The sequence below is a fragment of the Vombatus ursinus genome, unplaced genomic scaffold, assembly GCF_900497805.2.
Source record: "Vombatus ursinus unplaced genomic scaffold, bare-nosed wombat genome assembly UNPS02014818.1, whole genome shotgun sequence".
NCBI classification, from domain to species: domain Eukaryota; kingdom Metazoa; phylum Chordata; class Mammalia; order Diprotodontia; family Vombatidae; genus Vombatus; species Vombatus ursinus.
The window spans coordinates 73,689,491-73,761,579 of NW_020954596.1; the positions used below are offsets into that span (position 1 = coordinate 73,689,491).

The following is a 72,089-nucleotide window of genomic DNA, read 5'->3' on the forward strand; positions in this document are numbered from 1 at the left end:
TTAAGAGATGCAACGAGTTCAATTTGGCTAGAATGTAGAATTCTTTAAAGGCAATTATATGAAATGACAACAGATGTAGGTTTAAAACTTTTTTTTTGTTTATGTTGTGTCTTAGAAGACACAGTGGGCCACTGAATTTATTGAGCAGGGGAGTGCAATTTTCCTCCTCCAAGCCTCTTGTCCTGAAAGAAGAGGAGCCAAGATGGTGGTGTAAAGGTGGGAACTCACCTGAACTCTCCCCCAAACCCCTCCAAATACCTATAAAAATGGCTCTAAACAAATTCTAGAGCAGCAGAACCCACAAAAAGACAGAGTGAAACAAATTTTCAGCCCAAGACAATCTGGAAGGCTGACAGGAAACATCTATTGTGCCAGGGTGAGAGAGGAACACAGTCCAGTGCAGACTGGACCCCAGCAAACCCGGAGTCGGCCTTGGGGTGGCTTAATCACTGGCAACAGTGGTGGTTTTCAGATTTCTCAACCCGTAGACACTAAAGACAACTTAGAAGGTCAGCAGGGAAGGTCTGCTAGACCTTGGTGAGAGAGGAGCACAGTCCAGCGCAGGCTTTGCCAGCGCAGATCCAGACCCAGAAAAACAGGAGCAGGCCTTGGGAGTGACTGAAACAGTAGTGGCAATGGCAGCAGCTGCTTCTGAAGCTTTCAGCCCACAGATGGTAAAGAGATCAAACAACTGGTCAGAAGGAGATTGCAGGGGTCTCTTTGCTAGCACTAAGGCAGGACTCTGTTGCTTTGCTCATACTTGAATCTGGGTCACAGTTCTGGGTGGCAGTCTCAGGGTGAGGAGGAGCATTAGCATAGCAGAACTTGTAGCAGCAGTGGAGGGGCACATTTCCTCATACTTCCAGGGCAGAAAAGTGCTTGTGGTCTCTCACAGACCAGAACACAGGCCAGGAGAGTAGTAAATACCTCTCTTTAGATCATACCACCTTGGAAGAGCTGAAAACTTATACGTCCCTAGAAATATTTCTGAAAATAGCTGCACAAAACCCTTGAAGCTTGGGACAATTCATCCTCCACACTGGGAGCAGAGCCTTACTTTAACAAAAAGTTAAAAAGCATGTAATAGGCTGGGAAAATGAGCAAACAATGGAAAAAACTCTGACTATAGAAACTTTTTGTTGACAAGGAAGATCAAAATGTACTCAGAAGACAACAAAGTCAAACTCCTACATCCAAAGCCTCCAAGAAAAATATGAATTGGTCTCAGGCCATGGAAGAGCTCAAAAAGGATTTTGAAGATCAAGTAAGAAAAGTAGAGGAAAAGTTGGGAAGAGAAATGAGAGTGATGCAAGAAAATCATGAAAAACAACTCAACATGCAACTAGTTCAGTTTGGTAAAGGAGACCCAAAAATACTGAAGAAAATAATATCTTAAAAAACAGACTAGGCCAAATGGTAAAAGAGGTCCAAAAAGTCAATGAAAAGAAGAATGCCTTAAAAAGCAGAATTGGCCAAATGGAAAAGGAGGTCCAAAAGCTCACTGAAGAAAATAATTTCTTAAAAATTAGAATGAAGCAAATGGAAGCTAATGACTCTATGAGAAATCAAGAAATCATGAAACAAACTCCTTGTCCTGACTTTGATGTATCTCTTAATGGAAGCCATACTCATAGTCACCCAGATTCAGACTTCAGTTATCTTTGATCCCTCTCTTTCCCTTGATCCCAAATTTAGTCTGTCATCACGTTTTGTTGATTCTTATTTTTGATGTCCCTTTTATCAGATCTTCCTTTTCCACACCCAACAGTCCCCATGCCCTGTTTGCTCCTGCTCGGGTATTACAACAAGTTTCCAACTGGTTTCCCTGTCTTCAAACTCCCTCCTTGCAATCCTACTTCACATATCACCAGATAATTAAGCCTAGACTCTCCTTCCAAGGTCATATATAGTCAGGTCCAAAAATGTCCGTCCAGTTTTATTTCTCACTACTATACCGTGCTGGTGCTTTAACCAGTCTGGTGATAGAGTGGATAGAGTGTTGGATTTGGAGCCAGGAAGACCTGTGTTCAAATTTGCCCTCAAATGCTTACTAGTCATGTGACCTTGAGCAAGTCACTTAACCTCTGTTTGCCTCAGTTTCATCAGTTGTAACATGGAGGTTATAATAGCACTGAGTACCTTCTAGGGTTGTTGTGAGGATCAAATAATATTTGTAAAATGTGCTTAGCCAGTGCCTGGCACATAGTAGCTGCTGTGTAAATACTTATTACTTCTCCTCCTTCCTCCTTTCCTTCTCCTGTTATTCTCTTAACCTGCATTGCCTTTTCGGCTCCCCATGCTTCCTTATTACCTCACATTTGCTCATCTTGTTTCCTCCACCAGGAATGATGCCCTTCCAGTCCATCTTCAACTATCAAAATTTTATTTACCCTTCAAGGTCTTGCTCAAATATCAAGCCCTCTCATGAATCCTTGCATAATTGCCCCATCTGGAAGCACTGTTTTCCCCTTGTGTGCCCCTATAGAACTGTGGTTGTGTTACTCTTACAGCTTTTGCTACATAATGTATGCAAAGTGCTTTGCAAACCATAAAGCACAATATAAATTCTATCATTTATTATGACTATACCCTTCACTGGATTGTTGTAAGGTCCAAATAAGATAGTTTACAAAGTGCTTTGTAAACCTTAATGTATTATAGAAGTGTTGGCTAGATTTCGTATCACTGAAAAATATACTGCTTTGAAATAGAATAGTTATTGAGAATGAATGAATTTGTCTAGTATTAATTTTTAGTAGCTCAAGCACAGCTTCAAAATCTTCTAAGGTAACAGACTAAAAGCAGGTTGTATGGGAGTAACCTAGCAAGCTAGCTTCTATGAGAGTATCTTAGCAAATTCTCTGCCAATGAAAGCATTGATATTCTTGTAAAACTGTCTTTTCCTGGAATAAGATATAACAAATGAAATGGAGGATGTTTTTGATAACCTGTAACAGAGATTCATAATGTCTGGGGGAGAGGGGAAATCTATCATACTTCCAACATATTGATGTTTATCATCAGAGAAATACTATTTTCTTTTGAATAAAAGCATTATATTGTCATTTAACAAATGTACAGTTAATTACATTTTAAGCGATTGTCTTCCTGACAAACAACTCTTCCAAATATTACCATGAACACATAATTTCCCCCACATTTTAAAGATAAATGCCAGCAGATATGTTTTAAATTAGTGCATGATTTTCTTTAGCTTTACTTAGTGGTAACATGGAAGTAGTTTGTTGTTTTTTTTTTTGGCTAAATGGGACATGTAAAATTTGAAACCTATGAACTTAATTTTAAAAAATTCCTGATAAAAATCCTAGCAAAAACCACTAGAAAGAGCTAAATTCCATTCATTCAAAAGCCATTAAAGAGTTTTATATGAATTTTTAAAATGACTTTCAAGGATGAATGAACTGAAATATTACACCACAATAGAATAGAATTTAAACCATGAACCTGAATAGATCTTGCAGCTTTCACTAAAAAGAAAAATCTCTCTTGTGAGAGACTTTTAAAAAACAACCTGCTTTGACTTTCTATGTCACTATTTAACCTAAGTAATATTAAAAATATAATTATGGGTTCCTAGGCTTAGATATATTTGGCAGTTTTTTTTTGAAAGGGATTGTCTCTGAACATCAAAGCAAAAACCTACCATTTGTAATTTTAAGAAAATTGGCCTATCAGTTTTTTATTTTTTATGTTATTTGTTCTTCTAACCCTTTTTGTAATTCTTCCATGCATATTGGCCCATTAAAAGTCTACATAGAATGATCTAATGAGAAGAGCAATGAGATATTAGACATAGTTCCAGTTGCAGGTAGCTCAGTGGATAGAGTGCCAGGCCTGGAGTCAGGAAGACTCATCTTTCTGAGTTAAAATTTTGCCTCAGACACTTACTAGCTAAGTGTCCCTAGGCCAGTCACTTACCCTTGTTTGCCTCAGTTTCCTCATCTGTAAAATGAGCTGGAAAAGGAAATGGCAAACCAATCTAGTATCTTGGCCAACAAAACTCCAAATGGGGTCATGAAGAGTTGTATATGACTGAAACAACTGAATGATAGCAATAACCAGTTGCAGGAATGTCTCTAACTAGCTCTGTGTTATAAGGTCAGTCAGTTCATCTCTATTACCTTCAGTTTACTCTTTTATAAAATGGGAATAATGATAATAAATCTACTTAACTCATAGGATTGTTGTGATGCTGAGATCAGACAATCTAACTTTGAAAAATCAAAGTAATATATCCAAGGCAGGGCAGAAGCGAAGGTATAGGGTGTCCCAAAAGTCTTTGTGCAGTTTTTAGCTACTAAGGTGTAAAATTGTTTGATGATATTTGGGGTGCCCTGTATTATTAAAAGAACACTTGCATTCATACTAATCTAATACCAAGGTCAAACTCAATATTTACTGTTAGTTAAATATACTACTAAAATAAAACATGCTTTATTTTCTCAAATCAATATATACTAGATGATTTATAATATCTAGGGTTTTTTTTTCCTCTATCATGTTAAGAAATTGACATTGCATACCATAGAAAACACCAGATACCAGCGGTTTTTTGCAGAGTTACAGTCTCAATCTGTAGATTGAACTGCCTTTATTCTCCCCAAACAATTTTACTAAGGCTCTGGGGGAAGTAAACATTATTTCTTTTGATTGAAACAGATAGTTAGAGCTCTCTAATTTCCCATCAAGTGCTTAGTAAAACTTTCCTGGAATTGAACTTTACAGTTTCTCACTTTTTTTATGATATGTGTGTATTGCTCTGAGCACCCAAGACATATATTGCAGCTTCAGTTAAGAATTCTGGTACTCTGTCTCTGCGATGTCAAATTGTGGAGCCATCCAGAGAATTGAGTTTTTGAAAAACTTTTTCTTGGAAGTTGGCATGGCGAGTTCTTTAAGAGCAAAGGCTGTCTAGCTGTTTCCTGTTTGTATCCATGATACTTATCACAGTACTTGGCACATTGTAAGTGCTTGATAAATGCTTCTTTTACCATTCATTCATTCATTCATTCATTCATCGTTTGTATAAACATAGACTCACAAGTGTTAACTTATTTGATTTTGGCTTTTTTTCTCCAGATCTTATGATGAAATACCTAGCAGGGAACTTTAATCATTCAATTCATTAGAATTAGAGTAAGAAAACAAATGTAGCCTTTGTCTTGGGAAAATGGAATTGCTTAATATGTTAGGGAAATTCCACTTAATATAATACCTTCTCTGAGATAATAGTAAGTTTAAAGAGTAAAGAAATGGCATTGGGATATAGGGAGAAGAGCACTGGATTTGAGGTCAGGAGGCCTCGATTCAAAAACTTAACCAGATGCTTGATTTAACCTCTCTGACCTTCATATTCTCATCTGTAAAATGGGAACCATAATACTGGCATTACCTGTCTCAGAAAATACTTTATAAACCTTAGATTCTCTATAAAAGTGAGCATACATTTTAAATCTTGCTGTGATTGGGGTACAGTATAAGTGAACTAATTGTGGAAATGAGACTAGTAACCAGGGATGACATTTGAGGACCACTGATTTCTGAGGATCCTTCATGGGTCCATGGTATACTTCAAATATATTGTCAATTTTTATTGTAAATGCAGGTGTCTAATATTCCCTTTTACTTATCATTATCGAAGAGAAACACAAATGTCTGTCTATTTTCGAATACCTCAGCATTTAAGTTTAGGAAAAAATTTTAAAAGTAGTTAAGTTAGAATCTGGCCCCAAGAAAACTGAACCAAGAGCAATGGTGTAACACAAAACTAATCCCTCCAGGTAGGCTTTGATGGTACATATACTCAGATTGAAATAACTCTAAAAATTCAGCCTGTTCCTTGTGCAAGGATGACAGCCACTTCAAAAATGTTCCATATTTTTTTTCTTTGATGAAATTTCCCATATTCTTCTGAGAAATGTTCACTGCTTTTGGCTTTGGCTTAGAAAGGGAACTCCCACTGCTATTCTACCCTTAACAAAGCACTGGCACATAGTATACACTTTATTGATTGACTGAGCCCAATTATATATTTACCCTTGCCTTGTTTTATGAATATGCATATGATTGTAAGATCATGGATTTAAAGCTGGAACGGACCTTCAAATACAGTTCAAGTCTAACTCCTCTATTTTATACATGAGGACACTCAGGTTCAAAGAGGTTGTATCTTGCCCAGGTTAACATAACTAGTAATTATCAGAAGCAGGATTTGAACCCATGTCTTTCTGACTATGGTACTCTATAGTTGTTGTTGTCCTTTGTACTCAAAGAGGAAAAAAAATGATATCACCATGTCAGGGTCAATGTACAGTGTGTCTGGCTGTGGCTGATCAAACCAATGTAAGCTTGGAAGACTCTACTATAGGTTGGGCACAAATAGTTTGTATGAACATATAGGATAGAGATGGCCCTAAATTTTTGCATCTCATGTTGCTTTTGAGCTACTGTAATTCTGCTTTGCTTATAGAGCATAGTTCCTTCTTTGATGTGGGCACACTACGCTGTGTGGTCCTTTGCCAGGGTCTCTCATGTCTCATAATGAGTACCAAAGTTCTTCAAGAGACCTTGAGAGTGTACTTGTATTGCTTCTTCTGACTTCCATGTGAGTGTTTGCCTGGTGTGAGTTCTTTATAAAATTGTCTTTTAGGCAAATGTATGTTTAGCATTTGAACAATATGAATTATGCTGTCTTTCCTATAACCTCGACTTGTCAATAACACAACACTTTTTTGTGCATTCTAATATTAACACAGTGTCTTTATATTGTATACACACATATATTTGTATCATTGTTGCTTTCCTAGATTTTATGTTCCTGGATGATAGGCATTGGTTCTATGTAATTACTTTTTTACTGTGTCTGGGACAGCATCATATGAATTAGTTGCTTAATAAATAAAACCTTGATTAACTGCAACTTTAGGGAAGTGGGATATTTTGTTCAATTGAATTTTTTAACCACTGAAGATTATTTGGGAAAAAGATCTTTAAGTTTCAGCCCCTTTAAAGTTATTTCTGGGCTGTATTATTCCATATCTCTGCCTTAGTAATAAGCATACTCCACTAAAATGCTATTCTGGTGCTTTATTTTCCATAGAAGTGTTCATAGGATTTCAAAGGCTTTGCCAACAAAGCACAATCTCTGGCAGGTTCTATCAAATGAGAAAGGCTTTAATTAGGACCTAGAGACTGTCATACAAAGGCTAACCTACCTACATAGGGGGAGGTTCATCACCAGGAAGCCACCAGTATCACCAAGCTGACATAGCAGCCTATAAAGCACCTGCTGAGGTGTGGATGGGTTATTATCTACATTGACACTCTAGATGATGTCATGGATTTTTTTGAATATTCAAATAAGTAGCAAGCAGAGTATAATTTTTTCATTGATATTTTAAGATCTTGCAGAGCCTTCATTCTGAATATGAATTCTTACTGTATAGAACTATGAACACAGATGAGATCCTAGAGGCTTGAAAGGGTTAATACACCTTCCTAAGCAATAGTACCAGTAAGTGTACTACTAAGGTATTACCTACGAACACCCTAGAAATGCTAGAACTCCTTCAGTTTCTAAAGTAATGCATCTTTTATGCAATCGTCCTTTTGGTTTTCCATTTGGTTTTCCCTTATCAAAGGACAAGGTGCTTATAAATTAAGTGCTAACACTACTGCCCAAGATAAACCATTTCCTGTTGTAAATGAATAACCGAATGTTTATATTTGTATGTAGAATCAACACAAATACACACACACACACACACACACACGCACACACACACATACACTCACACAAGAATGCTGTGGCTTACTTTAAATTACTGGTTTAATGTTGGCCTCACAAGTGTATAACCAGGGAGTGCCAAGTTGGAAGCCTGCCTCAGTTATAGAAATGGGATGATTACAAGGCTGCAGAATGTGTTGAGTCCTCAGAGTCAAATGACATTTCTTTAATTTGAGAACCAATTAAAAAAGTTGGTTTGGACTGTCTTCCAGAAATCTTAAATTCCATACATGATTAAGCAGGGCAAATACTCTTTAAAAAACTGATTTCAAGTCACATGTTTTGCCAAAGAGTAGAGCTGGAAATACATAGTCAGTGTTTATATGTTTCTTTAAGAGTTTGCTGTGAATATTTGCCATAAAAATACAACTACCTCTTTAAAAAACTGGGGCCCTAACTTGGTCCCTTCTTAAGTCTAAGGATTGAACAGGGCAGAAGTCCTGTTTATTTCAATGCTTCTACGATGTATTCTAGTTTCACAGTCTAGACTGGCACTAAAGCCCAGTGGTAAATTTGTTTGTGATACAAATTGTTTAAACTAGTATGTAAGTAAACTTTTAATGGACTTCACCAAATTTATAGCCTTAGTGTATATCTGTGATATTTCAGTTCAACAGACGATAAGTGCCTACTTTTGACAAGGTACTGTGCTAGGTGCTGAGGATACAAGGAAGGAACACACACACACACACACACACACACACACACACAAAACTTGTGAAAAGATCTTTGATTTCATGAGTGCAGGGAACTCCTTTCTCCAATGAAGATCCCAAATGGTCTATGACTTAGTAGGTTAAGTCCTAACACATATAATTATGGAGATTAAATTACTTGTTCAGAGTCACAAAACTTATAAAATCAGAAGCAGGAGTTGAATCCAGGTTTTTTTGACCCCAAGTTCATCTTTCTGTCCTCTATTCCATGCTAGTGGTCAGGTAGGGATGGGAAGGAAGAATATATGAGAGAAAGGAAAGTGTTTTCCCCCCTCAAAAATGATCATAGAAAAGTTGACATTTAACATAGCTATTGATTGGTTTAAGCTTTAACCATCTTAGTGGTTTTAATTTCTACTCTCCCCTATCTTTTTCACTAGTTCTCATAGTTCTGCTTTGGCCTCTGAGGTTCATGGGGTTCCCTTAATTAGTTCCTTCCTAGGAGGTTTGTTTTTTCCCCCCCAAATTATGTTTCATATAGATTCTCATTATAAGTCTGAAATCCATTAAAGCTCTGAAATATTGGAGCAGGCTTTGTAGCCATAGCTCACACAGTCTCTCTATGAAGGAATTAAATGTTTTATATGGAAGGGAAATTAGACTTGTACTTGAATCCAGAAGGCAGATATGGGACCAATGGGGTTAAATTCTAGAAAGATAAATTTTAGCTCAATATAAAGACAACTTTCCAGTAATTATAGCTGTTCCAACATGGAATTGGTTATCATGGGAAACAATGAGTTCTCCTTCATTGATAATTTTCAAAGACAGATGAGGTGATCACCAGAAATGTTGTAGAAAGGATTCAGGCTACAGCTGGGGGTTAGACTAGGTGACTTCTGTGCTTCTTTTCAACCTCAAGGTTCTATGATTCTAAATATTAAAATCCTCAGAGAAAATGACATATTAGAGCAGTAAGGAGCCTTAGAAATCACCTAAGATGATTTACAGATGAGAAAATAAAGCTTCTTAAAGTAGTGAAAATTATCATGAAAATCAGTGGTTTTGCTTAGTAACAGTGCTTTCTGATCTCACTTGAGGAGTTACCTACTGTGATTCTGAAACTTGAAAATTCAGTTATGTAAATATCTTATTTTATCTCCCACTGCCACATGCAAGTGGGTGAGCATGTGCATGTGTGCATGTGTGCATACCACACACCCACACCCACACACTCACACACCCACACACCCACCCCACCCCCATACACACACCCACCTCTTTTCTCTTTAATCTTCTTGAAGGCAGGAATTAAGACATAGCTAGCCTTGCTCAGAGTAGACAACAAAAATTGAACCAAAATGTCATCCTTTACTCCCATAAAGGCTTATATAAGATTTATATAAGAATAAAACATCTGCACAGTGAGGTCAGGGACGGTTTCATTTTTGTCTTTTAATCCCCATTGCCCAGTATGGTGCCTTTGTGCACTGTAGGCACTTACTAAATGTTTATTGTTGTATTGAACAGAATTGAATAGTTTTATGTTAGATCATAATACATTAAAGCTTAAAACTGGCTTAAGACTTGGTACATCCTGCACTTTGATGCTTCAATGCATTCCTGTATTTCAACATTTATTCAATAAATATTTAATAAATATCTACTATAAAATTCTGTGATTCTAAATGTTAGAATATTAACAAATTAGAATAGTACTGTACTACAGTGGTGGAGAATGATTTGATCAATCAATCAACAAATATTTTTCATGCTCCTACTATATGCCAGGCATTATGCTAGGTTCTGGAAATACAAGGACAAAAATAAAACTGGCCCTGCCTTCAAAGAAATTGTATTCTTTGAGGGGACACAACAACTCCTTAAGGGCAAGGACTGTCTTTTGCCTCTTTGTATATCCCCAATGCTTATAACAGTTCCTGGAATGTAGTAGGAACTTAATAAATGTGTACTGATTGATTAATATAAGTATATACCAAATAAATATGATGTAAATTTGTAGATTGCCATGAATAGCTGAGGGTAGGGAGGGATCAGGAAAGTGTTCATTCAGGGGGTGGCATATGAACTGAGATTTGAAGGAAGCAAGGGGTTCTAGGTTGTGGAGATGAGAAAGGAGAGCATTGTAGGATTGAAGAACAACCTGTGTAAGCAGAGGGATATGGGAGATAGAATGTCATGTATGATATGGGAGATATAATAGCAAGAAGTCCAGTTTGGTGGGACTACAGAGTGAATGAAGGGCAGGAATGTTTAATAGGGCTGAAAAAGTAAGTTGGAGTCAGATTGAAAAGAGCTTTAAAAGTCAGACAATGTAGTTTATATTTGGTCCTTGGGAGACCTTAGGAAGCTGTTTTTGTTTATTGAGTAGGGAAGTGGCATAGCCAGATCTATGCTTTAAGGAATATATCACTTTGGCAGATATATGGAAGACAGATTTGAAGGAGAGATTTGAAACAAGGACACCAATTAAGAGAGAATTGCAACAGTCCACACAAGAGATGATCAGGACCTCAGGTGGTGGCCATGTAAGTGAAGAGAATGAAATGGATGGAAAAAAGATTGGAGGTCAGATTGACAAGACTTTGACAACTGATTGGATATGTACAGTCAGTAAGAGTGAGTAGAGGATGACTGCAGTTATGAAACTTTGTGACACGAAGGATTGTGTGTGTCTTTGACAGAAATCTGGAAATTTGGAAGACGTTGGATTTTGAGGGGAAAGCTAATGATTTCTGTTTTGGACGTGTTGAGTTTGAGATGCTTATTGAACATTTAATTCACAATGTCCAATAGGTAGTTGGTGATCAGACGGGAGCTGAAGAGAGAGACACATTTCATTTTAGGAATTCAAAGCACTTTATATATACAATAAAGCCTTGATTAACCAGGACTCTCAAATATTCATAATTTAAACATTTTATATCCACAGAACTATACAAAGACAATAATTGCCTTAATTATTCCTCAGAGGCACTATAAAATCCCCAAAGAAAGTTTAAACAATGCTCATAAAGGCTGAAAAGTAAACTAATTAACCAGAGCACCCATTTTTTAAGCACTTGGATTAATTAGGGCTTTACTGCCTTTCATTCAATTCTTGTAAGGCAGATAAATGCCCTATATTTTTTATTTACACTTGACAGATGGGAAAAATGAAAGATACAATGATAGCAGTGGAAGAGTACCTGATTATGCCAAAATAGACATCAAATTACTTTTCTAGTCACTAAAACTCCTTTCCTTGCTTTGGTTGTTACAGTATAAAACATTGTAAAAATGAGTGTATTCAATTACCCGGATTACTACTTTGTAAGTACCATTTGGTAAATTCCAGAAACAAATTTCTATTTACTATTATGTTCTGTAAACAGGAAAGAAAGGAATAGTGTAAAGGTCAGACATTTGAATAACGAATATTGAATAAAGAAAGGCTTTAGATTTGGGCAACGGAAAACTGTAAAGTTGTAGTTACAGAGCCTGAGATTTAGAACTGAAAGGACCTTTAGTACAATCTCCTCATGTTACAAATGCCAAAGCTCCAAGTGGTTGTGACTTGCTCAAGGCCACACAGGTAGCAGGTGGCAGAGCTTGGATTTAAATTAAGTTCCTCTAGTATACTTTTCGCAGCATTGCAGGGCTTATCCTTTAGAGAAAGAAAGAACTGCCAAATCTCCTTGGCTAAGTGGAAAATGGAAAGGGGGCCTTCAATGACAATGCAGTCCAATCAGTTTAAAAAGCAGGCAAAAGAATTTCAAGTTCTGCAAAACAGCATTAGAAAGATCTTCTAGGTTAAAAATAATCTGTCCTCTAAGAAGAAAGGAATTATTATAAGGAGTGTCTTAATGAAGAGCTATTTTGTAAAAATTGTTGAGGAATTCATGAAAGCACCATGTTAAGTAGTGACCAAAACTGAATGGGAAAAAGGCTTGGCGTTTCAGACAGGTACACCTTGCATGCAACATTTACAGTAGAGACCAGCTTATTGTACTAGATTCCAGTTTGTTGAGTTATCCAGTCACGATAGAAGGGCACATAAGTATAGACTCCAGGTTTATCTGGCAGGCCACATTCATATCCCCAGCTCACTATTCCCCAAACTGACCAGATCTGCCTTGAGTCAGCCATCGCTAATGGTCCACCAGAATCTCCCTGAAAGAAAACCAACATTTGTGATTAAGTATTATGATTTTACTCTAAATCGCAAGGAACTCTGCATGTGTTTATGTTATTTGTTTCAGTACTAGCAGAGGATGGGCTATCATTAGAAAAATGAATCATAGAGCAGGTATAGGATTTTATGTTGTAGTATGATTTAGATAGTCTTATGTTGTCATTGTTGACACTTACCATGTAATGAAGAGTCTAGAAATGTTGATTTCTCTACTACAAGTCTCATAGTTAGATAGGACTTTAGAGGTTATATAATATAATTCTCTTGTTTTATTTTATTATTTCATTTATTTTTATCATCATAGGATCACTGGCTTCTTTCAAGACCCAGCTCATACACTATCTTCTGCCAGAAGCCTGGGGTTACCAAGAAGTAACCTTCCCCACCCCATCCCACCCAGGTTGCCTTGTATTTATTCTATATGTACCTTCTGTCAATCCTCTTTGGGTTCATGTTTCCTTCATTAGGATCAAAGCTCTTCAAGATTAGGAAGTGTTTTTGCTTTCTCTTTGTTTCTCCAATTTTGACCATAATACCTCACATATACTAAGTAACTTAGTAAATGCTTATTGCTTCATCATCATCATCATCATCATCATCATCATCATCATCTTATTCCTATCTTTTTAAAATGTAATTCAGAGAAAAATAGTATGAAGATATTACTATTCTATTACTCCTTTTAATTTAATATTGTGAAGACTATTGTGCAGGTGAATAAATGTCAGCTTTTTGTTACTGAATATGAGTACTGGCATTTAAGTCCATCAGCTGTAGATTCACAGAAAACATCTTTGGGATCACTCCAATGGCAGACAGGACAACAGGAATGACACACCTCTTGACCTATCCCAACGTGGTATAATCTCTTCTACTAAGTCTCTCTGTTTTAAAAGCTTTACTATAGCAGACAGGACAACAGGGATGACACATACCCTGACTGGTTCCAACATGGTATAATCTCTTTTGCTAAGTCTCTCTATTTTAAAAGCTTTTTTTATAGTTTGATGACTGAGTAGTTGGTATAGCAATATACATTAAAAATATTCTTAAATTTTTTTCAATGTGTCCAAGTAGTTGTGGGCAATACTTCAATCTTTAATGATGTGTAAGTTGTAGTACAATTTGTTTGTTGAATTCTCAAGACTATTTTGATATTTGTATTTGTGGTGTGCAAATTTGCTGCCTGTGATTTATGAAGTATAGTGAAGTTCTTTCATATAATTCCAGCTACCTGATAATCTCAGCTGAATGATGAGATCAGAAACCAGATGCAAATTATTTAAAAGAGTGAGAAGAAGTAGAGGCACCAAGTATAAATGCCTTTTTCAAGGGGTTTAACTGAGATAGGGAGTAGAGATATAGAATAATAGCTAACTAAAGCAATAGCTAGCGAGGCTTTTTTTTTTTAAAAGGATGGAGGATACTTGGGCTTGTTTACAGATAGTAGGGAAGCAGCCAGTAGGTATGAAGAGACAGAAGATTAGAGTGGACAGGTGGGATAGGGCAATCAATTGGAAAAAAACAAAAGGGCATGGGAGCAAGGATACATACAGAGTTGTTGGTTTACCACAGAGTACATAATGTTATCAAAAGAGAAAATATATATTAAATGCATTGCAAATTTTAAAGTATTTTATGTATTACTTAGTATTATGACTTGCAATTTCTCTGGATACATTAATTTTGTTTGTATAATAGCCTTTTCATTTTATATAATATAAATTATGCTTTATCTTGTATCACTTTTATTTCTTGCTTGATTAATAATTTTCCCTAATCATAATTATAAAAAGTTCTTTCTTTCTTTCTTTCTTTTTTTCTTTCTTGTCATGGACAGACTCCCTTGGTAGACTGGTGAAGCCTCTGGACCCCTTCTCAGAATGCATAAAATATGCATAAAATAAATGAATAAATGCATAAAATAAAATAGAGGATTATGAAGAATACCCATTATACCAAAATAAAGTATATATATATATGTGTGTATATATGTGTATATATATATATTATATATATATATATATATCCCCCCAATCTAAGTTCAAAGATCCCCTGAAATCTGTCCATGGATCTCAGGTTAATGACTCCTGTTCTGATAATAATAATAACTAGCATTTATATAACTTTAAGGGCCTTACAATTCTTATCTATGGGAATCCCCAGTACCCAAAAGCAGATATCTCATATAAGAAGACAAAGAAAGGAATAGTCGGGGTGAGAGGGTCATGTCCTGAACAGAGGTACAAACACAATATTTGGATAACACCAGCTTACTGTATGGGCCACTGGCAGTGCAGAAGATGTGCTAGGGCAGCAACATTGAAAAGATCACAAAAGACTCCACATTTGAGTCTCTAAAGCCTCCCATGCAAGGTGGAGCTACAGCTGGTCCCATAGGGATCAATACAAATGTCTCATCTGCATGGACACCCTTACAGTGCTTCTGCAATATACTGTGAGGAGAGTTGGCCCCAACCAGGTGGTAACCCTCCCTGTGCCACTTATCCATCACCCACCCACCTAGACAGACAGAATAAATTTATACACAGACGCCTGAACATATTCCCCTGTATACAAAGGCTTCTGAAGCCAGAGCCATCTAATCTCTTCTCTTTCATTCCCCTGTCCCACCTGGCCAAGCTCAGACTCGAACTGTGACTAGAGAGAGATATCCTGGCTCTGGCCTGGCCATTTCTGTTACTCCTCCCCTCCTACTGGGAAGGACCCAGTGGATTATTGGTTATGAGCAGACACACAAAGATGGATCTGTAGACGTACAGCCGGGTCACGCACATGTAACACAGATCCTGTATATATATAATTTTGTTGTAGTTGGGACAGATCTTCTTTTCCCCACCCTCTAGCTATTATACAATTTCTTCTTTCTTACAGGAGACAGGAAGTGGAAAATCCTACCACTGCTTTACACCCTTCTTTCAGTCACTTGTGTTTGCCAGTGGTGGTTTTATGTTCAATGGTTTATTGTTCTTCATTTGGTCCTGGGACTTGAGGGTAGTCTCTGTCTCTGTTTTAGGGCTCTTTAGTATCAAGGATGGAGGCTCACGTGGTCACTGAGACCAGTCACAGAGACCAGGGCTGCTTATAAGGAAGGAAGGAATAGGAGTTCCTTATAGGGGAGTGGGGATGGGGAAGGGCTCAAACTGTTCTCGTCCCTATTCCTGGATATCACCTAGTTAAAATAGCAGTCCCTGTCCCTGGCCTGCTTGATTCTGTATCTATATATTTTCTACAGAGGTACTTGTCCTATTTTTTAGACTACATTTGATATGAATTAAACCAGGTTATACTCTTAACCTGCTCCCCCCCCCAACAAACAAACAACAAAACCCAGAACAAATTGACACAATCCATTAATGACTACTTGGGTTTGATCTGTTTGGGTCTATTTGATCTAATGACTATTTGGGTTTGATCATTTCACTAATTCTAATTCTAATTATTATTAACTAGTACATATCTCTTTCTTATCCAAAAGCATAGCCTAAGAAACTTTGTTCAGTGCTTTGCTGAAATCTAAGTGTATTATGTCTACGGTGTTCCTCTGACCTCCCAGCCTAAGTGCCCTGCCAGAAATGGAAGGGAGGTTAGTCTGGCATGACTTGTTCATGATGAAGCCTTGCTGGTTTTTAGTCATCAATGCTTCATTTTCTAAGTATTCTCCTTACTAATAAGTTCTAGAATTTTACCAGCAATTTAAGTGAAACTATAATTGAGAAAACAAACCCACCATCTTCTTTTTTTGGGGGGGGGTAGGGCAGAGGTCCTTACTGACTCAAAAACTTAAGAAGCTATGAGTCTAATAATAATCAAAAATGTTCAAATAATTCTAAATTTAGTTTGGTCATTTTTTAGTATTAAAGGTAGTATGTCTAATAAAAGTATGTCGTTACTGCCTTTTCAGGGTATGGGGATGATCCACGGTTCTTGAATGCTGTAGCAGTGAAGTACAAGTTCTGGTAGACCTTCCAGTACCCTAGAACTCTGTGATTTCATTGATGCAGGTTTATCTTCTGATGGTGCAAATTGCACTCTATTCCTATCTACCCAACTCCTATTACTCTGTTTATGTTCTCCTGTAAATACTCCACAGGAGGTCCATTCAATGTGCTTGGGCCCTTCCTCACGTTTTCTTGCCATTACAGAGGTACCAGTGCAGGCTATCCTTTGCTCTTACCACATGCCTAGGCCATCTCCTTTTTCAGTCATACATGTCTGGTGACATTTTTTATATCACCTCCCATGCATAATTCTTGGTTGTTAATGTGTTTTTAGCCTGCTTATACCCACCAAGGGTCTCTATACTGTCCTTTGGGTCATTCTCAGTTTTAATTCTTTGGTGACAGTAATATTCCAGGACTTGTAGCCATATAATCATTACTAGAAGAATTGTTTTTTTGGTCTAGACTTGTCATTTCACCAGTGTGGAGAACTCTTAGTGAGAAAACTCTACCATTGTAGATCTGCAACTGTCCTGCAATTTAGTCTTATAGTTTCCTAAAGTACAGAGAAGTTGGCCAGGTTTATACAGTCAGCCTATGTCAGCGGTGAGAGATGAACCCTGGTTTTTTTACTTCAAAACTGGTTCTCTGTCCATGATTCTATGTTGCCTCTACCCTGAAGGAATGCTATTTTGAAAAAAGTAAAGGTAAACCTTTGTTTTATGGAAAACATTGTGGTTATTAAAAGAACTTTGTTGTGCTTAAGGTAATTCAGCCTGCTTTTCTCCCCCTATTCTGTCTAGAGGCAGCTAGTGGCTCAGTGGATAACATATGAGACTTGGAGTCAGAGATCTGAGTTCAAATCTCCCCTCAGACACTTACTAGCTGTGTGACATGGGCAAGTCACTTAACCTCTGTCTGTCTCAACTTCTTCAACTATAAAATGAGGATAACAACAACGTTGTTTTAAGGATCAAATGAGATATTTATGAAGTCTTTAGCACAGTGCCTGGAACATAGTAGCCTTTGCTAAATGCTTGTTTCCTTCCTTCTTGTTCAGTTCTAGGCCCAGCTCATTGTGCCTGTGCAGTGTCTATTGAGGATTTCTAACAGAGGCCAAAAAAGGTTGGTTTAACTGTCCTTGCTGCTCCTTTTATTGTATTCCTTTTTGAATAATGTCAATTTTTCTAGTGCCAGTTTCCACTCATGAATCCTATCCCATGATGTCTCAGGGACACATTTCACATCAAACATGCTACTCTGCCTTAGGACCTTTAGCTAACCTGGTTTATTACAGATTCTTTACAAATAACTGCTAGATGCAGCTAGGTGGCTCAGAGGGTAAAGTGCTGGAGTTGGAGATAGGAAGACCTGAGTTGGAATGCTGTCTCAGACATTTCCCAGCTATGTAACCCTGGGCAAATTGCTTAACTTCTCTCAGCTTCAGTTTCCTATCTGTAAAATAGAGATAATAGTACTTATTGTCAGGATTAACATATTTAAAGTCCTTTGCAAACCTTAAATATCTTTATGGATATTTTCTTTTTCTTCTTCTCCTCCTTCTCCTTCTCCTTTTCCATCTCTTCTTCCCTCTTCTCTGCCTCCTCCTGCTTCTTCCTCTTCCTCCTTGTCCTTGTCCTCCTCCTCCTTCTCCTCTTCTACTCCTCTTTCTTTTCTTCCTCCTAATCTTCCTCTTCCTCCTTCTTTTCCTCTTCCTCCTCCTCCTCTTCCTTCTCATTATCATTATAATTTTAGTAATAGTATTAAGACATTTGAAGCCTTGGGTTTTATAACTTTTCCTTTCCCTAGATAAAATTTATTGTAATTTATTGGTCTTTCCTTTTACTATTCTTTTTACAATATTGTCCCTGCTTCCCTCTGTGGTACCAAGCTTGTCAGATATATGTGGTCAATTTTCTCCCTTATCTTCCATTTTCAGTTTAAAATCCTCTTGATTAGATTTATTATACTCCAAGAAAATGTATCTACCAATCTTTGTTAGATGCACAACATCCTTTGCCAAGAGCCCATCATTCTTATAATTTAAGTAATGGTCCAGAAATTTGAATCTCATTCTCAGGCATGAGAATGCCTTCCTCCCTGTGCTGAATCTTCTACCTTCAACTGACAATAATGATCAAATCACCACTTAAACCCTCAAAGTCTTCCATTCCCCAACCCTAGATTTCATAAACCTTAGAAATGCGTTCTGTGACTCCCAAGAAAACGTTAGCGTTCATCAGTTTTGATAGTTCTCAGAAAAGCTTGAAAACATTCCAGTTACATATCCTAGGATGACAACTAATCAGTCTGTTGTTTATGACAGGTTGACAAATAGCTGTCTTAGTCAGTCAACTAGCATTTATCAAGTGCCTACTACATACCAGGCTCTGTGCTAAGTGCTGGGAAACAAAGAAAGGATAAAAACCAAACAGTCCCTGCTCTCAAGGAGCTCACAGTTTAATGGAGTTTATAATATGTCTCAAAAGAGTCACCAACCACAACTACTTTTCTCTGACTCTAATGTCCATTATTGGATGAACTTTTCCTTGGTGTCTCATGTGTAATCACATCATCATTCCTTGCAGCACAAGAAGCTGCTTTCTCCAGAAACATTCTGGGTTCCCCCAATGTCTGTTACATAGTCCCATATGTTTAATTCCCTCTGCAACTTTCTATCTTTTTTCTTCTTTAGAGTTTATTGAGTAGGAGGGTGATGTGGTCAATCTTGCACTTGAGAAAAATGTGTAGGATGGACTGCAGAGGGAAGAGACTTGAGGCTGGGAGACCAATTAGGAGGCTATTGAAATAGTCCAAATGAGAGGTGATGTGGACATGACCTGGAGTGATGAGTGTGTGAGCAGAGAAAGGGGGACAGAAACGTTGTGGAAGTAGAAACCACAAGACTTGACAACTGATTGGGCACATGGGCCAAAAGTGAGCGAGGAATCAAAGATAACAGCAAGGTGACCAATATGGGCATCTGAAATAGGAAAGTTGAGAGGAGACATGGGTTTTGGGGAAAAGATAATAAGCTCTCTTTGGACATATGGCATCTGGAATACCTATGTATTGGATGTCTAGTTTGAAATATCTAATAGATAGTTGGACATATACATCTGGAGATTGGGAGAGAGTTTGCATATCTTATCACTCTGACTTTTGTGGAAGTCTGTGTCATTCAAATAATTATACTTAGTAAGATACACATCCATTTTAAAATTAAACTATTATTAATTACTCTAAAATTCATCCATTTTTAAAAGATCAAGGACAAGATAATTAATACCAGCCTTACCTATTTCACAATTACTCTGATACTATCTCAACTTCTTATTTTTTCTATGACCTAACTACTGAGTAGTAGAAGAAACTTGTAAAAACAGCTCTCTCTCTCTCTCTTATAAATTCTGAGAGGGCAGGAATAACTTCAGGGCAATTTATTTGTACCATTAATACTGTGCCACACATGCACAATTTTGCAACTCAGGACCTACCTGACAAGCATCAGTGCCACCTCCAGGTCTTCCAGCACATATCATGCCAGGGGTGACAAGTCCATTATATTCCTCTGGTGCATTACAGTCATCATTGCTTATGATTTGGACTGCACCTTGCCGAAGAACATTTACACCTCTACCTGTAGATTACAATGGAGAGGAAGAGAAAAATAGTGAGAACTTGGAATTTACAAATTGGATTCCCTACAATCACAAATATGATTTAAAGAATAATGCCATTTTCCCAGTCTCTATTGAGAATCCTTTTCTGCGTAGTATCACAGGGAAGGCATTGAAAAAGATGCTCCCACAGTCTCTCAACTGCAACAGCATAGGATAGAAGATATTGGTTTCAGGAGATCTACTACTACTACTACTATTACTACTACCACCACCACCACCACCACCACAACAACAAACATTCAGTGGAACTTGAATATGTGATATTATTTCTAAAAATATATATAATACATACACAGTATTTATAAAATATTTGTTAGGGAGGACATTTCAGATGTGTCAAGATTCTTGTATTCAATTCATTTATACAGAATGCATATAAAACAATGACTTTTAATACTTCTAAAAAGACTAAGGATGTATGTGGGTCTGATTGAAGATGCTTTTTTTTTCCCACCAAAGAACTCTCTGAGACATTTTATAGTAGTATTCCCTTTGCAGCTAAGTGGCACAGTGGATAGACTCATCTTCCTGAGTTCAAATCCAGCCTCAGACACTTATTAACTGTGTGACCCTGGGCAAGTCACTTAACTCTGTTTACCTCAGTTCATCATCTGTAAAATGAACTAGAGCAGGAAATGGCAAACCGTGCCAGTATCTTTGCCAAGAAAACTCCAAATGGGGTCACAAAGAGTCGAACATGACTAAAAGACTGAAAAACAACAACAACCCCTTTATCGAGATTCAATTTGATTCATTTTGACAAACATTTATATCACTTAAAATGTTCAAGGCACTGTTCGAGGCAATAAGGATAGAAAAACAAAGACAAAAGAACTCTGTCCCCATTGAGAATTTTGTGGTTTTGCCAGAGCTTTACAATCCAATGTCTTTTGGAAAAGGCAGTGAATTTGCTTTTTTAAAATAGATTATCAATGTCTACTTAGGTGGATGCTATACTACACAATGCACATAGACACAATGCATACATAATACATATGTGCACACATACATACATGTGTGCATGTGTGTGCAGAGGACAGAGCTTGGAAAAACGGAAGTGGCAGTGGGGCAGATTTCCACTCATGTAATGAAACATTTCCTGACAACTACAGCTGTTTTGAGGTATCAAGTATCAGAGACTGCCTTCAGAAGTAGTAGGTTCTCCAACATGGGAGATTTTCAAGGGAAGTTTCCTATTTACGTTTAAACTAGGTGATTCTTAGCTCCTAATATCTACCTTTATTTTAGCTTTCTCTCTTCTTTGACTCTTTGCCTTAGCCTCACTTATTTCATTAATTAATTAGTTCAATAGGCATGTTAGGGGTGCTATTTGCTTAGTTCTATAATCAGTTTTAGGAAACACAAAAATTAGCAAAAGAATTGCTTTCTGCCTCTAAGGCAGAATGTACGTATATGGAACACTTAGAGAATAACTGATATGTAATATTATTCTGTAGAGGATTTTAAAATAATAATAATATGCTAAGTGCTTTACAATTATTATCTCATTTGATCCTCACAATAACCCTATGAGGTAGGTGCTGTTATCTCAATTTTACAGATGAAGAAACTGAGGCAAATAGAGCTCATATGGCTAGGAAGTACCTGAGACTGAATTTAAACTTAGGTCTTCTTGACTCCAGGCCCACGGCTCCCATACCTCCTAGCTGCCATAATATGAGGAGGTTGATGTGGTGGAAAGAATCCTATGTGGTATTAAATTAGTTATATAACTTCTCTGGGCCTCAGTTTCTTTATCTATAAAATGAGAATGTTGGACTGGATGATCTCTAAGGTCCCTTTTAGCTTTAGATCCACAAAACTGTGAGATATCTTAACCTTTACTCTTGTCTCCCTTTCTTTTTTTTTTCTTTAGTCTTTCTCTTTTGCTTATACCTCAGAACTGTTGATAGCTTCTAGGGCCATTACTTTGTCCTCCAAGTAGAACCCAGGGCTAAAGAAACAAGGGCTGGTTGCATAGTATAATGGAATGAGTGTTGGAGTTGGAGTCAGGAGACACTTGAGTTTGAATTCTACCTCTGAAATTTATTGGCCGTGTGACCATGACTAAGTTACTTAACCCCTCACAGCCATAGTTTCCTAGTTCTCTTTGAAATGAGGTTATTAATGCTTTTAGTACCTACCTCATATGGTTGTTGTAAGGATCAAATGAGATGGGACTATGTGAGTCTTATTTATTACTATAGACTGTCATATTTATGACAGACATAGGTTTCTGAGAATTCCGGGCTTGAGAATTTGGTCTTCAAATCATTATAGGGACAGAGGACTCAGGGATAGAAAAGACTTTAGAGGTCACTTACTCCAAAGCCCTGCTTTTCCATATGAGAAAAGGGACGCCCAATGAGGTAAGGTGGTTTGCCCAAAACTAAGCTAGAATCTGGAAAAAAAAAAGTTTTTTTTTGGCTCTAAATCTAGTGCTCTTTCCAATGTGCCATACCGCTTCCTTTAATACCTTCTTCCATATCCCTATGGGCCTTAAATGTAAATGAAATTGAGGCAAGTTTGTCCTGAGACACTCACCACCAGGTTGAAGTGATCCCCATCCTGTTACATAAACACTGGCTCCTACAGGGATGTTCTGATTGGCCTGTGGGAGACAGATTCTATGGATGTTTTTGTTAAAGGTGACTCCACTATTTAGCTCTACAAGTGCAATGTCATTTTCATGAGTTTCTGATATATAATTAGGATGTATTATAATCCTCATCACATTTGCTCTTCTTTCTGGAGAACTTAGGAGATATCCAAAGGTAACACTCCATTGGCGTGGGTCACGGACTCTAGAAAAAAGATGGACATGTATGCAGTTAAAATATTCTTGGATCAAAAACATAAAATATGGAGTTTGTAGGCATGTCTCTCACTAGTGCTTCAGATTTCTGAGCTTGTTTTTTTTCTCTTGTAACTAAAACCTATTTCCCAATACCTTTAAACTGCATGTTATGTATTTCACAATCATTTAGTAGAACTAGATAGGTTATAAGGAATTCCTTCCTAAAGAGAATTGCTTACCAAGGAAAGCTCAAGTCAATGACTTTAGAAGAAATGTTTGGAGCTAGTGATGATCCTGAGAATTTTTGGAGTTATGTTATAATTTCTAACTAAAATCATAGTGAACTCTAATGTGAGGTAGCCAAGTAACTCACATTTATGTAGTGAGTTTAAGATTTGCAAATGGTTTTACATATGTTATCTTATTTTAGCTTCACAACAGTCTTTTAAAGTTGGTGATGTTATCATCTCTATTTTACAGATGAGTAAATTTAGGCTTAGAGAGGTTGTGACCTACCCAGGGTCACACAGTTAAGGCACGTCTAAGGTCTTCCTGACTCCAAATCCATTGTTCTGACTTCTAAGCCAAGAGTTAAATTTACCTCATGGACATTTCAGAAGGGGGTGAAACCTATGGATCCCTTGTCAAAATTATGTTTTTTAAATCATAAACTAAAATCTATAGAATTATGAAAGAGATCAATTGCATTGAAATAAAGATGTATTTTCCCCCTACACAAATTCACATATACTTTGAAATCTATCTATATCTATGGATATCAGGTAAAGAATCCTTGCACTATGGCATGCTGTCTCTTAAGTATTGTTTGGTAAGGGATAGAAACTGGATCTGTGATTTTTCTGGGGATAGGAAACTCCCAGGTGAAGGGACTCCCCCTTCTAATGGGCATGATAAAAGACAAAAATGGTAGGGAGCAGCAGAAGAGATTAAGAAGAGGAGGCAAGAGTACACAAAAGAACTATACAAGAAAGATCTTAACATTGCCAAAAACCACAACTCTGTGATTACAGATCTAGAGCTAGGTATCTTAGAGAATGAAATCCAATGGGCCTTAGAAAGTGTTGCTAACAGTAAGGCTAGTGGAGATGATGGAATTCCTTCCAGCTGGACTATTTAAAATCTTAAAAGATGATGCTATTAAAGTGCTTCACTCATTATGCCAGCAAAACTCGACAGTGGCCACTGGATTGGAAAAGATCAGTTTATGTCCCAATCCTAAAGAAGGGCAATACCAAGAAATGTTCAGATTACCGAAAAATTGTGCTCATTTCACATACCAGTAAGCTTATGTTAAAATTCTGCAAGCTGGGCTTCAACATTATATGAACCAAGAATTACCAGAAGAGCAGGCTGGTTTTCAAAGAGTCAGAGGAACTAGAGACCAAATTGCCATCATCCACTGGATTATGGGGAAAGCAAGGGAATTCCAGAAAAAAAATCTACTTCTGTTTCATTGGCTGCACTAAAGCTTTTCACTGTGTGGATAATAACAAAATATGGCAAGTCCTTAAAGAGATGGGAGTACTAGATTATTTTGCTTGTCTTCTGAGGAATCTGTGTATAGGCCAAGAAGCAACATGGAACAACTGATTGGTTTAAAATTGGAAAAGAAATACAACAAAGCTGTATATTGTCACCTTATTTATTTAACTTGTATGCAGAGTACATCTTCTGAGATGCCAGGCTAGATGAATCAAAAGCCAGAATTAAAGTTGCCAGGAGAAATGCCAATAATCTTAGATATGCAGATGATACCACTCTGATGGCAGAAAGTGAAGAGGAATTAAGAAGTGTTTTAATGAGAGTGAAAGAAGAGAGTGTAAAAGCTGGCTTCAAGCTTAACATAAAACAAAACAAAACAAAACTAAACTAAACTAAGGTCTTGGCAACTAGTCTCATCACTTCCTGGCAAACAGAGGGAGCAGAAATGCAATCAGTGTCAGATTTTATATTCTTGGGCTCAAAGATCACTGTAGATGGTGACTGCAGCCATGAAATTAAAAGACATTTCCTACTTGGAAAGGAAGATATGGCAATTCTGGACAGCATACTAAAAAGCAGAGACATCACTTTGCCAACAAAGATCTATATAGTCAAAGCTATGGTTTTTCCAGTAGCAATGTATGGTTGTGAGAGTTGGACTATAAGAAAAGCTGAGCACTGAAGAATTGATGCTTTTAAATTGTGGTGCTAGAGAAGACTTTTGAGAGTCCCTTGGACATCAAGGAGATCAAATCAGTAAATACTTGAAGAAATTAATTCAGGCTGTTCATAGGAAGGTCAAATTCTGAAGCTGAAGCTTAAAAAATGAGATGGGACTCATTGGAAAAGACCCTGATGTTGGAAAAATTAAAGGCATTCCCCGCAAGGGGAATAGGTGAGAATGAGATGGATAGATAGCGTCATAGAAACAACAAGCATGAATTTGGACAGACTTTGAGAGATAGCAGAGGATAGAAGGGCCTAGTGTGTTATGGTTCATGGGGTCACGAAGAGTCAGCCATGACTGAATGATTGACCAACAACAAAGTTTATAAGGAGATGTTCTACTAGCTCCAGGGGTGGGGAGGTGAATAGAAGGCAGGATTCAGAGAAGATTCCAAAATTTCAAAAATAGAATCCTATGTGATTTGGTACTTGATGACACAGCATGCTTATTTAATGTGGTTGTTTCTATGGAGATTACAATTAAAAATTGAGTTTAAAAATCTGAGTTTAAAAAACTCAGGCATCTTAATCAAATAGGAGCATCTTAAATTGAAGTTCCCTTACCATTGATGGAAAACGTGAAAGTGCTAAAAGCCTGCACTAATAGGGCATTTTCAGCTTTGAATTCTAGATTCACAGGGATAAATGAAATTAGCAGGAGTAATTTCTGCTTTTGCTCCTTTCTAGTGGAATACTAGGTTGACGGGATCTTGCCTATTTATTTCTTGTATTTTGGACTTAGCACTGGAGGGCACTGACACAAATCAGAAGCATACATTTAGGTATATCTGGTTAGTATAAATTCAATATCAAATCAATGAATTGGGAACACTGTTGCACTGTATAATCTAGACCAGGCCTGCACAACCCGCCGGCAAGCTGCCCAAGGATTTTAGGCAGCCCACAAAAAATGTGAAGGAAAACATCCTCTACATTTTTCACAGGCCACCTGAAATCCTTTGGCATGCTGCAAGTCATCTGCGGGCTGCAGGTTGTGCAGGCCTGATCTAGACATATAGTGGAATCCAGAATATCTTTAGATCTACCTATATTTTTGTAATTGCATAAAATTTGTACTATTCCTAGCCCCACCACCATATGTCTGTCTGCCTGTCTCTTTCAATCTGTCTGTCTTTATGTCTTTCTCTCATTGTTATCTCTGTGGAAAACTTGCCTTTTAAAATCTAGGTCACCTAGCTAGGTCTAGATTACCCAAGTCTATTATGTGTGAGTCTTAGAATTGAACAGCAATAAAAGAGAGCTTTGTTATCTTTAATTGTATGTTAGGTTAATTTTACTTTTGTGGTCAGTAACATAGTCTCTTCCTTGTATTCATAGTCATGAGATAGCACAACTCATTTCCCACAAGAAACAGCCCTGAACCAACTCAATCTAGAATCTCCCAGAAGCAATGGCAGGCATTAGGTTGGTAGAGATCAGCAGCTTCTGGCAGCAAGTGTATTCCTGGCTTTCAAATCCTATGAAAAACTAGCATGAGGAATAAGAGGCTGTTCTCATTCAGTATTTTGAGTTCCTATATGTTCAGTCTGATAGGGGACCCTCAATCACATGTTCATTGTCATGGCTGCCTTATTTCCACCTTATTGGCTATAAACTTACCTTCTGAAGCAGTGAGCAGCAGTCAGGAGCCATGTGTTGCTAATTAGGATAGCTCCACAGTGGTGAACATTGTTTAGCTGAAGGCTTGCTTGCCAAGGCCAATCTCCCGCTCTGGCTTGTGTTCCTGCTATGATTCTTTCAAAGGACAATGTCATCAGTTCAGGACTGGACCCACATTCTGATAGGAAAAGGAGTCATTAGCTTCAGGGAATGTTCTGGGAAGAGTAATATTCATTTCTGTTTCACAGATACTTTATGGGACTTTATATCTCTCTATCTGTTCCTTCTCCTTGTGACTCCAGAAGTAAAGAAATATCTAAGAGCTTGTCAAACATTTAGCTATCCTAGCCTCCCAGTGGGAACCTCTGAATTATAGGTGACAATAAGTAAGATTGGGGATTAACATAAATTTAATTTAGATTTCATTCTAACTATCCACAATGGGACAGCTAAGTGGGGCAGTAGAAAGAGTGCCGGGCCTGAAGTCATGAAGACTCATTTTCCTGAATTCAAATCTGGCTTCAGATACCTGCATGACCCTGGGTAAGCCACTTAACCCTGTTTGCCTCAGTTCCTCACCTGTAAAATGAGCTAGAGAAGAAAATGGCAAACCACTCCAGTATATTTGCAAAGAAAACCCCAAATGGGGTCATGAGGAGTCAGACATGACTGAAATGACTAAACAGCAACAAATCCAACAAGGGAAAAACCAAATGGATGGAGAATGCTTATTGTCTAGACTATGCTATGCTTCGCCATCTGTGTATACATTATTGACAGAAACTGTAGTTGGAGAATGAACTAACACCAGCATTATATAAAAAGAGCAGAGCAGGCTTTGTTACTTTTGGGGAAATTGCATAGTGCTTTCACTGGCCCCAAATTCCTCGCTGAAATGAAGGCTCATTTTAAACAAAACAAAACACTACTGTTCTTCTAGTGATACTACATGGTTGCAAAGTATGGAATTCCAGGCTCCAAAGACTTAAAGTTGGAGTTCATCCATAACACAATGGAAAATTGTAAGGCAGGTATAAGTAGCCTGGAGCCCATTATGAATTAAGACTTGTGTAATAAAAGTAGTGTTGAAGATGTCCTTTAAGATATATGAGTGAGCAGAAAGAAGGAAACAAGCATTATTATTAATAACCTACTATGTGCCAGGCACTATGCAAAGTGCTGTACAGATGTTATCTCATTTTATCCTTATAACAACTGTGGGAGATAGGTGCTATTATCCTTATTTTACAATTGAAGAAACTGAGGGAGACAGAGATTAAATGACTTGCCCAGGATCACACAGCTATCAGTGATGAGTGTGAGTTATAACGCACTAGAAATAAAAGCATAGGTGTCTAAGCCTGAATTTGAACCGAGATCTTCTTGATTCTAGGCCCAGTGCCATATCTACTGCATCACCTAGCTTTCTCTGGAGGTAGGCCAGTCCTATGGCAAGAGTGAAAGATAAACTATAGATAGCTCATGTATTCCATTGGTACCCTCATAATGTCAAAGGATCTGGAGGGAGGTCCAAGCACATTGGTTGTCCTCTCCCCATAGAGGTGTTAGGGGAGGACATAGAAAAGCATCTCATAGGATGAGAACATACTAATTGGTTGCAATCAGCATCATCAGAGGGAGTGACCACACTAAGATAATAAAGATCATCATCATCATCATCATCATCATTAACATTATCATTGTCATCACTAGCATTTGTAGAGAGGTTTAAGGTTCACAAATCACTTTATAAACATTTCATTTTGTCCTCAACAACCCTGGAAAGTAAGAGCTATTATTATTCTCATTTGATAGATGAGGAAACTGAAGTAGACAGAGGTGAAGTTACTTGCTCAGGATCAGAGGGCTACAAAATGTTTTAGGCAGGATTTGAACTCAAGTCATCCTGACTTCAAGTCCAATGCTCCATCTATTGCACCACCTAGTTGCCCCAAAATCTTTATTGAAGTATCAAAATATTGATGTATTAAATCCCCATTTATGTTGTAAAAGTGACTCTGGGTCTTGAAGATTATGCCAGAAGAATGTAATCTTCTGTCTAACTTTACCAGCCTAAAGCTGGAAAGATTTCTTTTTAGTATGGGCTTGGTGGTATGCTGTCTGTTGACTGAGTACCAGCATAGCTAAGTAGGCTTATCACTAAAGGCTTGGTCTTCATATAATGATGTTGGGGCCATAGAATCTCTTGAAGACTAATTACTAAAATGTGGAAATTGGTTAGGAGTTACATGGAGAGAGGGTATACCCATGGTGATGAAGCCTCAGGTCATTAAAGTATTGAAGCATCATATATGTTGTGATTAGCTACAAGTTACCAAAAAAAGGTATTATGGGTAGTAAGAGAAACCATAGAAAAAAGTGTCAGCAAATATCAAAATATCATTTATGCCCACCCATATAGAAAGTCAGAGAGTTAGTTCAAAATGCAGGTGGGAAGACCTTTGCAAAGTACATTGGACAAACCCTTTCTATTTATTGTTAATTATACAAATTCCATTCTTTATATTTGGTTAAATCTCTTCAAGCAAATAGCTTTTTGTTTTAGACTTACCTCTGATTAAAATATCTTGTACAGTCTCAGGAGGAATAGCTGATATAAAAAGAAAAAAGAAGTTAAACAAATAAACAAGGCTTTGACACTTCTTTCAGAGTCCTGCTTACTTTTTTTTTTTTCAACCAGAATCTGCAGGGTCATGCCAATGATTATCGTTAGGGTGTGACAAATAGACTGACTCACAAGTTTGGAAATAATATGTAGAACGTAGTTGATTAAATAAATCAAGTTGGCAGGCATTTTTCTTCCTAAAACATATCTAGTTCCTAATAGGTGGATTGATTTTCAATTCCCTTTGAATTTTAGATTCACTTGGGGCTTAGGAGAAAGAGATTTCTTCGGCCAGTTCAGGGCCTCTTAGAGACCCCTAGTGAGAGATCTGTTACCTGTCTGACTAAACAATTTAGAAGTACCCAAAGCTTCATCTCAGTAAAGATGACACCCTTGGGCTTACCTTGGGAAGCTCAGGAAAGTAACTGATTTGTACGTGCTGAATTCCACACCAAAATGAAATGCATTTACAAGTCTAAGGATTTTCTCTCTATTTACAAGGCACTGGCTGGTAAGGATAGGTGTCATAGATAGTAATTATATTATTGGCCTGTGAATCAGCTTGAAAGGCCCAAATCTTACAATAACTATAAAATAAAATACAATAAAATAGTAACATATGCTCTATGATATTTTGCTTTTCTGCTTCAGTTCCTGTTTTCCAGGAATTAGCTTTTCTCCACTCCTGGGTAGATATGTGTGCTTCCCTCAACTCTTGCCTTCCTCCTTTTTTGAATATGATTTGGGCAAGCTTAACATACAAGGCTATTGGTCCAGATGATCAGTGTTGGATATGAGCTGTGAGGAGCTGAAAGTAATATGAGAAAAGCTTACAGTTGTAAGTCTAGAGGTGTTTATTGAAAGATACACAGGATCAGGTGTAACTCATCAGTCCCACAGTCCAATCTCACTAACTCTGAAATGGTAACTCCTGTCAGCTTAGTCAGCATAGGCTTTAGCATTCTGAACTCTGAGGTAAGCTGAGAGATCCACTGATGTTCATAGTCACACACAGGACACTGCCCGATGTCAACCTGACCTGCCTTCCTTTGTTACTTGCCCCTGTAGCAGGTTTACTAGGGCAAGAAGTGCCCACAAGGTAGCATCTGTTAATTCAAATCACTTGTGGCAGTAATGATTCATGAATCTCTGAGAAGTCCCTAGCCTGAGCTTAGTGCCCCTATGCTTACTCAATACGAGGTCTATGTCCACCATATGCAATGATCCCTAGGAGGATGAGTTGTACTAGGCTGCTTTCCTGATTCATACTGGGTAGCTGGATTTGGATAAACTAAAAAATTTGTTGTTGTGAGTTAACAGAATATAAGCTCTAGCTAAGAAAGAGAAGCATTGTATATCATGCCATTCTTCATCCCAAACAGGGGTTGACCATGGATCACTGGAGTTAGAAAGGACCTCAAAAGCTATCTAGCCCCACCTCTTCCTTTTACAGATGAGGGAACAGATGAAACCCAGAGGTGGGGTAAAACAATGATATTTCTTATACACTTATCTTAGAAGTGGATAGAATAGGAAGTACCTGAGACTAGTTCCTGGAAAATATAAAGCTAAACATAAAAGCAAAACTTAAGACTTGTAGGATGTGTCTATCCCCCTGTAAATAAAGTCAGTATAGGATTGAATCTGCCTGAGTAAATTCATGAGCTTAATAACTCCCTACTGTCCTCTATTAAGAATTAGGAAAATTTCCCTTAAAACAATGACGAATTCCCAACTCAGGGTCATGGATCCCAAGATATTGTTGCACTCTCATGGGAAGCGGAAAAAAATCTGTCAAAACTTTTCTACCTAATCCCTGAGGGAGGGGAAAAAACTCTTCCCTGAAGGGAAGCTATGTTCTATGTTGTTATTTCTCTTGCTGCCTGGGCTTTCCTAGTTGTTATAGATGTTGTCTCTATGTCCCCAAGAATCAAGAATTTGGGGGCCAATGGCAAGTTGAGGTCCTGTTCCAGGGCTTGCACTGAATAGTGCTCACTGCTGATGGAGCTGCTAGTTGGGATTTTTTTTTTGTGTGTGTATTCCCGCAAAAATCTTGCTACATTTTATAACTTCCATTCTATATTTTCCATGATTTGAACTCAAGCACCAATTGTCTTGTCCATTAGACTAAAATAATTAACAGAATGTTATTAATAAAATAATATTGATATCATTTGGGGGTGTTTATTTGTTCCCTGATGCATGATCTGTATAAAGGGCAGATTCCCATCTAAATTCTTTGGCATTTAATGAACTATATCAGAAACAGATTAATATTTGTTCCATTACTATCACTTATATTGCTTTAGCCTTTTAAAGTTATTTTTCAAAGCTCCCCTTCAAAAAAACAAACAAAAGTAACATTTTCTGTCAGAATCATCCATTAAATTATAATTAAATTTACTTATAATTTGCTTTTATAGTATGTTTTCTGAATAAATTTTGCTATTTGTGGTATTGTATTTCAGAATTACATTTATGTAAACAGATTATTAAGTCAGGAACATAAATTCTACCAATGATTTTTTTTTTGGAGGGCAGGATTTGGAGCTATAATGCTATTATGGTAAGTGACATAAACACCTCTACCAAGGGTAGATAATTGTTCTAAAACTTATGGTCTTTGCAAGTTGGCTGGGTCACCGAGAGACAGTATGTCAGAGGCAGAACTTGAACCCAAGACTTCCTGAATCCTTAAATCTGCTTCTCACCCCTAAATTTAATAGGATTTAATTTAAATTAATCAGCATTTGTTGAAAGTCAGTCAACTTAGCATTTATTAGTAAATAAAACATCCATTTTAGGAATCTCAGTTTCACCAACTAGAATCCAAAAGACAGACATACTGTGTAATTAAAAACTTACAATATAGAACGTAAAAAGAACTGTATAAAAACATGATACTTGCGTTGAACTTGTTCAGGCAAAACATTGATTGTTATAGTCCCAGCATTATTCTGCAACCGATTTAAAATCTGCTCGATCCTGTTCTTCATTGATGCCCCACTGGTACCACGTGTGAACTGAAACTTCAGGAGAACAGTTGCTATCACACCTTGATCACCCTGCCTATAAACCATGCAAGTGGATCAGGAAATAAATCATTATGGTCATTTCTGACTGTTGTTTCTACACGTTTTTATTTTCATAGAGCTCTCGACCAGGATCATAGATCACAGATCATAAAAACCTGAATTCAAATCCACTCTCCAATTGCATGGATGACCTAGGGGCAAATTCTTTAGCCAGTTTGCTTCTGTTTCCTCATCTACAAAGTGGGAAAAATAATAGAGCCTCCCAGGATAGTTGTGAAAATATAAGGAGATAAAATTTGTAAAGTGCTTCACAAACCTTAAAGTGTAAATGCTAGATATAATTGCTACCACCACCACCACCACCACCGTCATCATACATTTATCCATTCACAACCAGGTAGAGCTGAAAGCACCTTTAGAGTTTATATCACAATAACAGCTAACATTTATATGTCAGGCCCCGTGCTAAGCACTTTATAATTATCATATCATTTGATCCTTACAGCAGCCCTGGGAGGTAGGTGCTTTTATTATTATTCCTACTTTACAGATGAGAGAACCGAAGTGAGGAAACTGAAGTTAAGTGACTTCTCCACATAGCTAATAAGTTTCTGAGGCTGGATTTGAACTCAGGTCTTCAGAACCCCCAACATGGTGCTCTATCTACTGCACTACCTAGCCTCCTCATTTTATAGAAGGAGAAATCGTTTGACTGAGAATTGAAGTAATTTACCCAAAGTCATGTAACCCAGGTGCTTAGATTCCTCATCCAGTACCCTTTGTGTTACCCCATGTTGCCTCCAAACACAAATTGGACAAATTCACTTAAGGAGCTTCCTTTTAGTTCAGATTCATGCAATGTTGTTTGCTCAGGTAATAGAATATCAGAATTAATCACTTGCTGTGTGACCAAACAGCATACTTTGAAAATCTTTGAAAATAGTCTACTCATGAGGCTATAGCTCCAATATGGGTTGTTCAAAAGCCCAAGTCACTCTTGGATAGGTAGGCCTATAGTTTTAAGACATATTTCAAGTGCTATCAGGCTAGTGTCCTAACTCCCAGACTGCCTTGCTTTTTAACTATTTTATGTATATTTGTCTTTATTTACTTTATACTTAAGCTATAATGTATATATTTCTATAGCTGCTTGTTATCTCCTCCATTAGAATATATGTTCTTTGAGAACAGGGATTGTTTCATGCTTTGGATTTGTATGCGTAGCACCTTAACACAGTACCTGGCATAGACTAAGTATTTTATAAATAGTTGGCGATTGATTGTTAAATCTAGCTACAAATGGAAATTCTTGAGGTTTTCTTTTATTTTAAAAAATCTATTGTGGAATAGAATAAATATTTTAAAAACTCTGTGCTGTACAAATGTGGATGTCCTGCAGTGGATCTGTGATTTCCATAATGTGGCTCTTCCCTCCAATCATGCAGATTAGAACACATTTATGTTTGCCCTTCCTATAGCTGTGTGACTTGCCTACATCCTCCCACCAAAGTCCATGTCTTCTTAGTCAAAGTGCTAGGGACTTTCCTCAGAATACCTTCTTACTTTTTTTTGTGGCTCCCAATTAATAATGGAATATCCTGTTTTAGCTCAATTCATCTTTTCAAATAAAATGATGCAAATTCTTTACCATAAATAAATATTTAACCGTTAAAGGTTGCAATAATCTGAAGTGAACTAAGTTATAATAATAATTCTCACCTCTTTCTTTCCAGACCTGCCATAATACTACTCCTTTCTGCTTAGGCCCATCAGGCAAACTTGTGATACATAGCCAGGCAGAGGTTTCTTTCCTTTGGGTATTCTTTCTTTCTTTCTCCTCCTGCTCCTTCCTAAATCTGGTGGTATTCTTTAATCGCTACCTAACTACTCAGGCCTGCTCTTTTAGCTAGCATACATAATCTATCTAGACCTTTTCTGATGCCATTTCTCTATACCCTCCATGCCCAATCACAGTTGAACTGTATCTAATCCAGTTCCCTCAGGGATCTGCCATTGGATGGCTAATGTGAAGAACTAATTGTTTTAATAATTGTAAACAATGACTTAATTCAGAGATCCTTAACTTTTTTTGAGTCATTGACTCCTTTGGTAGTCTGGTCCATAATTCTATGCACCCCTTCTTAGAATAATTGCTTGCTGCCAACATTCATAACTGAAGGAATGCTAAATTTCAATTAGAAAAATTTTATATATATATATACATATATATGTATATACAAATATATATGTAATTTTTTCTCCAGGCAAGTTCACAGACTTCTTGAAATCATATCAACAGATCCCTTGGACATCTGTGGACCCTAGGTTAAGAGCCCTTGACTTAATGTGCTACCTCAAACACTTGTATTTTAGCACAAAGAAGTGTGAGCATTTCAACACCCAGTGACTGAAATAGTGGGGAAGATAAAGGGTAAATATAGAGAAGAGGGGGAGCTTTATTAGTGCTCTTTAAACCATACTTCATAGGCATGTAACTTTCTATTTCTTTTTTTTAATTGTATTGATAGCTTTTGTTTTTACATCAGCTTCATTTCCTAATACATTTCTTTCCCCAACTCACCCATTGAGCCAAACCTTGTAACAAAGAAGAAAAAAAGAAAAAAAAATGGTTTAACAAAACTAATCGACATAGCAACAGTCTGACAGTATATGTAAAACATTCATAGTTCACTGCCTCAGTAAGGAAAGAAGGGAGGCTCATGCTTCTCTGAATTCTTCAAATTTATTTTTTCTTATAGAGTGAGTAACTGCCTATTTCACTCATATATAACACTAACTATGACAATGACTTGTACAGACTGGATTCTTATATTAATGTAGTGGAAAAAGCACAGGATTTAGAATCAAAGAACCTGTGCTAAAGTTCCAACTTGCCACTTACTGAATGTATGATACTAAGCCTCTCAGTTCCTTTATCTGTGAAGTAGGCATAATAAAACTTTAAACTATCTACCTTATTATATTGTTATGTCAGATTAAATGAGATTCAAGATCTAATCTTTAAAGAACTACATAAATATCAGCTAATTTTTCTTGCAGCGTAGATTGCAGCCCATACTTTTTCGATGGCTTAGACAGTTATGGTGGCTAAAGAAAAATTCATCACCTTTTGGCTAACCTGGGGATTTAAACCTCTAGAAATTTAGCTCCATTAGTTCTCAGCTTGTAGACACATGGCTCATTGTTGGACCTTACTCAAGACTCATCTAGCTTGGTAGAATCTGCCAGAGTTTGCATTCTAATGACACTATAATAATGGATATTTTTTGACTGAATGCATCCTCTCTCCTTGAAAGCAATGCTACTCACCGAATTCTTACAACATAGGCTCTGATGAATTGTCTTCCTAAATTTGATGCTTTGAAGGTATCATTCATCTGTATGAACAAAAAAAATTGTCAGTAGAAAGAAAACATGTCCTATGATGACTCTGGGCCTTCCCTTTTCTCAATTTCTTCCTCTTCCCTGTTTGAAATGTATGACTGGGTTTTCTGTTATCCTCCACTAGTATAACTCAAAAGATGACTTTAGTTGGGGCCTATAACTTCTTAGTATCTGTTTCTTCATTTGTGATGTATAGCTGATAGTGTTTTATAAATAATAATTAGCAAGATACTAGTCTAATCCCCTCATTTTATACATGAGAGAACTAAGACATTCACTGGGATATTTGTGCTATAGCAAATTATTCTGTTTATTTAAACTTTTCCCTCCTCACCCCACATTATATATGTTGTTGTTTAGTCGTTTCAGTTGTGTCCAACTCTTCATGACCCCCTTTGGGGTTTTCTTGGCAAAGATATTAGAGTGGTTTGCCATTTCTTTCTCCAGTTCATCTTGTAGATGAGGAAACTGACACAAACAGGGTTAATGACTTGCCCACAGTCACACAACTAATAAGTGATTTGCTTCTTGAGTCCAGGCCCATCACTCTGTCCACTGTGCCACCTAACTGCTCTTGTATATAGATGAATTCAATTTAAGATGACTATCGAGGGAAGATTGAATTGAGAAAAAAGTCACAGAAGTTCAGCCTGAGAGATACTTGGGGGAGAGAAATTTGTGGGTTCTCTGTATGAGACCTGAAGCATTTTTTGCTTTGCTATTTGGGGGTCCAAAGCAGCTTTCTCTCTCAGGGAATGTCAGCTTTTTGAGGGCAGGAACTACTTTCATTGTTGTTTTTGTGTCCCAGAGCCTAACACAGTCCTTGGCATATGGTAATCTCTTAATAACTACTTGTTGAATTGAATTGTGTTCTTTGATTCATTGCCTAGCTCCAGCAATATGAATTACCTGGCATCTTAGGGATAGTGGTTTAAGCTGTTCTGTCAAAGGTGAGAAGTCAAATGCACTGTGGTTTCATTATAGATGAAGTCCTAATTTGGGTTGATGAAAATAGCAATTCCATATTGGCCCAGACAGAGGAAACTTTGCCAAAACTAGAGAGGAAACTGAGACAATTACTAATTTTTACTTTTTTCATAGGGCATGTCATAGAATGTGAATGCTCAAAAGAATGATCATGGCACCTTATTTTAGCCAGTGGCAAGGGGATCACACTATATATACAACTACAGGAGGCTACAATGTTCTGCCAATTGAATAGAAAAAAAGGTTGTCAACTTTTGTCATGTAGACAAAACAGTGGTTGATTGACGGAACTATTTGACTTTTTAATAGGCTATTTTGGCATTACTTTGATACAGTCTAGGTCAGATCAACCCAGTCTTGTCATCCTATTAATTCTGTTATGCCTCTATCTTCTCAACCAAGTTAAGAAATTATGTTTGCAAAGACAGAAGAGTAGCAAATTTAAAGGAGGTGAATTTTTAAAAATTAGCAGATGTCAGATGTTATATAAACAATAGCAATTCAGCTAGAGAATAGATTCTGCTCATGCATCTGTTTAGAATTCTGCAGAACTTATAAAAACCTCAGCAATTCTTAGATTATGGTCAAAATGATTATTTTTAACCTTGTCATCACATGGTAAAAAATCATTCCTAAATTGGTATTTTCAGGCTGGTTGATGTTTTCTAGATGGAAGTAAATGTAATTTTTAATTAAAGGAACACTTTTTAGTAGGATTAGGACTCATGAACTTGATTTTCGTATTTTTGAAAGGGTGGGTAATTGCTTAGTTTAATTTAGCTTTGGGTTAATTTATAATAAGCACAAAACACTACTATACTCTATGCTCTATGCCACTTATTCATTTGTTTACCTTACCATCTCTTCCATTTGTCCTCTCTCTCTCTCTCTCTCTCTCTCTCTCTCTCTCTCTCTCTCTTCCCTTTTACAGCCAGACTTATAAGGAAAAAAATCCTATACTCAATGCCTCCACTTCCTCAACTCATATTCACTCCTGAATCCCCTTGAACCTGGGGTCCTATGTTACCACCAAAGAACCATGCTATTACATTGTGGGCAAATTGCTTATGTATTCTGCATGCCTACAATCATCAGTCTGCTGAAACCACTCTCTCTAGGGTTCTCAATACTCTCTTAACTGCAACATCCAACAGAGTTTGCTCAGATCTCATTCTTCTCAGATCTCATTCTTCTTGATCCTTCTGTAGCTTTTTGGACATTAGTGACCACTTACTGGTTTACAATACTTTCTCTTTCCTGGATCATCACGATAATGTGCTATGATTCTCTGGCTATTATCTATTTGACCACTACTTCTCAGGCTCTTTTGTTGGATCATCATTTGAGTCTTGCTCTCTGTGCTCAAGTTCTTGGCCTTCTTCTTTTTTCTCCCTACATATCTTTTTTGTTGTTGAGTTTATCAGTTACTGTGGGTAGTTGACCATATTCAACCATATCTCTCTCCTGAGCTCTATGCCATTTCTCTAACTGTTATCTGGACATCTCTGCCTGGATATCTGATATGCATTGCCAACTCATCATGTCTAAAGCAGAACTCTATTTTTCACATTAAATCTACCCTTTCTCCTAACTTCTCTCTTTTTATGGAGGACACTAGCATCCCTTCAGTCACTTAGGTTCATAATTTTGGAATGATCCTTGACTCTTCACTCTTCCCTACCCCCATGTAGCCAATCAATTGGGAAGTCTTGCTGATTCTACCTTCACAATCTCTCTCTTTCTCCTCTGTCCCTTTTTGTTCATTCCCTAGTTAAGGTCCTAATTATTGCTTTTCTGGACTACTAAAATTGCTATTTGACTGGTCTCTCTGCATCTATCCTCTTCTCATTTCAATCCATATTCTACACAGCTATTAAATTTATAATTCTAAAACACAGGTTTGACCATGTCACTACAAGCTCAAGAATCTTTGATTCTCGTCATTGTCTATGGAATAAAACACAATTCCCTTTAAAGTCCTTCATGACATATCCAGCTTTGATCTTTTCATATTTATTTCACATTCCTACCCTTCAAGCATTCTTTATTCCATCCAACTAGCCTTCTTGCTGTTCCCATTTGTGACAGTGAATCTTTCACTTCCATACTTCCATATTGAAATGTTCTTCCTTCTCTTGCTTTTGTAATTCTGGGCTCCCTTCAGGGCTTAGCTTGGAAGTTACCTCCTACACTATCACCTTTCTTGATCCCTGCTACTTGTTAGGGCATTCTCCTTTGATTTACTTTATATTTACTTTCTACATATGAACACTTTGTATTACTTCTGTGTACCTTTCCACATATATCTTGTATCACCTCAGTAGAATGGAAGAGGAAGGAATCAAAGATGACTCTGACATTTCAGGCACAAGTGACTTGGAGTACGGTGGTATCACTAACAAACAGGGAAGTTAGGAAGGGAGAAGACAATAGGAAGATGGTAGGACGTAATAAATTTGAGCCACTTCAGTAACATCCTTATGGAGATGTCCAGCAGGCATTGAAAAATGGAGGATTGCTAGAATGTGCTAAGTACTATAAATGATATATTCATAGCATTATAAAGAGAGACGACACGTTTGTTGCTTGGGGAAATCAGAAAAGGCCTTATGGAGGAAATCATATTTGATCTGGACCTTGTAAAATGTGTAGGGTTTCAAAAATTGGAGAATGAAGAAGGGCATTTCAGGTGGAAGAAATAATGAGTAAAGGTATATAGATAGGAAAGTATAGCTTGTTAAGGGAAGGGTAAATAGTTCCATTTCGCTGAAGCATATAACCCAATTTTTAATGTGCATTACTGTTAGCAATATTTTTTTCTGCTTCTCTATTCCATAAATGCACGTGGATACAACAGCTATGAAATTAGACAAAACTATGTGCTACATTGTTATGTTTAGTATTTCATGATTTTCTTTTTACCAGGCATTTATTTTCTACCAAAATTCCTAAATAGAAAAGTATTGTAATTGCACAGTATTCATGGGTGAAATCAAATGAATAATGCAAAGCAAGGGAAAATAAAATAAAATTTAGGAATATAGAAAATGAAAAAATGTCTGCAAACATAAAAGTGGAATACACAAATTTAAGACAATCTAAGAAAAATATAAATCTTAGACATAAACCTAAGAAAATATAATAAAAACCTCTTTAAAATGATTGAAGGTACATTGTGAGGTGAAAATGCTATATAAATGCCAAGTAATCTAATAAAAGAACAGGCAGGTATTGCTTTTGTTCTTAACTGAAATTGCCTAAGTGATATTTGTACAAATGAGAAAGAAAATTCCAGTTTTATTAAATTAAACTACACCATTACATTAGCTTTTATACTGAATTCACCTTTACCTTCAATAACAATATTAGGTAGCATTTACATAGCAATTTAAGGTTTGCAATGTATTTTACATATATTAACTCATTTGATCATTTGCCCTAGACCCTTACTTTCAAAAGGGCAAGTAAATTTAATTACTCACCTCTTCATTTTTTTAAATCTCTTCATTCCTAACAAAAGAGTCAGAGGGTTAGGGTTAGCCTGGTATTCAAACCCTTCTATAATCTAATTCTAATTTGCCTTTATGGACATCACACTACTATCATCTATATATTATGTGCCAAACTTCTCACTATGCCCTGAAAATTTCTTGCTTCTTTCTTTATATTTAGAAGGTCCTTCAAGTTCTACTCAATCTTCAAGAAATAGTTCCAAAGCTTATTTTCTATAAAAGTTTTCCTGATCCCTTTCATAAGAAGTAATCTCTTCCTCTTACAAGTTTTTATTCCATTTTATTAGTACTTTTATTATGAATTTATATTCCATTTTATATTATATATGCATCATATATATTATATAATAATAGCTATTTTGTACCGCTTTGATTACCCCCTCTATTAGATTGTCTTGTGTCTTTGAAGATAAGGACTATGTCTTATTCTTTGATCTTGCTTAGAAAAACTAACCCATTAATTCAATATTTAGTAAGTTGCCTTTTTTGGTATGAAGCATCTTTGTGCATTTTTTTTTTATTTTAGCATATCCAATATGTTGGGGATACACCATGAATATTAAATGATAAATTGAAGAGCAAGGCAAGGATTATTTTTTAATTGCTACAAAATGAGCCATTTCCAGTTTGTTGGAAAGTGGGATAGACATGTTGGACAAGTTGAGTTTCAGATGTCTCTGGAACATTCAGTTTGGACTATCTGATAAGTTATCTCACTAATGGAATAAGAGGTGCAAATGTAGAGAATGATGATGGTTTCTATTTTGTATATCTATATGGACTAGATCTTTTTTTAATCAATCCATCAACAAACATTTATTAAACACCTACTATGTGTCAGGCAGTATGCTAGGTGCTGGAGATACAAGGACAAAAAAGAGAAACATTAGGGACTATTTGGACTCTCTGCCTCAAGTTACTCTTCACTTCAGTACATCCTTCATACTATTGTCAAAGTGATTTTCCTTAGGTGGAATTCTAACCATGTCACTCCACTGCTCAATCATTACCTCTAGAATAAACTCTTCTGTTTTGAACTTTTAAAAGCACTCCATAACATGGCCCCAAACCATATTTCTAGTCTTATTATACATTATTCCCTTATTTTGGGTAGCTTCTTGAAAAGGTTGTATTGTTTTAGAGCTTTGAGGTATTTATTTCTAGGGACATTGGAATGAGCCAATACAAGGGAAAGATTGAAGATGCATAATAAAAAGTATTAGAGGAGAGGGGGAAAGAATGAGAGCAAATATAAGAGTAGAGGGATCAGCCTTAACAAGGATTTGGGATCAAGAAAGAGAAGGGGTATAGGAGAGAAAAGGTAATAATGCAGAGAAGCTTTGAGGACTGAGAAAGGGAGTTATGGTAATTTCCACTGAGTAATCTCAAAGAAATAGGAAGCTAGGTAATTGACATAACCGTGTGAAGGTGTATGTTTTGAGGAGAAGGAGTATGAGAATATGACGGGTTCTGAGGAGAGAAGAAATGGTTTGGAATTATATGGGCTGCAAATAAGTATAGGGTAGAAAAATTGTCAAGCAAAAAGATAGACCTATTTATGCAACATAAATTTTATGGGTTATAAATACTTAATTTCATTATTTTTTTCTCCTAGGGCTCAGTAACCCTAGATCTGGAGTAGAGGAAACAGATGGTGGTAGCTACCTGGAATTGAAATTCAGCAGATTTAGAACAGAGGAAATCATGAAGTTAAGGAATGAATATTGCCATATTTCTCATTCTACTTAGGAAGAGCTTGTCAATCAGAATATACTCATGGTTTGACATAGCTACTTGGAAACATGGATACTAGAATTATCCATTTATTTCTGAAAAGCCATAGATGAGATGAGTCTCACCTTCAGCAAGAAGCCTTTTTCAGTCCTCTTCAGTCTTAGTGCCTTTCCTCTGACATTACTCCCAATTTATCATATGTGTGTGTGTGTGTGTGTGTGTATACACATATATATATATATGTCTTGTTTGTATTTAGTTGTTTGTATGTTATCTTCCCCATTAGACTGTGATGAGAGGAACTGTGTTTTATCTTGTTTTGTATCCCCAGCACTTATGGCAGTGTCTGGCACATAGTAGGTATTTAATGAATACTTATTTTTTTTTCTTTTTGGTGAGGCAATTGGGATTAAGTGACTAGCCCAGAGTCACACAACTGTCAAGTATCAAGTGCTTGAGGTCGGATTTGATCCCAGGTCCCCCTGACTCCAAGGCCTGAGCTCTATCCACTGCGCCACCTAGCTGCCCTGTCTGGCTGAGGAACAGGGAAATACTTTACACTAGTCTACCCTTTATACTTTAAAAGTATTTTATATATGTCATTAGACATACATGAGCCACTGGTATGGTTCAGTTTCAATAATGTTCAGCACAGTACATAACTGTAATTTGTGATAGTGTCTAAGAGACTGGCTAAATTCCTTCCAAATGCTGGAAGTGTTTTCTTTTCAACAGGAATTTGTTGTCCTTTTGGTTTATGGGCTGTTTGCTATTTTCTCTTTCATCTCCCTTTCCAATTTAGACTTAAATTTTGTAATCTGGTACCTTAGGGCTGAGTTTGTTAGATGACTCACTAGCCCATGTATTGTACATTCTGAAAGGAACTGTGTTACCTCTTTGGGATGGAGGCTATCTCTGGAATCTTGTTGCAATAACAAACAGCTACATTCTGACTCACCATAATGTAGTTGGGCTTTCTTTTCAGTGCATACCCTTTTGATTTGCCTTCTATCAGTAACCTGCATACACACTTAGCCATTGCAACACCTAAGCTTTACAATACTTCTTTGTTTGGTTGAATGTAAGAGCTTCTCGGGACCTGGATCACTCTGTCCTCAGACTGACATTCATAGGCATCTAGGTCATACAATGACTTGAGTGTTGAACTTGGAGTGAGAAAGACCTGAATATGAATCCTCTCTCAGATATTTACTATCTGCGTGGTGACACTAAGCAAGTCACTTAACTTTTCCCAATCTCAATTTCCTCATTGGTAAATGGGCGTAATAGTTGAATCTACTTCATAGGGAACCATGTCTGGCACATAATAAATCCTTATAGACCTGTTGAAAAGATCAAAGAAGATAATGTATGTTAAGTGCTTTGTAAATCTTCCCATGTTAATTAAATGCTAGCTGCTATTATTATTCACTTTTAAGTATACATTACCACCAGCTCTTTCAGGAAGGCCAGCCTTGGGACATCTGTTGATTGTGATAAGAATTATAACTCAAATTCAATGATATTTCATGAAATCAGAGCAATAACTAGCTCTTCCTGTAACTAGTTAATTGAAGACCAAATAACTGGAGACAAGGACAAAAAATTCTACCCTTCAAGCAAGTTCAAAGTGGAGATTGTGTCATGTGGGAAGACAACATGCTCTTATTAAAGATAAAGTTGGATGGTAAGTGGTGGAGTTGAGCACAGAATAGGCACCACTTGATTTTCTGGCAAAGGAGTATACTTTCAGGTTGGGAGTTGTCTACTTGCATATATGCACAAATAGCAAAAATACAAAAGAAAAAATATATATTTAGGCATATAAACAAAGTACCATGAGATTTCCGAGGAGCGAAGGAAAATTTCTATTTGAGAGAACCAAGGCAAACTTGTAGAGCAGGAGACATTTTCCCTAGGTCTTGGCAAAGTGGGTAAGATTTCAATAGGTGAAGACAGTGGGTGAGAAAGGCATTATAGATGTAGGGAATGGTGTGAGTGAAAGCCTGTAGGCAGTAAGCTATACGGTATGTTCAGGGAATGATGAATGACTCAATTTGACTGAGTAGTAGGGAGAATGTAGAGGAGAGAAAGAGGAGAAGCCTGAGAAGAGATCCATGGAGGAGAAAACATGAATGAAATAGGTAATTTTTCAAATGTTATGAAGAAGTAAAGGAACATAGGAAATGAGGAAAGATAATTGTATCTAGTGATTGGAATAATAGCTAACATTTATAAGTTGGATGGAAAGTGGTGCCTTAAGATTTGCAAAATGCTGTACAAATATTTCATTTTATTTGGTCACTGGAGACCTTGAAGAAAGAAAAGCGACAAGTGGCAAGAATGGGTGGTGTGGTAGGGGCTAAAATAGTGACAGTGGTTAGGAAATGGAGGCAGAGAATAGAGATCCATTCTTTTTTTCCCCTGCAATATCCTGTCTTTAATGGTCGTGTCAAAGGGAATTTTATGCAACAACTCACATTTATGTGGCTCCTTAACATTCCCTGAACACACTTTATCTCCTCCCTCAATGACTCTGAACAAGTGGTTGCCCACGCCTGTACATAACCTCCTGCTCACCTCTGCCTCACTGCAAGCCTGGCTTTCACTAATGAGCACGTAAAGGCAACCTCCTGCCACACACCTTTCCTTATCCCTTCAATTTATTAGCATAATAAGTGAAGTTAAGCAAACCATTGACATTGTTAACTCAGGGAGCCAGTCTTGATAGAGAGAAATGGATCACTCTGAAGACAATGAACAGATTTTGTAAGAGTAGAGGAAGTATAGCATGGAAAAAGAGGGAAATTTCTGAGTTCATTATCTGAGGGGAAAAAAATACTAGAGCAGTAGTGTGACTTAAGGTATTTCCACTAGATTGAGTGGCTAAATAAAGTGAGAGAAGAGATCGCTCCAGGTCTGGCACCTCTGAATTGTGTTCCCCTCTCCTAGTCATTATATCTACAAAGCATAGTGAAGAAAGTACTAGATTGGTAGTCAGGGAACCTGGGTAAAAATCATGGTCTTGCTGTTTGTTATCTGGGAGACCTTGAATGAGTTACTTTATCTCTCAGAGACTCTTTCCTCATAAATAATATGTATGTGTGTGTGTGTGTGTATGTATGTGTGTGTGTGTGTGTGTGTGTGTTTGTGTGTGTATCTGGAGGGGATAGACGAGATGATCTCTAAGTTCTCTTCCACTTCTCAATCTTGTGATCCCCCTTCCATGTTTCACCTACTGTGGTTATCCTTCTTTCTCGAAGAGGACCATGAGATCAGGGAGATGATGACATGACTTGCAATTGACTTTGATTTGAGTGAGGGAGGGCTGAGCAAGGTTACCAACATCACTTTTTTCCTCCAGAGTCACCTCTAGTGGCCAGATATCGATTAGGATGACTGGAAATGGCCCAGGATGCAGTGGGAGACCCTGGCCCTTTTAAGCTAAAGTTATTTCAGGTTCTCACTTTGAGTGAGGCAATGCATATTCAGTAAATAGACCTCTTTAAGAAGTGAGTCAAGGGATGTCCCCTTTATTAAAAAAAATCAAACTGGGAGGAGAAGACCCTCAGGGTTGCTGGCCAAAAGAGAAACAGTTACTATTTAAGTTCACTCTGATCCAGGAGGGCCCCAAAATAATCACTAAGTGGTGCTTGAGCAGGGACCTATTGTCTAATCAATGAGATCCAGAGTGAATTGGGTTTAAGGCATTGTCTTTGAGAGAGAAATCCAGTCAGTAAACCCCAAGTTAACTAGGTAGGTTTTGGATATGAAAATTTACCTTCCTTTGGGCAGAACACTGGATGAGGGAGAGGGAGAGGGAAAAGGTAAGGGAGAGGAAGAGGGAAAAGATGAGCTGAGTTACCCAGCTGTAACTGGCCAGCTGGGTTTCCATTTAGGCAGCTTGGCCTACTCACAGGTTGTGTTTGTCCTTTGTTCTTGAAGAGGACCATGACATCAGGGAGATGATGACATGACTTGCAGTTGACTTTGATTTGAGTGAGGGAGGGCTGTTCAGGGTAACCAGCCTCACTTTCTCCTCCAGAGCTATCTGGGTCCAGTGGCCAGATATTAGGGCCCTTATGGATTAGAGTGAATGTAAATAGTAACTGTTTCTCTTTTGGCCAGCAACCCTGAGGGTCCTCCCCTCTCAGTTTGATTTTTTTTTTTTTTATTAAAGGGGCCAACCTTTAATGCACTTCTTAAAAAAGCCTATTCACTGAATGGGCATTGCCTCACTCAAAGTGAGAATCTGAAATGACCTTAGCTTAAAAGAGCCAGGGTCTCCTATTACATTCTGAGCCATCTCCAGTCATCCTAATTGATATCTGGCCACTAGATAAAGCATTAAAAGAATGACTCTGGAAGAGAAAGTGAGGCTGGTAACCTTGCACAACCCTTCCTCATTCAAATCAAAGTCAATTGCAAGTTGTCATCATTTCCTTGATCTCATGGTCCTCTTTGAGAACAAAGGGTAGACACAACTGTGGTTATACCACTCTGTTATATTACTACATAGGACCACAGATTCATTTATTTATAGGACCAGTAAATCAAAAGAAATGTAAGTGTAAATCAAAAGTATTTATTTAGTACCCACTATTTACCATTCTGCCCAACTGCAGAATTCTCCAAATTAATCCTTTACTGGCTTAGCAAAGATACCTTTTAGCCTCTACTACCTTCTTCTGGTTTCATGTATATCCTTAAGTTCTGCTATATACTTATGGGGTAGAAGATGCATGTTATTACATGTGTATATGAAAAAAAGAAGAGAGATTAAGTTGTTGGAGGGGGTCAATAAGATAAGGAGTATGGGTGAAAAAGGGAAAGAAAAAAAGGGAGAAATTTAAGAGTTACAATAGTAAGTTTAACTTAATTATTTCTTGACTCAGTCTCTTTGGGTATAAATAAATTTGTGAGCATAATGGGCTTAACAACCTCAATGCATTACAAATGGGGAATTATGCAGGAGAAGCTATGAAAAAGTTGCTATCAGAGACATGTACAACTGGAAAAAGATGGATGAGTCATTTTTGGCCAGTTTACAATCTTGTATTCCATTGGTATCCATGCAATGTCAAAAGAACAAGAGGAAAGTTCCCATATGTTGGTTAAACTTCCAGTAGCAAGTCCATGAAAAGAAAGGTGAAGAGTCACATAAGATGGGTGGTAAGTTGTGACCTAAAGCATTAGAGTTGCTATCTATACTAATGTGATTACAGATCCATGGACATATTAGAATACATTCATCTTTCAAAAGCTGTTGGAAGTGATGAAGAGAATTGCTGTTGAGGACTTGATTCTGTCTAATTGGGAGGACCTAGTTTTTTGAAGCATAAATTATAAGAACTTTAGAGGAAAAGCATCCTCTCAATAGGTGATAGAGGAGAAGAAAACCAAGCAGTCTGACATGAACCTATTTCAGAAGAGCAAATTTCAAAACATTCAGAGAAGCTTTAGATAGCCTAAAATTCTACAAAGGAAGTCAACCCAGGAAAGATAGGAACTTTTCAAGAATGAAGATATATTAATAATTTCAATGATGAAGAAACGTTCTAGAAGGCTCTCTAAGTACCCTGACATGGTTTCACAGAGAACTCATATACAATTTAGATTTTTTTTTAAATACGTAGAAAAGGAAACCAAAGGCATAATGGAAGACTAATACAAAAGCAAGGCATAGTCCTGTTGGAATAGCATCAGTAGCTTTAAAGATAGGAAAGAGATGAAGATAGCAATAAATGCTATGGCAAACAAAAAAAAAGGTTTTTGGTTTTTTTTTAAAGCAATAGTGGGAAAAACAAGAGAAGCAGTGCTATGGAGTGGACAGCATAAAGATAATAGGTATCAGAGACAAGGTAAAACTACTTAAATCTAATTTGGCTTTTGTTTTCTCTACCAAAGAATGATCACATTCAAAGAGTTGCCAAGTATTATATATTTTATTTCTAAATCTCTCATATACTTCCCCTCTCTCCACTCATATTACCACAATCGTAGTTCAGAACCTCATTATCTTCATCTCAAACTACTGCAATTTGCTCATATTGTTTCCAGTCTCTCCCCTTCTCAATCTGTCCTTCACACAGCTGTCAAAATGATTGTCCTTAAGTATAGGACTGGCCATGTTATTACCTTACTCAATAAATTCAAGTGACTTTGTAATATCTTTAGCCTCAAATGTGAACTTCTGTTTGGAATTAAAAAAGTGGCCCCAACTTGCCCTTCTGAACTACTTATACACTACTTCCTTTCATTACCATTCAACCAAACTGGCCTTCTTATTGTTGCTCATTCATGACATTCCATCTTCCTTTTCCATGCTTTTACACTGACTATTCCCAATGGCTGTAATGCCTGCCTTTCTCACCAGCAGCTTTTAGACTACCTAGTTTTCTTTAAGTTACTTTTTTTAGACATGGCATTTTTTTCTTGGCTGTACTTATTCTATTACAAATTAGTTCTATGGGAGTGGGAGAGTCATCATTAGGAAAAGACTGTGTAAAAAATAAAATACCATCAATAAAGCATTAAAAGAAAAATTCAGAGAAAACTGATGACTCTCATTTGTACTGATCAAAAGCAAAGTAAGCAGAACCAAGAGAACAATGTATACAATGACCACCATAACACAAAAGAAAACACCTCTACAATGCATCAAAATTCTTATACTGAAAGATCAATTTTGGCTCCAGAGAATTAATGAAGAAATGGATGTCTCTCCACTTGGTTGAGAAGTGGTGAATTACATAAGTATAAAAAGAGAGGAATGCTGTCAGACGTTATCGTGTTGGTTTGTTTTGTTCAATGATACTTTTTGTACTATAATACAATAAAGAGTTCTATTAGTTTTGGGAAATGGCAGTAGTGTTTTTTTTTTGTTGTTTTTTTTAGGCAATTGGGGTTAAGTGACTTTCCTAGGGTCACACAGCTAGTAAGTGTCAAGTGTTTGGTCTGAGGCCGGATTTGAACTCAGGTCCTCCTGACTTCAGGGCTGGTGCTCTATCCACTGCGCCACCTCGCTGCTCCAAAATGGCAGTAGTTTTAAAAAGTGTTAATATTTAACATAAAAACCCTTAAAGTCTCTCGTGATGTATTTGTGGATGAGATGGAGAGATGTGGAGCTATATGCTGATACAATCAGGTGTATTCAGAACTGATTGAATGGGTGCACTTAAAAAGTATCATTAATGGCTTATTGTCAACCAGTTGGTCTCTGAAGAATAGTGTCCTGAGAACGTGTCCTTGGCCCTGTCCTGTTTAATATTTTATCATAGATTTGGATGAAGGCATTCGAGGCATTTTTGTAGATCACATAGAGTTGGCATGGATACATATTGTATGACAATTGAAAAAAATATTGACAGGATGGAATGCTGAGACACATCTAATAAGGTGAAATTTAATAGCAATAAATTAAAAATCCTACATTTGGATTTTTAAAAAATCATCTTGACAGGTGTGAGATGGGACAGATAATTGATCTGAAAAAGTTCTGAAGGTTTTATTGAATTGCAACTCAGTATGTATCCATTCATGTGTTAGCATGATGTGGCAGCCAAAAAGCTAATACCATCCTACACTGTGTAGAGAGACGTAATGTCCAGAATTATTTCCAGGAAGGAAATAATGTTGTTGTACCCTGATTCGTCAGAGCACATATAGTTTTCAGAACCATATTTTGGGAAGGGAACAGACAAACTGGAGGGTATCCCAAGGAAGACAACTAAATTGGTGAGTGGCTTCCAGACCTTACTGTATAAGGATCAACTGAAGGAACTATTGAGGTTCAATCTAGAGAAGAGAAGATGGGGGGTGGGGTAGAAATGATGGACGTCTTAAAGTATTTGAAGAAGCTATAATGTGGAAAAGGGATTATTATGGGAGCATAGATTTCATAGTATCATTGACTTTTTTTTATGGCAGTTAGGTGGCTCAGCAGATAGAGTGCAGGGTCTGGAGTTAGGAAGACCTGAGTTCAAATTTGTCTTCAGACCCTTGTCAGTCATGTGACCCTGGGCAAATCAGTTAACCCTGTTTGTCTCAGTTTCCTCATCTGTAAAAAGAGCTAGAGAAGGAAATGGTAAACCACTTCAGTATTTTTGCAAAGAAAACCCCAAATGGGATCACAAAGAGTCAGACATGACTGAAATGACTGAACAACAATAAAAATCATTGATTTTGTGCTTGATGGGGTCTTAGAGATCATTGAGTTCAGCTCCCTAATTTTACAAATGAGGAACCTGAGGCCCAGAGAGGTTAAGTGGCTTGCTCAGGACCACAAAGGTCTCAGGTCTTCCTGATTATAAATTCAGTACTTTAGCCAGTGTATCCCATTGCCTTTTAGATTAAACTTGTTCTACTTGACTCAAGAAAACAAAACTAAGAGCACTGGATGGAAGTTGAAATGAAATAGATTTTGGCTCAAAAAAAGGAAAAATTTCCTAAAAAGTAGTGCTTTTTTGTGGTAGAATGAGATGCCTTTGGAGGCAGTGCAGTCCTCCTCATGGGAGATCTTCAAATGAAGGATGGATGACTACTTGTCAGGCATGTTGTATAGAGGATTTTTATTCAGTCACAAGTTGGACTAGATGGCCTCTGAGTTCTCTTCTGCCTCTGAGATCCTGTGATTCTATGAAATGACTTTTCTGTCACTGGCACTGTAATTCTCAGAATAATCTGAGTGGTTAGCATTGTGCTAGTGGGCATTAAATGAAGGCATAGAGAAATGTGCCTTTGACCTGTCCAGGGCCAGAAAAGAATACTCAGACAGTATGAAAGATGACTAATTCAAATTAATCATTCATAAAACTAAGATTATCATTATTTTAGATACTTTTGTGAAGTGAGATGTATATTTTGTGAACACACCCAATGAGGGAATTTAATTTGCTTCACTATGCATGTTAAATGGAATTTGTTTTTCTTTTGTTTTTCCTTTTTTTTTCTGATAGCTATATTAATTTTTAAAAGTATTTTCAAGAAAGGGGATAGAGAAAAAGTAAGTACAAACTTACCAAATTCTCAATAGTTCTACTTAAAGATCTGTATCCTTGTGAAGTTGGTGAATCTAGCTGGTTTGTGTATTCTACATTTGTGATTCGAAGGTCGCTTTGATAAAGGTATGGTTTCTGAGCTAGAGAGAGAAGAGAAAAGAGAAGAAACATTTTCATTAATTAGTGGTTGGGAATACACATTAATAATGACTATAATAACAGTTATTCCTGCATAGCATAACAGATAGATGACTTGCCTTGGAGTCAGAAAAATCTGTGTTTAAGTCCCCCCCCAACACATATTGTCAAGTGATTTTATGTTTCAGTGCCACAGTCTCAAACACTGTAATTTACAGATGCATAGTCAATCTGCATTATTCAAGAGAGCTTCTACACTGTGAGTTCCCTAGACCCATAAAATCATGCTCCCAAAAGGGGAGCATCAGAAGGCTATATTGAACAAAATAGAATTTAAGAACTAATGTAAAATTTGATAAAATTACTTTTCCTCCAATTCACCTAAAAAAAAGGAAGGAAATAAATAAATGTGTTAAGTGCCTACTATGTGTCAGGGACTGTGCTAAGAGCTTTATAAATAATACCTCATTTGATCCTCACAACAGCCCTAGAAGGTTGATGCTTCTTTGATACCAGCTGAGAGTACAGAAGCAGACAGGGATTAAGTAACTTGTCAAGAGTCATAGAGCTAGTAAATTTTTGAGTCTGGATTTGAACTCAGATCTCCCTGACTCCAGGTCTAGCTTTCTATCCACTGCTCTATCATTGTCTTTTACACAGACTGAAATGTGTTATAAGTCTTTAAGTTAGTTTAACAAGTTTAGCAAGCATCTGGCTTCAATATATTTTTAAGTATTTTTAGGTAAAGAAATTCAAAGTGCTCTGAAAGTATTACCCTATTAATTCCAAAGGCGAGGTAGCAATATGGTTTTATATTCATCTAACCAGTGAAGGTACAGTTTTAGAGAGAGACCCTCAATGTCATTTAGCTAGTCATTACTTGAAACAAACTGGAACACAAATCTTCTGATACTGAATAATAGAATCAAAGAGTTGGAAAGGTTATTTAGTCAAACACTTCGGTGAGAACCATTTTCTCTATTAGGCTATTTCCCAAATACCGCCATTCACCCATATGTGAGATTAGAAGTGCTATCTTTCCAGGTTCATTAGAAACATTGTCTTCATCTGCATAACTTATTGGGTGTCTTATCAGACAGAATTCAAATTAGCTTTTTATTTAATTATCCAGAATACTGCCATTCACTGATGTGCCTCTATCTCAATACATTTTTACCCATGCTTCTAAGTGAATCACATCCCCATGCTAGAAGTCTGTTGAAGGACGAGGCATGTGAAGCCTCAGCAAAAATAGGGGAGGCATTTTTATTAGACCAAAAGTGCTACTCATTGAGTTGGTTTGTGAGAAAAGTTGACTGTCTATTTCAATACTTTCATCATCTTGTGAGTGTGGATGGTTCCTCCACTGACTCTAATCCCAACTCCTCAATAGTATGGTAGGTAGTCTTCAAGAATTACTCTGGTTAAATAGTTCATCACCCTGTAGCTGACCTGGTGATAAGCCTCTCCAAATTTAGCTAAACTGGTGTTCTTGGTGGGTAGACAGACTTAAATATGTTATTGGGCCTATTTGATGACTTTCCAGCTTGATGGAACCTGCCAGAGCCAGAGCTTGTGCACTACCTGTATTGCCTTGAAGAAACCAAGATCCCTTCTTTGCAATGGTGAGACATCAGAGGAGGATTTGAGTAGAGGTACCACTTCTAATATCAGTAAATGATCAAATTACACTTAGTTCCATTTGGATTAGTTGTAAATAGCATTACGTAGCTAAAGATAGAGTGTTGGACTTGAAGTTGGGAAAACATAAGTTTGAATCCTGTCTCAGATCCTTTCTAAGTTATGTGACTCTAAGCAAGTCATTCAACTTCACTCAGCCTTAGTTTCCTAATTTGTAAAGTGGGGATGATAGCACCTACCTCACAGGGTTGTTGTGAGGATCAGATGAGATAAAATATATAAAGAACTTTTTAAGCTTAAAGGGCTATATAAATGCTAGCTGCTATTATTGTTATTGATCATGATTAGATTTATAGGTTTTGGGGCCAGAAAAGACATTATTAGTAATTTGGCCTATAGGATCATAATATAAGGACTCTCAGAGCCTAGTACTCAGAGTGCAATGTCCTCCAATAAGAGTTTTTTTCTAATTAATTAGTTAATATCCAATGAATTAATGTCCAAGCTCCAGATTGGCTATTTGAGAATCTAATGCTAATATACATATATATATATATACACACACACATAAATATAGATATATATCTATATATTTCAGAGTGTCAGGAGAACATATATATACGTATGTATATAATGTTCTCCTGACACTCTGAAATTCACCCTTGGACCAATTAAACCAGGAGTTAAAAGCACTGAACTCAGGTAAAAAGAAAGAGGGAAAATTTTAATCTCAGAAAAGCAGCATAATAAAAATGTTCCTTTCTTTCAGTATGGGAATGCAAACTCATAATAAGGGTTAGTACATTGCAAAATCTGCAGGAAGCAAGAGAGAGAAAATGGCATCAATGGAGAAATGCAGACATGGGCAAATGTTAGAAATAAAATTACATCTTTACATTTTACTATACCATACGTGGTTTATTAGAAAATTGCTAATTTTTTTATCTGAAGGGCGACTTTGTTACCTGGACTAAGGAACAACACCAGCTAGTACTCACCAAATGCTAAAAAGTGGACAAGGAGACCAATGGTCACTCCCAGGATCACCACTCCAGCCACCACAAAAATGCCAACTACAAATGGATTCAGTGATCTAGTGGCTGATGCCACCCGTCCTGGCCTTAAATTAGAAAAAAGACAAGAGGTTACTTGTACTACTCTCAAAAGCAGGCATTTCAGCACACCTACCTTCCTACCCTTTCCTCCTGACAAAGTAATCTGGTTTGTATGACTTGATCCTGTAGGAGATGAAATGAGCCACTGTTTTTATTCTTTCATGGAATCTCAGAAGGGAACAGAGGAGCCATTTTTTTTCCTTCATTCATCTAATCCAACCCATACCCAGGCACAGATCTTCTTTGTACCATTCCCAGTAAATCGTCATCCATTACTCACTTGAACACCTCAAGTGAGGAAGAATATATTCTTTCCCAGAGCTGACCACTACACTTTTGTAAAACTCTAATTGTTGGGTATTTATCTAGCTTTGGTATCTTCAGTGCCAACCCAGAGCCATTCACATAGCAGGCCCTTCATAAGTGTTTCTTGAATTTAATTGAATTGGAAGGTTAGTACACAAATTTGAATTGTTGTCATTCTCCATCCTGTCCACTCCCTAATACTGCCACTACAGGAGATGTGCTTGTATGCACAGTGAAAGGGAGCCTTGGAAAGGTAAAAGAGAGGTTTATCAATTAGGTTTTGGAGTTGTCCTTGGTACTAGTGCTTGAAGATTAATGGGAATATTTGGATTTCCTTAGAATTTTGAAATAGCTACTGAAGTTCCTTGACCCATAATCTTCCAGCTGGAGTCACTTCACCTTCATCTCTCCACTTAGCTCTATCCCCAGTCTTTCAGATCAACTTAGTTTCTAGACAGAAATGATATTCTGAACCCTTGGGTAGTGAGTGGCTCAGCATCCAATAACATTTGCTGCTACTCTTGCTCTGATCTTATACTATTTCTAGTAACTAGCTCTTGTCTAGTCTGTGAATAAGTTTCTTGCTGTAGATTCAGCATCTTTCTCCTTGGTCTAAGTTTTTTCCTTGATGGAGTACTTTTTTTTTTTTTTTAACAGAATAGGTTTAGGGAATTCCCAGTGAAGAAAAAAGTCTCTCTCAAGGCAGATTGATACCTCCTCAGCAAGTTATTGTCTCATGTGACATTTAAAAATATTTGACAGACATAATTTCTGGGTAATTTATTCATTTTATTAATAATAGCAGCTGGTTATTAATAAAAGGATGGTCATTTGGCCATCTCTCATAGACCAAAGACATCTTACTCACACTAGGACATATGTTATCCATTGCTGTATACTCTGATTTTATTTGCTTATTTTGGATTTCTATATATCTCCTATAATCCCACTTCTCTGATCCTCCATCCATTTGTGTAGGATCTAGGACTTTTCAGGATAGACTGCTGTGGTCGGGCAGTGTCACCTTTCACATATTCAACCACCATGAAATTGAATGGATATTTTGTTGACTAAAATGCTATGTCACATTAGTCATCTTACTTAGTATATACTTCTTTAATGTACAAACACATATATATTGTTTTCTACTTTGGATCTTTTCTCTCTTTGAAAGGTTAGAATCAGAATAAGATTTACTGAAAACTTTTGCATCTCTGGTATCATTCTGATTATAAATGAATCAGCCAGCTATAAGTTACCCAATTCTCCTATCAGGAAGATATCAGTTGGTTTTTAGGATGAAATAAATTATCTTTTACTGTATTAGTCAATTTCAATTTTGCTTGGAAGGTTCATATTTCTAGAGATTATGAGCTTTTTTCATTTAATTAATTCCTTTCATCTCATTTTTTCTGAATGACACTTGTAAAACAGGACCCATTCTCTCCCTATCTAGGAAGGAGGTGTCTATAATAATATTTTAATTTGTTGCAGGCAAGTTTATGCCAACAAATTATAGGTAAATAAAATCTGTAGCAAAACTATTTTTTAAAACATTTTCTTCTACTTCCTTATCTACAAACCTTTTAACAGAGTTTGAAAGTAGCTAGATTTACATGTTTAAATTTTGTTTCCTCTTCATTATCCTGTTCATTTTCTGATAGAAATGCCCAAAGCATCAGTCTCTATGTAGCTGAGTCTCAAGGATCTATATATTAATCCCTACTATCTCTTCTGACCTCCAGGATCATACCACAACTGCCTACTGGACATTTCCCACCAGAGGCCCTATAGGTATCTCAACTCCAGCCTGTCCAAAAGTGGATTCATTACTTTCCTCCCAAATCCACCCCTCTTAACAATTTATCTTTTTTTTTTTAGATAGTATCGCCATCCCTTAAGTCACCAAGGACCACAGCCTTGAAATCATCCTAAAAATTCACTCTTCCTCACTCTTTATATCTAACTAGATGGCACATCTTACTGATTCTATTTGCACAAAACCTCTTGCATCCTTCTTTACTGTACTCACACAGCTATCACACAAGTTTTAATCTTTATCTCCTCTCACTTGTTATAAAAATAACTTCCTAATTGGTGTCTCTCCCCTGTTTCTCCCTTCACACATGCATCCTCCATGCAACTGCTAAAGTTATTTTTCTATAGCACAGGTTTGATCATGTTGCTTTCCTGATCAATAAGTACTTGTGATTTCCTGTTACCTCTAGGGTCAAATGTAAACTTCTCTGTTTGACACTTCTAGACATTATACATTAATTTTCTCCATATATCTTTGGTCTAGCAGCCAAACTGGCTTTCTTACTGTTTATCTTAAATTATGTCTAGTCTCCTTGTCTTTTATCGGCTGTCTCTAATGTGTGAAATGTGGTCTCTCCTCATCTCCACCTCTTAGAAGCCTTGTTTCCTTCAAAGCTCAGTTTAAAAACTATCTCCTATGTGAAATCTTTCCTAACTTCCCCAAGCTGTTGATTTTTCTGATTTTCCTGATACCACAAATTTGCTCCAGTTTTTTTCCGGGCTTATAATTTCATCAATATAGTGAAATTCCATTGAGTAAATGCCCTCCACCAAGAAGATCAATACTTGTTGTGTACTTTATAGTCTTAGAGAGTTACATTTCCCTAATTACCTTTTATTTATGTTGTATTTATGTCATATATATTTTAATATACTTACAAAAGCATACTGGTATATATTATTTGCTCTGATAGAACATAGACTCCTTGAGGGCAGGAACTCTAATTTTTGTCTTTACATCCCTAGCACAGTGCTTAGTACATAGTATGCACTTAATGAATGCTTGTTGATTGAATGGGACAAGAATAATAACATATTAGTTATAAGAAAAATGCTCTAAATCACTATTGATTAGAAAAATGCGAATTAAAACAACTCTGAGTACCATCTCACAGCTATCAGATTGGCTAACATGACACAAAAGGAAAATGACAAATATTGGAAGGGATGTGGGAAAATTGGGACACTAATACACTGTTGGTGGAGTTGTGACCTGGTTCAGCCATTCTGGAGAGTAATTTGGAACTATGCCCAAAGGACTATAAAACTGGTCATACCCTTGGACTCAGCAATACCAGTACAAGGTCTGTATCCAAAAGGGATAAAAAAGAAAAGAAAAGATAAGGACTTATGTGTACAAAAATTATAGTAGCTCTTTTTTTGTGGTGGCAAAGAATTGGAAATTTAGTAGATACTCATCAGTTAGGGAATGGCTGAACAAGTTATGGTATATGAATGTGATGGAATACTATTGTGTTATAAGAAATGATGAGCAGATTGGTTTCAGCCAAACCTGGGAAGACTTATGAGAATTGATACAAAATGAAATGAGAAGAGCCAGGAGAAGAATGTACACAGTAACAGCAATATCATATGATAATCAGCTGTGAATGACTTAGCTATTCTCAGCAATCCAGTGATCCAAGGCAATTCCAAAGGATTTATGACAAAAAATGCTATCCACCTCCAGAGAAAGAACTAATGGAATCTGAATGCAGATCAAAGCAAACTTTATTTTAACTTTCTTTATTTTTCTGGATTTTTTTGGTTCTCTTTTCTTTTACAACATGACTAATATGGAAATATATTTTGTGTGATCCCTATCAAATTGTTTGATCTCTCAATGAGGGGGAAGGTGACCAAGTAAGGGAGTGGATTTGGAACTCAAAATTAAAAAAAAAATTTTGTGTTAAAAATTATTTTTACATGTAATTGGAAAAAATAAAATATTAAAAAGAAACATTTTAATGGTGCTTTAAGATTTATTCAGGGATTTCTAGATAGGTAGATAATGAAAGATTTGTTTTTTTTTTTTTTTGTTCAAACCTGTAATTTCTATGGCAGAGGGATTTCCTGCTAAAGAAACTCTCCACCAATGCAAATCAGCAACTATCCTGCAATTTATAGCCTTTGAGAGTTACCTGGGGTTAAGTGATTTGCTCATGATCACAAAGCTAGTATGTGTGAGAGGAAAAACTTGAACCTAGCCAGGTTTTCCTGATTCTGAGGCTTGCTTTCCATCTCCTACATCACACTACCTCACAAATGCAAGGGTAATTCCTTTTTTTTTTTAATAGATGAGGAAATTGAGGCTCAAAGAATCACACTAGTGATAAAGCCAGGATTCAAGTCCATATCTTCTGATTTGAAGTCTAGGACTCTTTGCTCAACAGTAGACCAAAAATCTAGATGCTATACAGAAGAGGTAATCAGCCTTTGAATAATTGGCAGTCAATTGTATTTTCAAAGCTATGCTTCAGCAGTTACAAGTAAAGACATTCAGTGTTAAGATTAAGAGTAATGAAAACCTGGATTAAGTTGGAGACTTAAAAATTTTTTTTTTGAGTCAGCATATTTTGTACTTTGGATGATCCTCCTATGGGAATTTCTTTAGAAACAACTTTGCTTCCAATTTCTTTTTAACTCAAAGCTCCATGAAGCGGATGACTCAGTAAACAGAGGGCAGGGTAGCTAAATTACCTTAATCTCACAATTACACAAGCCTGTATGACTCTGATCTAAAACATTAGCATTCTCTTGATAACAATGTAATTTACACACGAATTGCCAGCCTTGTTGATGATAAAATATAAATCAAGACAAAATAAATGGAAAGGTATGTAGTACTTACCTGTTAGCTATTAAGAGATAATATGCCTACAAACTGACCATCAATTCTTAAATTTAGTTGAATGGATTTGATCTTTGCAAGAAAATACCTAATCTTTACAGCATTGTAGGCAGCCAGTGATGTCAGTCAAAATGAGTTGCCTGCCCACTTGCACTTTAGCCCTTTCATTCTTTTACAGATGTGATATATGTTCAAACTTTTTCAGTATTTTTTTTTCCAACTTAATAAGTACCATAACTCTAGAAGGATGACTCCCTTGGAACCACACATTATCAACTGGGGAAACTTCATGGATGAAAAAATATATCTTTATACAAATTGAGCATTTATAAATTAAATAATCCTTATTTTGGTGCTTTGTACAGAACTGGCACTCAATAAAATAGTATTGACTTTATTTTTGTGTAGCTCGCCTAATAAGATTTTTTTTTTATTTTGTGTTGAGAAAGTGCTTGCTTAGGATTCATCTTCTCCTTCTCCGTCCATCACCAGCCAATCTGTCTGCCATGAATGATGAGGGAAGGAGAAGGGAAATACTAGTAACCTTATTCAACCTGAAAGGAACTCAAATGGAAGGGACAATTGTGGAAGAAATTGGGACAGGGGTATATGGGGATCTTCAATGTCTGGGACAGACTCACATGGACAGGACGTACACTGACCAGGTGCTGGGGGAGAAAAGACTACACTGGGATATTTATATTGACCTAACCTGGTGCTGAGATCCACTTGGAAGATGAGAGGGACAGGTGTTCCTGATTGCTGGACATGAATCAGAACTATATAAAACAAGAAGTAAATTTATACTGGAGTCTTTGTTACTACATTAGAATGAGAAGCAAGGGGTGGGAGTTGGGCAGCAAGACAAGGGAATTGGGAACATTGGTATAATCCCTGCTACTCTGAGACAACCTATTGGAAAGCTGAAGAAAAAGTATCATCTTCTAGGAGTTAGGCAGAAGTACAAAAGAAGTGACAGGTGATACTACCTTCTAAAAACTGAAGGGCTGTTGTCATCTACTGGAAAGCTGTGAGTAAAGCAATACTCTGCAAAATGGTAGAGGAACTGGGAAGGAAAGCTACAATGAAGAGAAATTGGCTGTATGTCAAGAGTTTTACCTAGTTTGCAACTATAAATTACTAAGTTCATATAGGCCTCAGGGGAGGGTTGTTGATAGTAGAGTATCACTATTTTCCATGAGCTCTTTTATGAGCTCTGGATTTTGGGTTTGTTTTGTTTTTTGTTTGTTTTTTTTTTTTGGTTTTGGGTTTTTGGTATGGATTTTTTTTTTTGGATCCAGAAATAAACCTGCCCAAACTTTGATCCTCATAAGCCAGGATCTTGCAAAGGGAGTTGGTGACAGTGCACTAGGTAATGTCAACAGGAAATTCCTGGGTAGTTTGGGTGGGGTGGTAAGCCAGAGAAGTGATTAAGTCCTCAATGTGTATGCTTACCCTTAATATTTTGTGAAAATCTTTGACTTGATGGTTGTGTATATGTATGGATATGTATGGATATGCATGTGCATATATACACATGAATGTATATTCATATATACAAATATGTAAATATTTATCTGCATATACCTGGACAATTATGTATGTATTCTATATGGGCCTTATGGGAATCATATATACATACATGCAAGGTATAGTATGATTATGATATAATGAGGCTATAGGTGGTAAAAAGCTTATGTTTCATATGATTATTTTAGAGGTGGAAGAGACCTTAGAGGTCATTGAATCTATCCTCCTCATCTTACAGATAAAGAAATAAAGGCTGAAAGAGTTTAAACGACTTGCCCAGGGTCATACAGCTAGTCATTACCTGAGGCAGGATTTGAACTCAGATCTTCCTAATTCCAATCCCAGACCCTTATCCACTATACTATCTGGATGCCTCAAAAACCATGGAATTACTTTCATAATTTTGTTTTCACATCTTATATGCCCACACATATACGTACATATATGTGACTCTACAAAAGGCTTTGAAAGATATTAAGTGATGTTTAAAACCAAGATATACTTTAAAAATATGTTTATATTAATAACTACTATATCCTGTGTGTGGGGGCCAGTATTAGCTTTGGGTTATATCACTTCATCACAAGGTGGACCAGGCAAAAGGGTATGAATTAGTATGACTCTATCACCACTAGGAGAAAAATAGCTTAGTATTATTTAGAGAGGCAGATGAGTGCATTAGAAATGGAGTAGGGAGGCATAGGCTAAAATCTCAATTCTGACACTAGCCCTGTGACTGCAGATAAGTGGCTTAACCAGTCTGAGCCTGAGGAGGGGAAAAGGCAGCAAGAATCTATAGAGGCAAAGTAGGAAGTAGGAAGACATACATTTACCTTGTAGTTATTGTTTCTGAGGAAAGTACTTTGTAAACACTAAATTACCGGAGAAAGGTGGATGATTAAGATCATGCTGGTGATGCTGATGGCAGGCCAGTAGCATATCCATATTATTTGTTATTATGATACATGAAAAACATGTTTGGCCCGTTGGTGCTGACCAGCCTTGAAGGTTTTCACTTTGGCAATGTCTGGTCGCAATTGAAGTTCTTTCTCCACGTCCATTAATATTCAAGCTTCAAGATGCTCCCCAGTAATTACTATCCAACTTCAAAATGATAGCTTTCATTCCCTGGGTTAGGAAATTACTTTGTTCCCTTAGGCTTCATCAAACAGCCTCTGTTAGCAGAGATCCAAGCAAAGGTCTTCAGAATGTGTCTGATTGAAAATGTATTAAAACATTATTTGAAGTGAGTAGAAAGTGTCATATATTTATTCTTATTTCTTATTTCTCCCAATCCATACCCAAAAGGAATCTCCTCTAAAATGTATATGACAAGTGGCCATTCAGACTGCCCGAATATCTCCAGTGAGGCTCCAAAGGAAGCCCATTCCACGTTTGGATGGTTCTAATTGTCAGGAAGGGCAGCTATGTGACACAGTGGATAAAGCACTGACCCTGGAGTCAGGAAGACCTGAATTCAAATGGATGACCCTGGGCAAGTCACTTAACTGTTTGCCTCAGTTTCCTCATTTGTAAAATGAGCTGGAGAAGGAAATGGCAATCCACTCCAGTAACTTTGCCAAGAACACCCCAAATGGGGTCATGAAGGGTTGGACACCACTTTTCTCCTAACATCAGTCCAAAATGTCTCTTTGCAATTTGTTTCTTTGCTCTTGATTCTGCCCATTGGGGCAAAACAAGTCTAATTCCTCATCCCCATGATAGTCCTTCAAGACAACTATTATCTTCATCCTCCCTCCCCAAGTTACTCTCCTCCAGGTTAAACAGCCTCAGTTTCTTCAACCAATCCTCATGTGCAATAGATTCAAGGCCCTTCACTATCCTAGATAACCCCTAGATTACTAATGTTCTTCTTAAATTATGGTGCCTGGAACTGATTGCTGTAGTCCAAGAATGTTCTGGCTGGGGTAGAGTGAAGAGGAATTTCACTTTTATGTTCATGGAAACTATGCCTCCATTCGTGCAGCCCAAGATCACATGTCCTTTTTTGGTTTCCACATGACATTGGTGACCCAATTTGAGCTTTCAATCCACTTAAAACTTCCCATTTTTTTCCCAGAATAACAGTCTCTCTGTTAGGCTTTACAGAATAGGAGTTTGTGAAGCAGCTAGTTAACCCTAAATTATATATAAGGAACTTCTACCTGGGTTAGATAAGGCCTCCATGTTTTCTTTAGTATAGACTATATTCCCACCAATATTTGGGGATCAGAGATTTCAATTCATTGGAGAATGTCCCAAACTGTAAATCCCAGGAGGTTAATCAGTCAGTCAATAAGCATTTATTGTTGGCCAAGCACTGTGCTAAGCACTGGGGATACAAAAGGAGACAAAAGACGATTCCTGCCTTCAAAGAGCTCACAATCTAATGGGAGAAAACAATAAGCAAATACATATATGCAAATAAGCAATATGCAGAATAAATAGGAAATAATTAACAGAGGGAAAGGCACTAGAATTAAGAGAGACTGAGGAAGGCTTCTGGTGGAAGGTGAAATTTTAGCTGGAAACCTATTCATGGGTGAGGAAAGGGGGAAATCTCTTGGGGTGTGGGAGATTCTGAAAAGAGTCATGGGGGAAGTTGGAAACTAGATTACAAGAAGAAAATCTTTGTGCCTTTGTCCAGTCTTTGGCAAAAGTAATGTTGGGGTAGAAGTGCTGGGGTGATGAAATGGGAGGTTTGGTTTTCTTTCATTCCAACAAGTGAGAAGTACCAACACACAAGAATTCATGAAGAATCAGTAGCAGTTTCCACAACACACAGTCTGAGAAGCCCCTGCACTAAAGATGAAAAGGTGAGTACTGCCTAGAGCCCATGCTAGTCTCCTAACTCCTTCAATCCGGTCTTGCTCTCCTACTTTGTTGGAAAGCACAAGGACTATTTGGGAGATAGTAAATCTTCCTGAAAAAAAAATAGCTGTTTCTCTCCCTTTGTGCAAAGATAAGACAAGAGTGGAAAGGAATTGAGCTAGGAAACTGGAACTTGGGAGGAGCCATTTGAAGAAAATGTAATGATGTTTCCTATTTATTTTAATTTTTCTAGTATTCATTCTGTTTTTCTATTTTAAATAAGTTGTCTTTTTTTTTGCTAATATATCAATATCCTGTGATTAGTAACAGCTCCATAAGAAAGAGCTTCAGAGAGAGGAGGTAATAGAGTGTCTGAGAATTAATCTGGGTATGTATGAACACCAAACCAAGTACAAATACCCAGGGATAAAAGACTGAACCTGTTAAACATAGAATTGAAGTATTTTGGACAGCTGGGCACAGCCAAGATCTGCCAGGACTGATGGCTTTACCCCCTTTGCTTTTTTCCCTTGCCCCCTACTGTGGACCAGGGTTACACTTAACCGATCTAGGCTGCTTCATTGATTACTGGACTTGAATCATATGGATGTCACCGACCTATTTCTTCCTGGGAAATGGAGTACCACCAAGCTTGGCTATAGACCCTGTCATTGCCTCCTCAGGTCCTGCAGGCCTTGACATATGCTCTGCTTCTATGACTTCCATGTATCCAGAACTGCAGTCTGATTTACTGATGTAACCTAAGGACTCCTGGACCTTGCCACCCATCCCACCACTACCTTCTTATGATTTTTAGACCTTTCCATTCAGCATCTGAAATTTCTTATGTATGTTGTCTTTCCTAATTAGAGTATAGGTTCCTTGAGGTCAGGGACTATTTTCATTTTTCTATTTGTATTCTCAACCCCTACCACAGTGTTAGATACCTAACAAGTGCTAAATAAATGCTTTCCTTAATTCATGTACCCTAGAGCAGGAAGGAACCTTAATAAGTCATCTTATCCAATGTCATCATGATAACTGGAGTTCCAAAGCCATATAGCTAGCTAATATAGAGTAAGACTAGCAAGATATTCTGATTCCCAGAACAGTGTTCTTTCCAATATTCCAGGGTGCCCCTTTCTCTGCTTAGGTCATAGTCAGGACTTGACAACATGTTTGAAAATGAAGCTGCTTTTTATCTCTCTCTCTGTCTCTGTCCCTGTCTCTTTCGCTTTCTTTCTCTCCCCTCATCCCTTTCTCTCCCTCCAGCACACCTGAGGGGTGGAACTTCACCCTTACAAGAATCTCAATTGTAAAGGCCAAGTCTGGCAACAAAGAAAGGCCTTTAATCATATAGGGTAAACGTATTATTAACTAATCAAATTGAAGCTTGAGATCATAATTCCCATTACTCATCAATATTGCTGATTCTGAGTCTCAAGGCAAGCATCCGTACTAAAGACTGCCTTTTGTCCTATTGCACAACTCATAGTGTAATGCTTTATCTGGATATGGTTGTCTGTAGTCATTTTAGGCAGTCAACCATTTCAGGCAGAGCTGGGATATTGTATAAGTTTTTCTTTTTTTAAACTTTGCTCAAATTCAGCTTTAAGCATGAGATTATAAATGAAATTCACTTTTCAGCTATTCTGAAATATATGAGTGCTTAAATTAATTGTAGGACAATTGTAAGAGACAATTGTAAGGGAATTGTAAGAAAAAATTACTTACAGTTTCTTTTGTGGGATGGAAAGTATCCTGGAAATCTGGAAGAGTGATCTTGGAAATTTGACTTTAAGGAGAATTAAAGATGAGGACATTTAAAAAAAAATCTAAGTTTCCCTTTCCTTTTGCTCCATATAAAAAAAAATTGATTTCATTATAAACCTTGAAAAAAAAAACACAGTAGTTGGGTGTGAGGTCAGCTATGTGGCACACGTGGATAGAGCACTGGACTCAGAATTAGGAAGACTTGAGTTTGAATCCTGCCTCAGATACTTAGTAACTTTGTGACCCTAGGTAAATCACTTAATCTCTCTATGCCTCAGTTTTCTCATCTGTAAAATAGGGATAGTAATGGTGTCTACTTCACAGGGTTATTGTGAGGATCAAATGAGTTAACATGTTAAGTGCTTTACAAATCTTAAAGCACTCTATAAATGCTAGGTATTGTTATTGAAGATAAATAAAAATAATTGAAGATAAATAAGAAATAATATAAAGATAAATAATAATAATAATAATCCCTTATATTTATGTAACATTTCACAGTTTTCAAGGTGCTATCTCATGTAGTATCCAATTTGATGCTCACAACAACTTTGTATGTCAAGAAGTATTATGACCTCCATTTTGTCAACAAGAAAATTGAGTCTTAGAGTGGTCCCATTACTTGGTCCCAGTGGTAGAGTCTGGATTAGAATCTAGGTCTTCTGATTTGTAGTCTGGTGCTGTTGCCATTACATCATACTGGTGGATTAAAGATATAAACATCTTACAAGTATACTTTTTAAAGCTCAAAAGATACAGCTTTTGAATGGAACAGGCAAGAGATTTAATACTACCAAATTTTTCCAGTTTTTTTTTTAATTCAAAAAACAAGTCAATTCAGTAGTTAATATATAATAGTATTTCATCCTTTCCTGCTCCTTTTTCTTCTGCTTTCACATTAACCAAATTGTCACACTTTCATTATTTCCTCATTTTAATTAAAAAATTTTTTTTCAACTAACAAACTTTTTCCTGTCTTTCCTATGCCTCTGTAAAAAAAAGAAAAAAACACTTATAACAAACATGCATAGTTAAGCAAAACATTTCCTCTATTGTCCATATCAAGCAATATATATTTAGTTCAGTATTTTGAATTCATCACCTTTCTAGATAGTTGGGTTCCTTGGTTTTTTTCTTCTGGTAGTTAAACTAGATTCTCTCTAAGTTATTTTTTAATTGGAAAATTCTATGAATTTATTCTGGCTTTTGCTTATTTCTTCTTTGGGCAGAGTGAAGGAGCAGAACAAACAGAAAAGGCCAGGAGCTGTGAGAGAGGACCAGGGTACCTCCAAAGTACTGAGAGAATGAGTTAGTCATGACATTTAAAAAAGAACTATAGAACCCATATGTATACTAGATATTGTGATTTTGTTATTTTATTGAATAACTCTATGATTTTATTGATGCTGAAGGTTTCCCAGCACCCTAGAGTCAGGAAGACCTGATTTCAAATCTGACCTCAGACACATACTAGCTGTGTGACCCTGGGCAAGTTGCTTGATCTTTGTTCGCCTCAGTTTCTTCCATTGTCAAATGAACATAATAATAGCATCTACCTTCTAGGGGTTTTGTGAGGATAAATGAGATAATATTTAAAAAGCATTTGGCATATAGCAAGCATTGTGCCAATGTGTACTCCATTCCCTTTCCCTTCTACCCTCTTTTCCCACAATCCATTTATAGAGTGAGAAAATCTCTACCAAGGAAGATTTACATCTGTTCTGCAATTTGTATAGTCCAGGGAGCTACCTGGGACATAAAGAGGTCAAGTGCATTGTCAGAGGCAAGACCTGAATCCAGGTTTTCATGACTCCTGGGTTGGCTATCTAACCACTGTGCTATGCTGTCTCTTGATTTTAATTCTACTCCGACAAAAAACACAGCATTGTTCAGTGTCATTGGTAAATATAGCCATCTCTCTAGATTGAATACTATATCTCGTAGATATACTAATGGCTCTTTTTAAGTGTATGTAGATTCTAGTGTGATTAATAAAATGCAATAGCTTAGGGATGGGAACTGTGGTTTCATTTAAATAGATAACACCCACAGTGAGGAAAGTCCTTCATCCGATGCAGGTTGGCACCTTCCCTGAATCCCAAAGAGTTGTCTAGAGCACTAAGAGATTAAGTAACTTGCCCAGGATCATACAGTCAGCATGTATCAGAAGCGGGACTTGATCCCAGGCTTTCTTTTGGGGCCAGCTGTCTTATATTCTTTGGCTCAAGCAACCTTTTAATAATACCAAAAAAAGTAATACAACTTCATTTAAAATCACGCATGAATTCATGTGAGCTTTTGGTCATCATACTTTTTTTTCTGTGTTAATACGGGAAGCTAGTCTGTTGCAGAGGATTGAACAATTTCAGGCAGCAATAATTAAGCAGCTGAAAAAGAAAACCCTATTGCCCACTCCATATAAAATCTTCTCACACTCAGGTCGAAAAGTCTGCCCAATAATTTGTTTCATGATGAATTTTAATTTTTTTTTCAGTTAAGTAATAAATTGTACACCCAAAAAAGCAATTATGTATCAAAATGTGAGTCAAGTCTATCCATGGAAACATACTGACTGTGTGACTACGGACAGGTTATTTAGCCTTTCAGTATCCCAGACAACTTTCAGGAATTATAAATTACAGATGAATTGTCCATTTGTATAGGGGGAAGATGTTTGTCCTGTAATTTCTTACGCCACATACAGACCCTACTCCCCTGAATAGCACAGGTACCAGCATGTGGTAGCAGTGGTCCTCCTACCTAAAAAAGGTTGGGAACCATTTGATTAATGAGGCTGTCACGTGACTGTTTTTGCCAGTTGCTCTTTCTCCTCCAAATAATGTGGTCTAACCCTTCCCAATCCACCCCCAGTGATAAAGAACTCAATCGAAGTAGAGACATACTTTTGTTTAGGAGAGTAAAGAAGAGGTGGAGGGAGAGAGAAGGTTGTGTGGGAATATGGTCCCAAAGTTTTATAGTGTGCACCACTAGTATATGAGATCTTATGGTTCTAGATTTTTTGTGTCGATCCAAAGATACATCCATTCCTATCTGCTTATTTTTATAGGCAAAAGAAACACCTATTTGTTGATTGGGGTTTCAGTGTACAGTTTTTGAAAGTGAAAAATTCAGAAACTCAGGCTTTGAATGAATAAGTAGAAACTCAGAGTGGATTTGTTTTAAAGGTTATGACTCACATTTACTCTCCTATACATTTTGGTTTCCTCTTGTTTGTGACATTGGATGGCAGGGTGTCTTATTGTTTTGAGCTCATACTTTATTCATAAATACCGTGCATGAAAATAGAGAAGAGGAACATGGAAAGACAACCATATTATGCTCAGCCTTGTCAAGACCTGTCTATGTCTGACATAAAATATCTTTTGCTTAGTTACTTACCCAGCAAACAGGAGAATATCCTGTTCCCTTTCCCTAACTCAAGCTTCTCAAGTAAGAGTACAGAGCCCATGGATGTCCCTGGGTATTGTGTAAATAGTAGTAAGTGGGGCCTTTGGAATGTCTTAAATCATTTAGACCCTACAACAAGAAATAGAAAGGGTGAAAGGATGGGGAAATGTTTAGATCTAATTTCAGATGAGAAGATAAGCACCATCTTTGGGAAATGTCAGTGGCTTCCCCTTCTGTAAATATAATCAAAACATGTATCTATTTTTTTCATTTGCTGCTAATGAAGCATTTAGTCACTGAATTAGTCCAAATAAAGGTAGCAATGTAAAATGATTTTGCTCAGCAAGGTTCTTTTGCAGTGAAGTTGATTCAATACACCTACAAATGTACTAGCAGAGCATTTGCTAAACATAACATCCCTATTAGACAATTGACTTGGTCCAAAAGAAAAAAAAATAATGGCTTGTACACCTGGATTTACATACTCAAACATTCCCTATGTGATATCAAATTGATGTTTTATATCTTCCCATACTTTTCATACAGTTCTTTATGCATTTTGAGGAGATTTCATGAAAAGGTGTCAAAATCCTTATTCTGAATTCAAGCTGTTTTTTTTTAAAGCAAAAAAATGTTATATGTACTTGGATATTTCCTTATGAATTAAATTCAATTTAACAAAAAATAATTAAGCATCTCCTACGTACAAGGATTTGTACATAGTGTACATTTGTACATGTGCTAGATATAGACTTTAGAACAAAATACCTATTTCCTATCTCTTTCTTCATGGATTTTTCTAATGATATGAGAAATGCTTTCATTATAAATGCCCTGCTTTGCGTTAAAGAAGAGTGCTTTTTTGGGTGTAGATATCAGGAGTAAAGTTCAACAACGGTTATTTTGTAAAAATCTAATGATAATAGGATGCTAGCTGCTAAACTCCAAATCTGACATTTTAAACGCACGATATTTTTTTTCCAAACTCATTGATTTGGATACCCAAGAATATGGATTTTTGGAGAAACTAGGTATGTGTGTGAAACAGGCATTTGAAAAACACCTCATTATTTAGAATTTTATCTCCAAAATGACAAAATATATGGTCAGATTCATCCATTTAATGTTGGTAAAATTTAAAAGAAAACCCTCATGCAATTACCCAGGTCTACACAATATCAAACAACCAATGTGGATGATTTGAGCATAAAATTAACAAAATTATATATATTTTTTGCATCTTGCAGACAAACTTAAAATCCTTAAGCATATCCCTACTTTGTACACAACATATTTGGAAGCAAAGCACCCCAAGTTTGAAAGGTAGAACTCAACTTACCTATACATTCTTTTTTTCTGAATGAAAAGAAGATTCTTTCTTCAGTCTACCCAGTGCTCTGAGATTTCTCTTCAAACGAATGTCATCTCTTGTATTAATTGTGATCTGTGTGCTGGCTGGGGATAAAGGAGGAAATCTTAGTCAATTAAAACATAACTTGTTTAACAAGTCTAAAGGTATCAACTTTAACCAATGGCAAAGCTTAGTGAGTGGACTCAGTAGACATGAGGGCTTTCGTAAACAAGTAAGAATTTCCTTGTTCTAGACAATTATGAATAAATGAAACAACTGGTGTCAACACAGAGGAAAAACTCCAGTTCCTCTATATGTTACAAGAACAACTGCTTCTGATTCAGAAGCTGATGGGTCATTATCCCATTGTCATGGCACCCTATTCAATGCCAAAACAAATTTTAACAAAACAAAGAACATCAGAAAAGAATATCAGAAAACAAAGAATAGCATTCAGAGGATGCTATTCATGCATGTGTGGATAATGATCCTGCCTAATTCTATCTCTTCAGTGGTAGGAATTAAAAGTGATGCATTTCTCTATAAAGTAAATGTTTATTGAGCACCTCTGCATCCTGTTCTGGACATTGGAAGGTGGGACCACAGCAATTTAAGACATCATCCCTGCCTTATAGTATTTTATCATCTTTATGGGGAATTATTGGCATCACTTTTCTTCCACTGGAACTCCTGCAACTCAGCTTTTTGGCTTCTCCCATCATGTTCTCACCAGCTTTGAGTTTTACTCATCTACTCCCCTGTGGACAGATGGAAAAAAAAGTTTTCAGGAATCACAGAACTCTTCTTAAAAGAATTTTTAAAAAAACCTAACAAGCATTGGGAAGGGTTAAAATAAACTTAAGGAAGAGGCTATAAAATCACAAACATCGATTTTGTTACTTAAAAAATAGTGCAAGGGAATATTTACTTCAAAGATATAGCTAGGGCAAAAGTATAAATACATTTCCTCAATACCTAAAGGGAATAACCTCCCCTTTGCTACCTTGGTCTCTGAGGAGACAGCTCAGACTTAATACTCTTTGTACATAGCATTTGCCCCCTGACAAATTCCTGTCCAAATGAGGCATAGCCCATAAGTCTGCATCTCTGACACTGAGGGCTGGATGGAATCAAACAAATTGTTCCAGACTTTGCTCCTTGCCATCTAACTTCTGGCAAATTCTGGCATGAATTCCAGCTCCCAGACTTACCTCATTGTGGCCTTTCAAGGCTTACAAGGTCATATCTACTTTCAGTCTCCTTCACCTAAAAGAGGGAAGACTAGAAACACCAGCCATAGAAACAACAGGAAGGCCATGCACTCTTGGACTTAGTGGAGAGACAAGGGCGTGAGGCCTCTCTCCCTATCAAGGACTTAGTCGTTGCATCCGTATTTGAACACCCCAAGCAGGAAAGAACCACGCCAATGGTGTACACATCTTTCTTAGTTTTGCTTTCCTGCTTAACTGAACTCCTTCATCCAGATCTTGGCCACGGATCTGCCATCCCAGTGACACTTGGAATAGATACAGGATCACATGTTATATTTTTATAGGAAAGGTAATAATAAAAATAAATAATAATAATAGCTAACATTTATATAGCACTTATGGTGTGCCAGGCATTGTGCTAAGCACTTTAAAATTATTATCTCATTTGGTCATTACAACTACTCTAGAAGGCTGGTGCTATTATTCTCCTCACTTTACAGATGAGGAAACTCAGGGAAAGAGAGTTTAAGTGACTTATTCAGGGTCACACAGCCAAGTACGTATCTGAGGTCAGATTTGAACTTGGGTTTTCCTGACCCTAGTCCTGGTACTTTGGGGGCCATCTCCAGTTATCCTGATCTATATCTTGCCACTGGACCCATGTGGCTCCAGAGGAGAAATGAGGCTGGTGACTTTGCACAGCTCTCCCTCACTTAAATCCAATGCACTTGCGAGTCATGACATCACCTTCCTAATGTCATGGTCCTCTTCAAGAACGAAGGACAAACAATAACCTGTGAATAGTTTGAGCTGCCCCACTGGGGACCCTCCTTCCTTCCTTCCTTCCTTCCTTCCTTCCTTCCTTCCTTCCTTCCTTCCTTCCTTCATG

The 72,089-nt window shown here is 37.0% G+C and overlaps 1 protein-coding gene across 1 annotated transcript; it reads right to left on the minus strand.

Moving 5' to 3' along the window:
- Positions 1 to 12,474: 12,474 nt before the first annotated feature.
- On the minus strand, positions 12,475 to 54,414 carry TMPRSS11D (transmembrane serine protease 11D). Its single transcript, XM_027836624.1, has 10 exons — positions 54,368 to 54,414; positions 54,025 to 54,146; positions 51,269 to 51,387; positions 35,941 to 36,008; positions 32,484 to 32,644; positions 29,522 to 29,560; positions 26,950 to 27,127; positions 22,848 to 23,107; positions 20,118 to 20,260; positions 12,475 to 12,636 (listed from the first exon to the last, which is right to left on the minus strand). The coding sequence occupies exons 1-10, from the start codon at positions 54,412 to 54,414 to the stop codon at positions 12,475 to 12,477; spliced, it is 1,299 nt and encodes a 432-aa protein (XP_027692425.1).
- Positions 54,415 to 72,089: the final 17,675 nt, after the last annotated feature.

Coding starts and splice junctions, on each gene's coding strand:
- TMPRSS11D (XM_027836624.1), bottom strand. CDS start 54,414: ATGGATGACGATTTACTGGGAATGGTACAAAGAAGATCTGTGCCTGG. Junction 29,561..32,483: donor TTTGCCTGAACAAGTTCAAC/GCAAGTATCATG, acceptor TTTTTATATCAG/CTATTCCTCCTGAGACTGTA. Junction 27,128..29,521: donor ACAAGATATTTTAATCAGAG/GTAAGTCTAAAA, acceptor TTTTCCTATCAG/AATGTGGGTCCAGTCCTGAA.